Here is a 72,089-nt window from a genome sequence, read left to right as displayed (position 1 = left end):
CTACTACTGACCCACAGGAAACCAGCCCAGATGGAGCCAAGCCCCATTCTGAGACCACAGCAAGGACATGCCTGAAAGTGTTTCCCCATCAGGAGATGATTCGCCCCATCCCATGCAAGGTGGCAGAAGGCCAGCTAGTACAGTGCGACCCTGACAAAACTGCCTACAGATCTATTGCTGAATTCTAAATTATAATATGGGGAACAACAAGAAAAATTAAGAATATGTTATGTTGGGTGAAAAAAAATTCTCCAGTTGGCTGTCCAGATAACCTGTGGCACTGTATATAGGGTGGAAGGAAAGCAAGTTAGTTTTATATATGTAATTACTCCTCTGAGCCAGCTTCTAGGAAAAGCTGAAGTCTTCTGCCAAACCCTGGAGCTGCTCAGTCTGCTGAACCTTCATCCACCCAGGGAAACATTGGATGGATCTACTCTCCTGATCACATAAACAGCTGGCCACTCCAGTTTCCTCCCTAACAGCTGTTTTTAGCCATGGATTAATGCCCAGTACTTAAGAACTGATGAACTGGATAACTAGATTTGTGTGAGTGGAATCTCTTTGACCTTAGACATGCCATCTAATGCATGCCTAAACTAACCAAATTGTAAATGAAAAGAGATAGCCACTTAGCTTAAGCTGAGAATTAAGCTGAGAATTAAGCACTGAGAATTTATGGAGGATTCCAAGGACACTTTTTGAGCTGGTCTAGAAGGACTGGATTAAGATATGCTAAAGCCTCATCATCTGCTTTAGATGTCCCATAGCATTACCCTCAAATGATAATTTAGTCATTATTAGTGATTTTATATTTAGAGGCTCCTCTTGAGTTGAGACTGTACACTTTAATTTATTTAGCTTGTGCATTAATTCCGCTCAGTGGTCCACCCACATCTTAATAACCAGAAACCTTTCTCCTCTTGTGCGTGGACTAACCCATGTGTGCATGCATACAAATGTGTGTGTGAATACAGGGAAAAACAGATTAAGGAAACCTGAACTGGCTATTAATGGCCCCTCTCTGACAGTTCAGTCACATCAAAACCAGAAAACAAGTAGCTGTACATTAACAAAATAATAAAGCCAACAGTGATAGAGCTGGCTTTATATCATCATCATCATCATCATCATCATCATCATCATCATCATCATCATCATCATTATTATCATTATTATCATTATTATCATTATTATCATTATTATTATTATTATTATTATTCAATTTATTTCCCGCCACTCCCTTGCGGCTTGTGGCAGGTCACAGTGTCTTAAAACCCTATTAGAAGACATAAAAACATTACCAACATGGCGGAAGATTAATAAAAACCCAACTCCCCCTCCCCACTACTAGCGGGGTGGAGAAGGAGGTCCTGATGATGTTCACTTTGGATCCCATTGCACTTGTGGAAGATAATGGCAGCTACAGAGAGGTTGAATACTTGCCTAATATCTAGACCTCAGACTAACTGTTAATTAAGGATATTGCATCCTAGATTGCTACCTTAGAAAGAACTAAGCATTACCCCAAAGAGGGATGATATAATTTGGAATGACACTGACATAGCTAGGACTGGGGGCAAATATTGAACCTCAATCTTTGCCAAAGGAGTGAGCCAAAGCAGAAGGAAGGTAGCACCCTGAGAATTTGGGCTCAAATTAAATTGGGCTATTAATTAAATAATAATAATGACAAAAATGAATAATAAAAAAAACTCATGTCTGATCCAACACAGTACAAGAGTTGAGATTATGTACTCCTCCTCTGCCTGTCCCTGGATCAGCAAGAATAAGGAACAACTTTACATAGCAGATAGAAAACAGGTTGATGATCAAATCTGTTTTTGGGTGGGCATTTATACCAGAGAGTACCCATTCCAAAGTAAAGCAGTGAGAATTATGGATGGCCTCCTAAAACTAGCCCAACAGTCTAACTACTTTATAACTGTGTAAATGCTTCAAGTAGGTAGCAAAATTTGATCAGCAGGGGATCAAGCATGGAGTCAGTAGGTGACCAGTTCAGCCTGCCCCTGCAGATTGAGGAGTAAGAGGAGAGGTTCTTTAGGTGTATCTTGTCACTGATCCCTGCTGCAGCTGAAATCTGCACTTACAATACCTGTCCATTTGCATTGATGGTGCTTCAGTGTAGAAAACATTAGGCTGATAATGTCTGGTATGGAATGGAATGTACTCAGGTCTTCTACCTGACCCTCATTTGAAGACCTTGGTATCCTACAAGGATTTACAGCTGCATTTTTGGTGTGTTATTATTGGTAGTAGAAGGCACTTTGGCACAACCAAATTGTTCAGCTTGAGATGTTAGCAGAAGAGTTATCAAGCTCAGTGGTACATGTCCTGGAGACTTTTCAGCTCCAGCTTTTATAACTAGTCCGTTGGTGCAAATGAAAGAATAAAATGACATGAATACATGTTGCAAAAGGTGGATTCATACTCACAAATGAAGAAAAACTACTCCTTCTCCCTCTCCCCCCCCTCTGTCTCACTCACTCACTCACTCACTCACTCACTCACTCACTCACACAGAGAGAACAATAATTGAAATATATCAGTTGAGGAGTTAAACAATAAGCAATAGTGGAGTGAAGAAATTATTGGTAAAGGGGATCCTTAGCAGAAATAGAACCAGTATATGCCTCATCAACCACATAACTATAGTAAGTGCAATGTTGTATTTATTTTAGATTGTTTATGTTAGTAAATTCCCTGGATATAAAAGAGCAAAATTCCTCTGAGATCTGTGGTCAGATCAATTTGTAGAACAGTTTCCATGTTTTCTGATGCAATCAACTGTAACAATGTTGTGTATCCCAGTAAACATAGAAATAGAGCAAGGAAAACATTTCTTAGCTGATTTCCTAAGAATACTGTGCTGGGTTGGAAGGGGCTCCGGTTCTGTTCCCAGACCTTTCAAGCCATTACCACTTTCCCCAGTGTCTCAGATCTCACTTATAGCATATCATGTAGCTATGGATTGGGAAATGCAGAGTTATGGAAGCCAAATGCCTACTAGCCTGACATGCAATAACTATTATGCATTCAAATTTATATATTTATGGGTGGAGAAGTGCCAAGCCTAACAAAAGCAAACCTGATATTTGGCAAGAAGGGCAGCCATTCTACCTCTAGGCAAGTCTTAGTAGGAACTACCCTTTCTTAAGGTTTGTATTTGTTTATTTCTAAAGTGAGGTGGGATCTGCCTTTAATCAGGTAACCTCGTTGAAGGGCTGTGCGGCACTAAAAGGGGAAACATGTCTCAAGTGATGTTTTTATCTCTTAAAAGTAAAACTTTAAAAAATGGAGAAGACACATAACTGAAAGATGTTGCCTGGAAGTGATGTCACAGGAAGAGGAAGGCATGGATGTTACAGCCTTTGATCTGTAGTGACATCATAAGAAGTTGACAATAGTTATGAGAACAGTGACACAATATTGTCCCCAAGACCCCAAGGAATTTCAGAAACCTCTGGAATGGGACTCTGCTGAATTATATGATATCACAATATGCAGATCAGTGGAACCCTTGGTGCTTAACAGAGATATCAAGTTCTTATATTTACATGTTAAGTCACTCAGTTCTCGACTATAACCAGAATTGAACTTTGTTGCTCTAAAAGGTGACATTGGACACAAACTTAGTTCATTTGGTGTTATTCACAGGTTTTTCCTATTACTTCAATCCAATCTTAACTATATTTACAGCTCAGGCACTTATGCATCCCGGCTTTAATTAGCCCTTTCTGCTAACTAATCCCTCCACTAACCTATCCATAATGTTTGATGATGTCATGTTTCAATGCTGCTGAAGAAGTGTGCATGATCATGAACGCTTACACATAGAATTAAACTTTGTTGGTCTTAAAGGTGCCAATTGTTGCTTCAGACCCACATGGCTACCCACCTGAATCTATATTGATAGACATATTAGGATATTTTTCTGTCCCTTCCTAACAATTCCTTCCATTCTGTTTTGGATTCTTGTGATTCTGGTTCTTATCTAAACATAGTGGTAGTGGCAGAAAGTATTGTCAAATCACTACTGACTTATTGCAATCCTATAGGGTTTTCAAGGCATTGAGAGGTAGTTTGCCATTGCCTGCACCTCTACCTCATTTCTTGGTGGTCTCCCATCCAAATACTAACTGGAACTGACCCTACTTAGCTTCCTAGATCTTATGAGATCAGGCTAGTCTGGGCCACCCAGCTCAGGGCAAAACATTGCACATACTCCGCAATATATTTTAATACATGCTCAAATATTTGTATAAGGCTTTCTGGTTCCTATTATACAGGAGGTTACTGAGTAGTTATCAAATTTGTTTGTTCAGGCCCTTGAAATCTATGGATCCCTGACTCCACTAAAGGCAAAACATTGCCAAGTGAGGTCACTAGAAAACATGCTCTCAAATACGTCTGCTTCTACAGGCACCCATGTGCAAGCTGCCCTATCTCGATCAGCCTCGGCAGCCCAGAAAATAAGACTATTTGCATAATTCAATGATAACAAAAATGAAGTCAATAAATTGCTGATGATTGCTTAAATGTCAGCTATAGTGAGGAAGGGTCAAAGATGGAATGTTTAGGCCTGGTTTCCAGGTGTGATAGGGTCAAAAGCACGTTGATGTTGAAAGGAAACTTGTCAAAGATAATAGCTGTCAGAGGAAACCCAAATGAGGACTGTAGAAGGTCATAACCAAATAAATACTACCAAAATGCTTCAAGAATTACAGGCAGATTAACCATTAATTTTATTATTCTTCAATTATCCTAATTCATGCCATTGTTGCATCCACATTTAGGATTTTTTTAAGCCACAGAATGGGGCCTTTAAAAAAGGAATTGTGAGAAATACTTGATACTGGTTCTCCTTCTCCATATCTCTTTTAGAGAAGCTAACAGAGCCTGTTAACAGACTCTGTTCAATACAATTGATTAACCGATGGCATCTGTACATGGGGGTTCTTAACTGAAGTGAAATCTCCGCCCTTCATTATAAATACTGTGATCCCAATGAATCGACAAGGCTTCCACTTCGGGTTATGAAAGTCTAGAGGCCTCATTACGTTAAAGTGTCTTCTTTCTTTTATTCTGATAAACTTTGTGAAAGACAGAGTTTCCGGAATGAGTCTCTGTTTAGAATTCTTCTTCAGACAAGGTCTAATGTTGTGAGTTGTGGAGTAAAGAGGTATTCTGCAGCAAGTAAGACTCCCAGCGTTGTGTAAAGATCCCTTTTGGAAACACCCCCCCTTCCAAAATTGCCAAAGATGGCCCTGGAGGCAGTAGGAAGAGTGGTAGGAAGAGAGCCTTGGGTGGTGGGGACAGGGGCCTTCTGCAGCCCAGTGCTCATCATGGCCTAGTGCCCACCCTGCCAAGCTCCAGGCCTCCACGAGCACCAAAAAAGCCCATCTTTAGAGTGAAAGCTACTTGTAAATGAGTTTCACATGAACTGGTGATTCCAGGGGCATTTCCGTACCCTTTAAATATAGCGTAAGGCTTACCTTAAGTACGGTTATATTTTGGCCCCTTCACATGTGTCGGGAACCCGCTTGCTAACTGAAAAAACAGGGTGCCCCTTTGAAGAAAACGTCACGCCAGGCCTGGTGAACGATACAACAGGAACAAGCTTTATTTCAGCAACGTGGAGTCCGCTGGTATGGAGTAAGAGCTTCCACCGAACTCCAGGTGGAAGCTCCCTTTTATACAAAACCCACCTCCTTAGGCTGTATTGCCCCACCCAGTACTTGCGGAGGGAACATGCTGATACAATCATGACTCATGCACATATGCGAGGTTTTCCGGGGTTCCTGATGGCCCATTTTCCTGGAACAAAGGGTCATCTCCGGGCCCTTGTCAAAAGGTGGAGGGGGACATTGAGGTTCTTTAGCGGCCATTGCCACCTCAACGATCGGGTGGGGCGCCCAGCTGCCGGCTTGCCTATGATCACCATGCCCTACCTCCGTGATCGCGGGCGCCTCTGATGGCGGGGTTCGGTCCCGTTCCCAAGCCACCAAGGACCGAACCACGACATTCTGCCCCCCCAAAGGTCCATTCTCCAACCCCCCGGGACGGCCAGGATACCGCTTGTGGAAACGTTCAGTGAGTCGGGGCGCAAGGACGTCCGCTGCCCAGACCCATTCCCGGTCCCCCAAAGCGAAGTCCTTCCATTCCACGAGGTACTGCAACTTCCCCCTGTGGAGTCTAGAGTCCAGGATATCCGCCACCTCGTGGTGCTCCCCCCCCGGCAGGACCTCGGGCGCTGGCGGGGAAAACACGGGGTGCCAAACGTCACCGTCCGGAGTTTTTTTTAGAAGGCTCACGTGAAAAACGGGATGGATGTGCCGGAGGTTCTTGGGGAGCTTGAGCTTGACCGAAACTTCGTTGATCGGGGCCAAGACCTCGAAAGGCCCCAAAAACCGGGGGCCTAGCTTCTTGCTGGGCAAATTCAACCGTAGGTTCCGGGTGGAAAGGTAAACTCGATCCCCCGGTCGGATCTCCTCAGCTGGTCGTCTCTTCCGGTCGGCGTCCTCTTTCTGCGCTGCCTTGACTTTGTGGAGCTGCTCCTGCAGCAACTTCCAGCAGCTCCCGGCACGCTTCCCCCACTCGCGAAGGTCGGCCGATTCCCGGGCGGGGACCTCTCCAAGCTCCGGGAAGTGTCTCAGGTCTGTCCCGTAGACGACGGCAAAAGGCGACATCTCCGTGCTGCTGTGGTCTGCGTTGTTGTACGCGAACTCGGCCAGGGGGAGCAGGGGCACCCAGGTGTCTTGATGATAGGAACCGAAACACCGCAAGTACTGCTCCAGTACTTGATTAACCCGCTCGGTCTGCCCGTCCGTCTGGGGGTGGTAAGCGGAGCTCAGCCCTTGCTCGATGTCTAACAGGCGCAGGAAAGCTTGCCAAAACCGGGACACGAATTGTGAGCCCCGATCGGAAATCACCTTGTCCGGCAGCCCGTGCAGTCGGAACACGTGATCCAGGAACATCCGAGCCAACTGTGAAGCACTGGGGACACTGGCGCAAGGAATGAAATGGGCCTGTTTGGAAAATAGATCTACCACCACCCAGATCACCGTTTTCCCCTTGCTGGGAGGCAAGTCTGTTATAAAGTCCATGGAGATCACTGACCACGGCCGGGTCGGGACCTCGAGCGGGTGTAGCAGACCTTTCGGCTTGCCAACCCCCGGCTTGCAGGTCAGGCAGACAGGACAACCACTGACGTAAGCTTTTGTGTCCCGCCGCAGACTGGGCCACCAAAACCGCCGCCGGGCCAACTTCCAGGATTTTACGAAACCGAAGTGCCCGGCGGTCTTAGCATCGTGGCAGAGGCTGAGGGCTTCCCGTCGTAGCCCTTCCGGGACGTAGACAGCCTCCCCCCTCCGCCAGAGACCGGAGTCCAAAATCAAAGAGTCCCGGAGCTCAGCCAGCTCCTCGTCTGTCCCGTAGGCTGCCACTAGGCGGTCTCGGAGCGGGGCGGTCGCCGGGTCGGGCTCCCATTCCTCCCTGGCCCGACGCCTAGTGACGACCCCCCGTCCCAGCTGCTCCTCACCAAACACGGACCTGGTGCAGGGAGCGTACCCCTCCCCATAATGCGGCAGACGGGAGAGGGCGTCCGCGAGGAAATTCTCTTTGCCGGGGATGTGACCAAGCTTGAAATTGTACCGCGAAAAGAACTCCGCCCACCTCATCTGCTTGGCGTTCAGGGATCGCGGTTGCCGGAGCGCCTCCAGATTCTTGTGATCTGTCCAGACCTCGAACGGCTCCTCTGTTTCCTCCAGCCAATGCCGCCATTCGGTGAGGGCGAACTTAATCGCAAACGCCTCCTTCTCCCAGGTAGACCAGTTCCGCTCCGTTTCGGCGAATTTTCGTGAGAGGTAGGCCGCCGGCCTCAGCTGTCCCGCCTTGTCTCGCTGCAGGAGAACCGCCCCGGCTGCTGCGTCGCTGGCGTCGACTTGTACCACCATCGGCTGGGTTGGGTCGACGTGCAGTAGCGTGGGCTCAGACGCGAAAGCTTGCTTGAGGGCCAGGAACGCTGCCTCCGATTTCTCATTCCAGCCGAGCGCTGCGCTGGGCCGCGTGGCGCGAGGACCTCTCCCCTTGGTACCTAGCAAGTCCGTGAGGGGAGCCACTACGGAGGAGTATCTGGGGATGAAGCCTCTAAAAAAGTTAGCAAACCCCAGGAAGCTTTGTAGCTGTTTCCGGGTGCGGGGCCTTTCCCAGGCCAGCACCGCCTGCACCTTCTCGGGGTCCATAGCTATGCCCTGGGCTGAGATGCGGTAGCCCAAATAGTCCAGGGAGGGACGGTGGAATTCGCACTTAGCCAGCTTCACGTATAGGTGGTTTGCCAGCAGGCGCTTTAACACCTCCCTCACCAGGGTCACGTGCTCTTGGGGATCTTGGCTGTAGATCAGGACGTCATCCAAATAAACCACCACCCCCTGAAACAGAAGGTCCTGCAACACCTCATTAATTAGACTCATGAAAACCCCAGGTGCCCCGCTTAAACCGAACGGCATCACTTTAAATTCGAATTGTCCCAATTGACAGTTAAACGCTGTTTTCCACTCATCCCCCTCCCGGATGCGTACCCGGTAGTACGCCTCCCTTAGGTCCAGCTTAGTGAACAGAGTCCCTTTGCCCAGCCGGGCCAGCAAATCCGGGATCAGCGGGAGGGGGTAAGCGTTCCCCGCTGCGATGGCGTTGAGGCCCCGGTAGTCCTGGCACAGCCGTCGGGACCCATCCTTTTTCCGGACGAACAAGACTGGAGCTCCCATGGGACTGGAAGCGGGCCGGATGAAACCTCGGGCCAGATTTTTAGCCAAAAACTCCCGGAGGTCCTTGAGCTCACCCTCACTCATCTTGTAGATGCGCCCTTTGGGTAGTACCGCCCCCTCTGGGATGTTGATAGCGCAGTCCGTGCGGCGGTGTGGGGGTAGCTCGTCCGCTTCCCGCTCGCTGAAAACGGCTGCGAGGTCTCGGTACTCTGGCGGGACCTCGGGCTCTGGTTTCTCCTGCTGCGCCGCCGCCGCTCCCCTGGGACGCGCCGCCGTCCTCTTGTGGCTGGAATTCTCGTGGGGGACCCGTTCCCTTGCACCCACCGTCAAGTCGAATTTCAGGGTCCCCGCCCGCCAGTCCACCACGGGGTTGTGTTCCTTCAGCCAATCCAGGCCCAACACCGCCCGATATCCCGCTACGGGGACCTGGATCAGCCACCGCAGCTCTTGGTGGTCCCCTATGTGGATGGCGATAGGACCCACCTCCTCCCCGAAAGGTCCCCCCTGAATCGGGCTACCGTCCATCTGGACGAAAACCAGGGGAACCTTCCGAATGCGCTTCGGTAGCCCCAAAGCCCGGGCTATCTGGGGGTGGACCATGCTGTGGTCGCATCCAGAGTCCAAAAGAGCCTCCCCCACCCAACTTAGTCCGTTCTCCGGATTCCGGAGCTCTAAAATTACCACGTTCGGAGGTCGCGCCTCATGCTGCAGGGGTTTTCCCTCGCACCGCGGGACCTGCTGCCCGGCGCCGTCTACAGCAGGTCCTGGCCGTTTCCCGTCGCCTGGGCGCTTCCCGGTTCGTTGCGGAGGTCCTCCGCCCGGCGTGCCTGCTGGGGGCGTGTCGCACCTCCCCCCTGGGAGAGCCCGCGGTCCTCCCCCCCTCGCCGTTGGCACGCTGCTGCGAAATGTCCTGACCCCCCGCATTTCAGGCACAGACCTTCCCGGCGTCTCCTTTCCCGCTCGGGGTTCGGGGGTCGTTTGGGGCGAGAGTTGTCGGGGCCCGGTCTCGGCGCCTCGGCTGACCCGCCTTTGGCCTCCCGGGGGGGTGCGGCGGCCCAACCCAGGCTGGCTTCCAGCTTGGCGACCACAAAACACCACCCCTCCAGTGTAGACAGATCTTCTTCCGTCCCCTTGATCACGGCCCATTCCCTGAGCTTCGGGTTAAGGCCCTCCCGGAAGTACTCGATTTGGGTCTCCTCGTTCCAGGAGAACACCTTGCCTACTTCCCTCCGGAAAATGTCTATATAGTCCATAACCCCCCTAGTACCCTGTCGAAGTCCCTTGATCCGACTCTTTGCCTTGTCCTCAGCCTGGGGGTCCTGGAATCGTCGGCGGAGCGCGACCACGAAGTCCTGCAGGTCCCGAGTTGCCGGGTCGCCGCGCTCGGCCAACCCTAGGTACCACTGACCCGCCTTGCCCTGGAGACACGAGGCCACCCCCCAGACCAAGTCCTCGGAGTCCTCATACCGGTCTCCATACCTCCGGGCATGCGTCAGCGCGTGGAGGAGGAACTGCGGGAGGTCGTCCGGCGTCCCGTCGAAACGCGCCTTAAGCTCTGGGGGGGAACGTTTTGGAGAGTAGTCCGACCCCCTCCGGATCCGGGATTCTCGGCGTCCGCCGTCTCGTCCTGCTCCGCTCCACCGGCTACCAACTTGCCCAACGACGCCGTGCCGCTCCCTGCCTTGCACGTCGCTCCTGCGTTGGTCCGGCTCTCGCCGCCCCGTCGGCTCACCCGCTCCCCCGAGATCCTCTGCTATCTCGCCTCTCCGCTGGCCGTCTCGCCTACTCGGGACTGAAAACTGCTCCGGGTCGGGGTCCGGGGCCCGCTCACCAGTACCGGGCTCGTCCTCGTTGCTGGAGACGTCCTCACTCGACGCGATCCCCTCCGCCGTTGTATTACCAGTCCCCCCGGGCCCGGCCCGAGCTTGCTCACGGGCTTCGGCTGCCTGCAAGCGCCTGGCCAAGTCCGCCATGGCCCGCCGCAGGTCCTCTAGGGATTCCTCAGGTCCTACCGGGCGAAGCGCCTGCCTCAGCTGGGTGTCCCAGGTTGGGGCCAACCCCCCAGACCTCGGCGCGCTCCCCGCCGTGCTTGGGAAACCCATGGCCCGGCGCCTTCCCTTGGCCGCCGCTGCCGAGGGTCTCGGGGTCCCGGACAGCTGCTCCTGGCCCCCCGATTTTCAGAGGAAATCTCCCGGGGACATTAAACTCATGTTCCCGGGGTTCATGGGGGTCGAGACCGCCCCGTTGCTTGAAAACGCCATCTCTGGATCCGTCCCGATAAGCGCTCGGATGCGATGCCGACCCTGGAGTTCGGTGGGAAGCTCTTACGATGTTGGGAACCCGCTTGCTAACTGAAAAAACAGGGTGCCCCTTTGAAGAAAACGTCACGCCAGGCCTGGTGAACGATACAACAGGAACAAGCTTTATTTCAGCAACGTGGAGTCCGCTGGTATGGAGTAAGAGCTTCCACCGAACTCCAGGTGGAAGCTCCCTTTTATACAAAACCCACCTCCTTAGGCTGTATTGCCCCACCCAGTACTTGCGGAGGGAACATGCTGATACAATCATGACTCATGCACATATGCGAGGTTTTCCGGGGTTCCTGATGGCCCATTTTCCTGGAACAAAGGGTCATCTCCGGGCCCTTGTCAAAAGGTGGAGGGGGACATTGAGGTTCTTTAGCGGCCATTGCCACCTCAACGATCGGGTGGGGCGCCCAGCTGCCGGCTTGCCTATGATCACCATGCCCTACCTCCGTGATCGCGGGCGCCTCTGATGGCGGGGTTCGGTCCCGTTCCCAAGCCACCAAGGACCGAACCACGACAACATGACATCGCCAACATCCAGCATCTGGGCAGCGTCTGGCTGGCTACTTCCTCCATTTTAAAGTACTAGTTGGTGAATCCCAAAAAGTAGATTCACCAACATTTGTAGCTCTACCTAATGGAGAGCAGCCAACTGGCCACCAGTCAAAGAAAGGTATGGAGGCTCAAATGTACAAGGTGCCTACCTCGTCCTGCCCCTGCTCCTGCCCCCTTCTTCCAGTGGACAAGTGTGCAGGGAATGGTAGCAAGAATTTTCCCCAAATGTCTCTCCTTTGACGAAGCCTCCCCGTCGGATCACATGGGGGAGCCGGGCACTCTCTTCCTTCCCTCCCTCCCTCCCTCCCCCCCAGCCTCTCTTGAGAGGCAGGGTGAGGAGCTGCAAGCCCATGGCAAGAGGCAGCCAGCCAGTGAGAAAAGCCCCTAGGCTGGCACCCCTGCCACCCGCAGCAAGGAAACTCTGCAGAGTGTTTGTGTGTGTGCAAGGGGAGAGGCAGTGGCAACAGCCAGAAGAGAATCCCATGTAAATCACGTTGTTCTTGTGGAGAAGTGTGAAATGGTGACAAAGAAGAGCGAGACAGGAGAGGTGAGGAGGGGCCAGGGTGTAAACTGCACGGAGCTTTTATTCCAACCCCAGATCGATTTAGTCCCTGCCCTCTACACAGAATGCAATTTCTGTTTGGATTTGGGGCGATTTTAATTTTTCTTCTGCAGCAAGAAGGATTGATCCGGAATGACCCTACCTTTATTGTGGGATATCTCAGACTGCTGCTAATCCTGAATATATTCAGAAAATCGCATTGTTTTGAATCTAGGCTCGCCTCCGTGGTAGAGGACCCGTGATTGGCTATAGGTGGTCATGTGACAAGCCTGCCTCAAAGGAGAAGCCCCTAATTTCTCTCAACTTCTGTCGGCCTTGGATTTTTTCTTCGTCCCCCCCCCTTCAAGAAAAGAAAGGATTTTTTCCCTCCCTCCTCTGACTTCTTGGATCCTCTCCCCCCCCTTCAAAAAAACAAAGAAAGAGTCTCTATTTGCCTCCCCCCCTCTTCTGAGCCTCCCTAACCACATGCAGAAGACTTTCCTGTTTCAATGGGGAGCGGGGGAAGAGGAAGACCCGAGTTCAAAGCGATCTGAATTCAACAGGATTGACAATGGAATAAAAAAAGTAAGTGCAGACTCTGCCCAAGAGGCACAATTTTATTTAGTGTTATGCCACTCAGCTGGCCTGACACTATTTTTACCTGTGTGCAGAAATTCCCCAGGTGTCTTATGTTGCACCTCAGCTGTGGCAGAAAACTTCCTAATGAAGCAATGGTTTCATCTGAGTGATATCACTTCTGGGGGGAATACAAAGTATATTCAGAGCCATAGTAAATAGATAACAAAAATACAAACAGCTCAGCAATAAGTTTGTAAAGGTAAGGGTAAAGGTATCCCCTGTGCAAGCACCGAGCTATGTCTGACCCTTGGGGTGATGCCCTCTAGCGTTTTCATGGCAGACTCAATACGGGGTGGTTTGCCAGTGCCTTCCCCAGTCATTACTGTTTACCCCCCAGCAAGCTGGGTACTCATTTTACTGACCTCGGAAGGATGGAAGGCTGAGTCGACCTTGAGCCAGCTGCTGGGATCGAACTCCCAGCCTCATGGGCAAAGCTTTCAGACAGCTGCCTTACCACTCTATGCCACAAGAGGCTCTTTAATAATAAGTTTGTAAGCACGTGCTAATAAGCCATGACAAAAATTAAGAGAGACAGAAGCAACAAAATGCATCAGTAGCTTAATTTGGTCTCCTTATAAAGTTTTGGAACCAGGAAAGAGCCTTGGCAGCTATTTGGAGCTCTAACCTGCTTGATTGTAGGTGGAGAGGTGATCCTTGAGGTATACAGGGCCCAGACTGCGTAAGGCCTTAAATATGATAACCCAAACCTTAATCCTGATCTGGAATTCAATCGGGAGCCAGCGCAGCTGGTGGAGGATGGGCTGGATGTGGGACCTCCAAGGTGTTGCTGTGAGGATCCTGGCAGCTGCATTCTGGACTAATTGCAGTTTCCGGATCAAGGATAAGTGCAGGCCAGCATAGAGCGAGTTACAGAAGTCCAGGTGACCGTTGCAAGGATCACTGTGGCTAGGTGTTCTGGGGCCAAGTAGTAGTTTAGCTTGGTGGAGGTGGTAAAATGCCAGCCCTGCTACCGTTGTGATCTGAGACTCCATTGAGAAAGAGGCATCAAGTATCACTCCCAGGTTTCTGGCGGAGTGGGCCACTGTTAGTTGCACTCCATCGAGATTGGGAAGGCGCGCTTCCTCGCTTTGACCTTTTTTGCCCAACCACAGGACCTCGGTCTTTGAAGGGTTGAGCTTCAGATGACTCTGCTTAAGCCATCCCGTCACTGCTTCCTAGCAGCTGGTTAATGTTTCAAGGGGACAGTCAGGGTGGCCATCCATCAGGAGGAAGAGCTGGGTGTCATCAGCAAATTGGTGGCAACCCATCCCAACCCAGCTGGGCAAGAGGATACATAAAGATGTTAAATAGAGTTGGAGAGATAATTGCCCCTTGGGGGACTCCATAAGCCAGTTGGAGACAGCTTGATGAGCTCTCTCCTAATGCTACCCTCTGTCCGCAATTCTAGAGAAAGGAGATCAGCCACTGAAGGGCAGTCCCTCTGATCCCTTCAGTGGCTGATCTCCTTTCTCTGGAATCATGGACAGAGGGTAGCATTAGGAGAGAGCTCCTACTTCCTGCTTCTTCCATGTCTGGTACGTTCCCCTGATTTCTGAGAGCCCAAATGCAGGGAAAGAAGCTCCAAACTGGGAGGTCCCCAGGCTACAATTGGGGCCTGGTAACTTTATTCTTGGCATGAGGCCCTGGAAGCTGCTGCCTTTCAAAACATTATGCTACAGTTAGTGTTCACGGGCAGCTTCATAGGATCAGAAATAGGGGTACATATTTTGCAGACTTTGAGCTCATTTCATTTGGCTATCGTAGCTCATTTGTATGGAATTTCTAGGTCTTATGCCATTTATAATCAAAATTAAGGTCAATTTCAATGGAATATTTTAATTTGTTTGTTAGTCAGGTGGAAAGACAACTGTAAATGGCTATGCCATAACTTGAGGTTTTTGAATGAAAATAGTGTATTCACAAAGTCCAGGAACATCCTTAATGCTACCCTAGTGAATCATTCCTAACTATAGCATGAACAGGTGTGTAATGAAACTGCAGGACAGTATGGCAAGGTAGGGAGTATTGAATCACACAGTTACCTAGGCACCAATGATGCAATTCCTGTCACATATAAAGGCAATGAAAAAATCATTTCCTCTCAGTTGTTCTTGTCAGAAATAAGAGTGATTCTATTATATCCAAGATAATTGAGAGAATCATAGAGACATAGAGTTGGAAGGGTCCTCCAGGGAGATCTAGTCCAACCCCAAAGACAATGCAGGAATTCACAACTACCTGCCCACCCACAGTGACCCCAAGTTCATGCCCAAGTGATTTCACCCACCAAAAATTTCCAAATTCCATCCTGACCTGGAGAAAATTCACCTACCATTCCACAGTGGTGATGAGCAATTCCCTGGGTATGCAAGGACGGGCCACAAGAGATAAACACTGGCACATCCCTTCCTGCCCATCCACTCACAATCTGCCTTGTTGTTGTTAGTTGTGAAGTTGTGTCCAGCCCATTGCGATCCCATGGACAATGATCCTCCAGGCCTTCCTATCATCTACCATTCCCCAGAGTCCATTTAAGCTCGCACTGACTGCTTCAGTGACTCCATCCAGCCATCTCATTCTCTGTCATCTCCTTCTTCTTTTGCCCTCAATCACTCACAGCATCTGCCTAAGTTCATAAAACCAGCATTTCTGTCAAATGATTATCAAGCTTCTGCAGTCAAACTTCCAAAGAAGGAGAACCCACCATCTCCCAAAGAAGCCTGTTGCACTGAGGAACCGCTCTAACTGTCAAGAACTTCTTCCAGATGTTTAGCTGAAAATTATTTTGAATTAATTGAAATTATTTTGAATTAATTTCAACCCATTGGTTCTGGTCTGACCCTCTGGGTCAACGGAAAACAACCCTGCTCCATCTTCTATATATGATAACCCTTCAAGTACTTGAAGATACTTGAATCATCATCATCATTATCTTTATTTTTATATCCTACCCTTCCTAGTTGGCCTAATTATTAAAATCGGCTTCATTTATATCCCATTACTCTCTGAGATTCAAGACTAATGTCAAAATATGAAAACCCATTGACTTAGATAACAAAGACCTCAAATTTCCTCAAATTTAAATGGTTCAGCGGATATGTGATCTCTGTGGTACACCATATAATGCAGTCTTTGAAACTGTTATTTCCTTCAAGGGGACTGAATTGTGAAGTCTGGAGATGAATTGTAAATCCAAGAGAGTGTCAGGCCTCATTTGGATATAGGCAACCCTAGTTTTTCAAACATGAGCCTTAAGAGTCCAAATAACAGGTGAAAATATCTGAACAAAGAAATAGTCCAGGATTCATAAAAAATACAGTGGGTAGGCCCAGTTCAATTCATCTCAGCTATGGCAGGGGGTACAATAAGAGGAAAAAAGGGAGAATCCTAAGCATAATTAAACCTTCAGCTACTATTCATTTGCTTTCCTCATTGTTTCATTCCACACCTTCTGCTGCAGATTTTGTACTATTTCCCTCAACAAGAAACCACTGCTGTGTGTGTGTGTGTGTGTGTAAAGGGCCAAATCAAACTTAGGCTCATAAACATGTCAGTGTTTTCCTTTGGCTTGTGGCGTAAATCTAAAATATTTCTGTTAGCACAGGGCTTAGTTTTGTTTAATTTTTTTTTTGCCCACTGCAACATGCTACCCTCTTAGGGGATCACCTAAAACCACCCAGGGCTTAGGTTGAAGTGGCACGTCAAATCCAAGCTGTGGCCTGATCTCCTCTCCATGAATTACAACCTTGTCAGAAACCAACATTAAAAAAAAAATCAAGGCAGGTTTTCTATCAAATCAAATACTTACACATGAAGTTATATTTCTGGTGCCAGCCTGACACATACACCCTCTATCACTCATTTTCTTTCCTCACGCCCAACTCTTCATATTTTCACTTCCTTCTCTTATGCTGCCATGCAGGTTATTTTTGTTCAAAGACACAAATATCATGCTGATACAAAAATGCCATTTGACTTATTTTGTTTCTAGGTGTCTGACATGACACATCAATCAATGTAACCACAGTGATCTAAATACACAATTGGCAATGAATGGGTATTAGCTGATGGGTGGGGGGTGGCGGACATAATTGAACAAACCAGTACTGTAAAGGTTGGTGCCTGTTTTCTAACACAAGTTGGTGATTTTCCTGACAGGATTTGGACACAATAGGATAAATGGGCCAGAAGGCATAGGGGGTGCTAGCCTCCAGGTGCAACCTGACTTTCCCCCAGAATTACAGTTCATCTCTAGACTACAGAGATCAGTTCCCCTGGGGAAAAATGAGTGCTTTGTAGGGTGAAGAGTATGACATTGTACCTCACAGAGGTCCTTGTTATTCCCAAGATCCATCCCCAAATCTCCAGAAGTTTTTTTTCAAATCTCTGTGGTTTGAAGCAAATTCTATGAGAGTTTTGCCCAGAAGCCAGACAGTCACCCATGATGTGCCAGTATCACTTCTGGGGGACATCAACATGTCAAAAAAGGAATGCTTCAGCTAAAACATGAGTTTTTAAAGGCCCGTTTAGGCCTTAAAGGGAAGAATAAGAACTTTGAATGTTTTATGGTCCACTTCTAGCCGGTTTACTTAACATTTTACATTGCTGACTGGTATTTTTAATTATTATGTGTTCTTGTTTTTATAGTTTATATTTATAACTTGTTTTATTGAACATTTTCTTGTTTTTAATTTTAGTGTATTGTTTTTACTTTATGAACAGATGCAGACAGGTCTATGGATAGGCAGCATATACATTTTCTAAATAATTATTAGTTGATGCCTGTGTCCTACTGTCACTGGGACTGTAAAATGGATTTGTAAGTGATCGTATGTGCATAGACCAGCTTGGATAATATAATGAGCTGGGGTAGTATTTGTGGCAGGCCAATTTTAAGATCGGCACAAAAGTGCTATTTGGTCTTGGTGAACCATTTACTGCTTTGCATGGAACAGCCAATCAAAAGAATGCTGGAGAACGTATTGTGCTCTGAGCTACAGGATTTTGTGGTGAGCTAGCCCACCAACCTTCTCTATGCATAATGTGAGAATAGCTGGTCACCTTTTGAGGGAATAAGAATTTAGAGGTCTCTTTAAACTGGCCAGGACCGGAGCCCTTTTCACCTGCTCCACAGTATGTAATACCTACCTACCTACCTACCTACCTACCTACCTACATACATACATACATACATAACTCGGGCGGAAGTCTCTAATTGGTTTTTTTGATTGGTTATGCCATAATTAGTTTTGGCAAGAATTGTACAAGTTCCTGCCATATAGTGAGGGATAACTTGAAAACACCCCAATCTATCTAAGGATGAAGATCCAGTCACAAGACATCACTGGCTCAAGCAGCTGGGTGGACTAGGGCATGTTCTATGGATTGGGCTTGTAGTACAATCTTGAAGAGTTACAATGTTCTAAGTCTTTAGAAGTCAATGGACATAGAGAGATAAAGTTTTGCTTAGAATTGCCCTTTAAGGGACTTCCCTTAGCCCTTTTTCAGTTCCATTGAGCCACTCCAAAAATGCTCCCAGTTCCCTGTGTTTAATATCACAATAAGAACAGTTAAATCCCAAGTGAAAGGAGGAAGCTCTGAAAGGCCATTTGGCTTGGCTGACTAATGCTTGAGTCACTAGGTTTATTTCTATAATGTTTTAAAGATGTGTATTTAAAGCACACACTCTTTGGTCTCAGTATTATTCCATTAATGTAGACATTAATATAAGCCAATATTTTTTCTCTTATCTTGCTCCTCACTTCACATGTTTGTAAAAGCAAAGAATACGGTAATTATATAAGCACCCCACTTGAATATGCATTTTAAAATCATGGGTTACAACTAAACACAATTTGCAAAAATACTTCATACATTGAATACACTATTGGAATAAGTAATACAAACATCAAATAATAATAATTTATTGAAATTTTACCTCAGTAACATGATTCTACACTGGAACAAAGACTGCAAATCGGCCCCTCAGGTTGAGAGTACAATTTTAAGCCTACGGTGTCCTCAATTCAAAGCAGAACCAATGGACAAAAAAAAAAATCCCCTTTAAGGGAAGGAGACATATTGGCTTGCCAAAAACCTGAGCAGAGGGGAGCAATTTGCATAATTGGGTACATAAATTTACATAACATCCACATCAAAAAATAAAAACAGGCCACCTCAATGTTTTCCTGTACCTTTATTTAATAAAGAGATATAATGCAATTATATGTAATGCATACAGCGGCCTCCATTTCCATACCAGGTTTAAAAAATCAAAGCAACTAATTCAAAATACAGCATGTGAAGGGATCCATAGATTAAGCATCTAAATAACAGTGTTCATACAACAGAGAAAAATCCATTTCTATTTGTATGCACATTTTAAAAATGGTAGGGCACAATCTCCATTCATAAGTATTACCTTAGCTTTCCTGTTCTGGTTATAAGGCCTGCTAGAACCAGGAGAGTTCCTTGGAATTAAACATACTTTGAGAGATGCCCTCCTAGTTACAGGACTCCTCGAAATATTTTATACAAAACATATAAATGTATTATTGGGATGAAAGAGTTATTTTATAGTGATAATCCATGTTTCTTTTTAAAGCAGTTTTGATGCTGTTGTCTTACATGCTGCAGTGAGAATTCTGACAGATGTCTAGGAACTTGGTTCATTGTTGGATATGTCCAAGCTAAAAGGTAAAGAGAGTCAAGCTTAGCTATTTCCATTCTCTGAAACAAAGACTACAGGAAAAAAATGCATGGATTAGGGTTTTTTTTTAACTACAATGCCAACGGTGAATTAAACTCACTCATGCCATTATTGTGGCTCCTTAAAAGGCTGCACAATGGGTTTGCCAGCACTGAGCAATCCACCCTAGCTTTAAGCTTCATATGGCCATAGGTCATGCCTACTTTTCCTCTACTGTCCAAACTTGTGTGCTGTGAAATGTTGCCTATCAACCCTATCCAGCCATACCATATAGTAAGCTTTATCAACCATGGTTTCATGAACACCTGGGGTTCCATGACAGCCCTGGATGGGGCCCTGAATGGGATTGCCAGGATTTGTACAGGTGAGGTGCTTGTTGTTCATTTAGACTGAGCCAGCACACTGAGGCATCCAACTTTGGGGGAGGTACCCAAACCAGCTTTTGATGGTTACGTACTCCTAGATAGCTGGTTTTATATGTACAATTTTTATATATAACGCCTGGCCTTGACTAGGGCCAGGGCCTTTTTGGCCCTGGCCACAACCTGGTGGAATGAGTTCCCAGGTGAGCTGCAGGCCCTGTGGGACCTTTCTGCTTTCCGCAGGGCCTGCAAAACAGAGCTTTTCTGCCAGGTCTACGGTTGAGGCCGGGTTAGTGCAGAAAGAGCAATTGGGCTCCACCTGATTCTGACTTGTCTCTCTTTTCTTCTCCCTCTTGTAGATGAGTAGGGGGAGGGGTTAAGGGTTTCTGCCATCTTTGTTTTCGCTGGTTGATTTTTGTTATTATGGATTTTGTAATAGTCCATTTTACTGGGGTTTTAATGGGTTTTAATGGGTTTTTAGCTGGACTTTTGTAAACCGCCACGAACCTCTGGGAGTGATGCTTTTGGACAAGCTGATGTTTTTTTTTTTTAATGGAAATGCGTGTCAACGAATACACATGAGTGCAGCATGTTTTGTCCAATAAAGGAATGTTTTGGGAAGAGAAACCAAAAGACGGGTCTCTATGGAGCAATGAGTAAACACATATTTGTTGCCACTAGTATTTTCAGTTTAAAAAAAATAAATAAAGGGAAAAGGGTTTTTTGGTGGCACTAGGATATCGATTTCATTGGCTCTTCAGTTTGATCGATGGATAGAGGCCGGCAGAAACACCACAAATTTGTAGTGATTCAGGCAAGACTGGAAACCTGTGGGTAACGAAAACAGCGCTAGTGCGAGAGCCTTTTTTCTGCTAGAAATGGCTGTGTCCATTATCAAGACCCGCTGCTATTAATAGTAACGCTTTACGATAGTGCTTACATTTGGCTTCATTGGCGGTTGTGTGGAATGGCCCTATGATTGAATGTACGAACAAATGAACAAACAAATGATAGAACAAACAAATGAATGAAGTGTCACTAAGGGCAGGATCCAGCCAAGACAACTGAGCTCCAAAGATTCCATCTGCCCTGCTATATGACCCTGACCCAAACCAAATATCATACCCAAACAAATCACTTGGCTGGCTGTTACCATGCTGTCAGTTCCTGGGAGTGAGTCCAGGTTGGTAGGGAATTCAGGGTTCCACTTTACCTTGATGGCTCTTTGACTAGCCTGAGATGGAGGGAGAGGGTGGTTCAGCTGTGGTTGTCAGGACATCCTATGCATGCCTCTGAACTGCTCCCATGTTCTTCCTCCCTGGCCTGCCCATTGTGCCCTGTTTAAAGCTCTCCCCTGGGTTGAACCCCCTTTTGACTCATCAATCCTCCTACAGCAAGGGCTAAGCCTGCCTGATTGGCACTTCCATTATCTTTTGGGATGTATTTCTCATTGCTCCCACCTCAATCACTCTTTGCTTCAGCAACAGTATTGAGTGGGGCTTTCCCAGCCCCTCAACCTTATTTCATCATCTGACAGGTCTCCTAACATTTCTCCAGCACTTCCCTCCCTCCCCCACTTCTTCCCGTCTATCAGGGAGGTGGCTAGCTTTCGGAGGCTTTCCCTGCCTTGCTCACAGCAGACGCAGAGTTGAGGAGTTCTTCCATGGCTGGCCTGCTCTCCTGAAGAAATTCCCATAACTGCTCTTTGGAGACAGAAACATGTATATAATAATAATAATAATAATAATAATAATAATAATAATAATAATAATAATAATAATAATAATAATAATAATAATAATAATAATAATAATAATAATAATAAATGGATCCACGTTCATCTGGATCCACGTTCATCTGTCTGTCCCTTTTTGGCAAGAATAACTCATCAGAAAATAAAACTAGGAAACTCAAAACTGGCTACCAGTTTCAGTATGATCATTGGAGTTCCAGGGTCAAAAATGAAAGGAATTAGAATATTTTGGCCTAGATTATCTTCAGATTCACAGAGAGAGATAGGGGTGGGCATTTGCAATGGAAGCTAAATTTATGTAGTGCTTAAAGGGTGGACTAGGATCTGAGAATCCCAGGTTTGAATCCCGACTTTGCCTTGGGCGCTTGCTAGGTAAACTTGGACCCATCACACACTGTCAGTCTAACTCACCCCACAGATTCAAGTGGGTAGCCATGTTGGTCTGAAGCAGCACAACAAAACAATATCAGAGTCCAGTGGCACCAAGAGTGCTTGCACTCAAAAGCTCACACCTTGAATAAAACTGTGTTGGTCTAAAGGTGCCACTGGACTCTGATTTTGTTTTGTTGTGTCACCCCACAGAGTTGTTGTAAGGATAGAATGGAGGAGAGAAGAATGATGAAAGCCACCGGGGGGGGGGGGGGCTAGAAGTGAGAGTAGACAAATGGCAGATAATGAAGGGAAGAGAGTAAAATGAAAGAAGAGAAAAGTGTTGAAAAGAGTTAAGGAAATATAGGGCAAGACAACCAAAGGGTTTGGGCTTATTGTTGTTTTTAACCACCACACACTAGCTAAGCTGTGTCTTTGCAAGATCCAGCTGTGTGGAAGCTGGGTAGAACAAGAGCAAAAAACAAACTATAGACTGCTGGTGCTAATGTCTGTGTTAGGAGGTTGTGCCCTGGCCAGGCCAGTAGCTTGTCCTGGCTCGTCTTGCCTTGTTTTGATGCTGGCTTGGCTGATGGGCCTAGTGGGATCTGATGAACAGAAGGTTTCCTTGAGCTTTCTAATAAACCTTACTAAAAGGCCCCGCTAGCAGAGTGTTTTTTTTACTGGGCTCTGCCTTCCCTTTGCCCCTAATGGTTGCAGCACAGCACTATATCAGAAAATAAAAATGCATGCAATGAATGCAGCATGATGCTGGCTTCAGGGGCCATCTAGCTGAATTTTGTCCCTTCAGTTCTCCCATTTTGGCAGCTCTAGATCCAACAGTACCTCAAACTATTGTTTGTTTTATTGCTGGACATATTTATATGTGAATTTAAGAGGCCAGCCTCTTTTTTTAAAAAAATGGCATTTCTGAGGAGGGAGAATTTAGAATATGAGTAAAAATAGTATGTTCTAAGTGACTTTGGTCTCAGTAGTCCCCAACCTTTTTATCACCGGGGACCGGTCATCGCTTGACAATTTTACTGAGGCTGGGGGAGGGGGGGTATCTTTTGCCGAGGGATGTCACCGCCACCACCTGTGTCTCCGTTCCACTTGCTTTCCTGCCGGGGCCCCTGACTTCCTGCCACCCACTGGGGGGTGCTGCCAGCAGCAGCTGCACAGTGCCACACCGAGGGGGAGCCCCAGCCATGGCGGCTGCTGGAGAGCCAGTGGCAGGAGAGCCAGTGGCAGAATGGCTGGTTAGCCCCCGAGGCAGCAGCCGGGGAGGAGGATGAGGAGGAGCCGTGGCCCAGTACCAACTGATCCACGGGCCGATCCCGGGCTCCGGACTAGGGGTTGGGGACCGCTGCATTAGAGGACAGGATCTATTGCAGCAGACAGATTCCAGTTAGGGGAGTAAAACAGCTACTGTATCACCCCAAGTTTTAGAAATTCTGCACTGGTTGACCATTTGTTTCCAGGGCTTTTACATTTAAAGCCCTAAATGGTTTAAGGCCAAGGTACGTGAAGGGCAAGTTCTTTCTGTATTATCCAGCATCCCAGTTAAAATCTGCCTCCCAAACCATGCTTAGAGGTAAGGTGGGTGGCAACCAGAGCCAGATATTTTTTTTGTAGTACCGATAGCCAGAGGAATATAATCATCCTTTACCAAATTTAGTTAAAATAATTAATTTATGCAGCCCACACCCTTTGTATATCAATTGCTAATTATTTTCTTACCACCAATCCCCCCCCCCCCCAATGTTTCCTCAGGCAAAATACTGCCTTGATTAAACCTGTTTTAAATTATTTGTGTTCTGGGATAGAAATTTTGATATAAAACGTCTCTCAGTTGTGTCCCAGATGACAAGGAGTTATAGATCTGTGGAATAGATATTCCATATAATGCGTGCTCACTCTTTCTGCATGAGCATTGCTTATGTAGGAGCTGGCTGTTAGCATGTCATTCTCTTGACACATCATTAATAAACAGGTAATTTCATACCTGATTTCCACCGAGTGTAATGCTGAAAACCACCTGGGTTTCAGTTTTCATCGACATTAAAAAGTCACAGACTGAAGCATGATGGTTATTATTGAGCCAGGGCTGGCTTAATTGAATAATGGATCAATCAAGTTGAGACAAGCACACATGGAAAGCAGATATGAAAAGCCCTTCTCAACCCCCTTTCCTTTGCTGCATGTAACTGGGCCACTGAAGTCATTCAGTGGGAAACTAGGCCAATATGTTTCATAGTGTATGTGTACTGGAGACCCTAGAAGCTCCTGGGTGTCAGGACATTGATCACCAGAAAGGAGGAATGTTTCCTCAAGCATTAAGATACTGTATTCAATATTTACCGTTAATCTCAATGGGGCATCCTCCAGTGTTATAAATTAAAATATATTTGATTGCACATCAGAGCTGCAGTGTCAATTTAAGAGTCATGATTCATAATATAATAATATTATTTATTTATATCCAAACCTTCCATGTCAATCAGGGTGAGTAACAGCAGCAAAATTATACAAAGTCAAAATTTAAAAACAGTACAATTCTCCTCATGCCCCCCCCCAACTAAAATGTCCAGATGTGGTATCAATGCTAGTGTCCTAGATTAGTATTCTTACGAGAACAGGAATTGTGAAAACTTGCGGGAAATGGCAATCCAGTGATTTTGCACTGGGACAACTGGCCACACCTGGGTTTTCTGTCCTCCACTGATCCTGGAAAAGAGGTCGGGTGGGGGGGGGGACCTGCTCAAAGCTGCTGCCAAGAGAAGTCCCAGAAGACAGGGAACTGTTTAAAAATGGTGTTTGACTCCTGAATGTCTAATGAAACTGCACTGAAGAAGACATATTCAAAACTGGATTGTCTGCTCTACTCTTGCGCTTGCCCTTTCTATTGTGATGCACTGGCAGACATTAAAAGATTACATAAAGCAGTGCAAGAGACTTATCCTGACCTTTTTGAGAAGTTCACATTGTATTGCCTACACAGCTCTTTGTAGTACTCCACTGATTTCCTGGGCAATGGCTTACCTCCCTTCCAACCATATCCTTTTGAGGAAGGAGCACAGAGCACCCCAAGCAGCCATTTTGGGAGACAAGCTGCAGAGAGCAGCTGTTCTCTTTCATGTGATCTTTTGTGGAGGTGGATCACTTTTTTTCAGGAAGCTTTCAGAAAGTTTGTTCAGAGGCCTGTAGAATTCAAAATCTAAGTCCAATTTGCTTGAAACTTGGATATTCTTTAGAGGACAGGTAGCATCCAATCTGCAGTATATTTAGGGCCATTTGGCTGGAAAAAACCCAGCTTGATGTATTGGTTAAGAGTGATTGGTGTTGGTGGTAACCAAGGCCTTCAAGGTCTAGGACCTGCGTACCTAAGGGAACACCTCTTCATATACGTCCCTTGAAAAGCCCTCCATTTAGCAGACTCCAATCTGCTGACAATCCCTGGCACTAAAGAGGAGTGCCTGTCCTTGCCCATTTTAGCCCTTTCTCCTGCCTGGTGGAATGAGCTGCCAGTGGAGACATGGCCCCTCAATGAGCTATCAAAGTTCCAGAGGACCTGCAAAGTTCTCAAGAGTCTCTTCCAACAAGTATTTAGTTGAGCTCAGGATCACACCTCTAACTTCAATATTAGGACCCCTGCCCGCCCTGCATCTGGGGTTTTGTCCAGATTGTAAGCCCCCCCTATTGAGCCAGGTTATACAATGTGTCATCATAATTGGTATTCCTGGCTTGGTAGGTAATGTTGTGTTTGGTACAGAGCGACCACAGTAATGTTAAAATGTTGGTTTTAGTATATAGTTGTCTTAGATGTTTTGTCTTTGCTTGTATTTATATCCTGATACAAGCCACCCTGAGACTGTCTTAGAGAGGGATGAAATAAATATCTCACAAATAATAATAACCTGGATAACCTAATTGATTCCCCATTCCTCCACATACAGCCAGTTGGCATTCTCATGACTTCAGCCTCCATGTTCCATCTAGTTTTTGACCTCAACATTCTACTGGGGCATCTGAGGGGAACTTCCAGAGAACTGCAGGAGGGAGGGGAGCAATCAAGGGGTACTCTAGAGCTTGTCTAGATAAGCAGAAATTAAGTGGGGCGGCGGGGGGGGGAATCTATCTTACACAGAAGCCATTTCAGCCCTAGACTTCCATGACAGGCAGCCAGAGGGCAGAGGTCCATGAAGGTCTGTGTTAAGAAGCATCAGAGAACAGGTCATAGTGTGAACTCCATCTGTGACACAAAGACCAGGAAGATCATCCATAAGCTCCCAGCCAAACCACTCTCCTGTCTGCAGTTCTTTGTGCAATTGACCTCTCCCAGAGCCCTCCTAGATGAGGCCCACATCTCTGCTTGTCTAACTAGCTCTGCATGGACAGGAAAATGGGAGGAAGAAAAGCCCAGTAAAATTCAATGTGCCAAGATTGGGAGGAAAGCTGAATGAGTATGAAGTATAGCATGAACCTACACGAAGCTACCTTCTACTGACTCAGACTATAACTGGTCTATCAAGGCCAGTACAGTGTACTCTGTCATCCTTATCTACATCACAGGGTGTCTGATGTGGGGAGAGAAAGGGTAGCTGACTGTAAGCTGCTTTGATACTCCTTTTGGTAGTAAGAAGTGGGGTACCAAAAATCAACTCCTCTTCTCCAGCTCCCTGAAGTTTACCCTGACAAAATAATGGCAGATCAATGGGAGGGAATGGGGCAGGGGAGATCTGAAAAGAAAGGTATGTCCTAAAATGAATGACAGGGATGCCTATTGGGAACAATGGGAGAGACCTGCCATTTGAAGGCCTATTGGATACCATAGGAGCCAGGAATGCCATGGACTTGTATGGCTCCCACTGGAATACATTTTAGCACACAAAAAGTTGCAATGAAAATATGGAAAGGATGTAGAGAACACCTGCCCTGGACCTACAATGACAGTTCCCAGAGTGGAATGACAGTCCCTGGGACTGGAGGGGTTATCCTGGGTATAGAATGACAGCCTCCCACAGTGGAATTACAGTGCCTGAGAGTAGAATACATTTTCAGCAATTGGAATGAAAGTGGACTGACAATCCTAGGACCATATAAAATGCTCTGAAGCCAGAATGGCAGCCTCAGAGCACTGATTTCAGTTCCAGAGGCCATAATTCCACTCGATGGGCTGTAATCTCAATCTCAGAGCATTTTATTCAGGCCCAGGGATTGTCATTCTACTTTTGGAGACCATCATTCCATTCTGGAGGGTACCATTTCAGGGCCAAGGTAAGTAATCTGATCTGCATCTTTATTGAACTTTTGTATGCTCTTATTTTGATGGACCTTACACAAAGCAATTGGTATTCCTAGCTCCCGTTATTTGCAGATGATACTAAACTGGGAAAGATAGCAAACATAGCAGGAGATTGAATCAGGATGCAGGATAACCTTGACAGGCTGGAAAACTGGGCTAAAATGAATTTCAGCAGCGATAAATGTAAAGTTCTGCATTTAAGTAGGAAAAATCAGATGCATTATTATAGGATGGCAGAGGGGTAGTATGTGTGAAAAGGATCAAGATGTCTTAGTACACTGAACATGAGTCAGCAGTGTGACTCGGTGGCTAAAAAAGGTAAATGGGATTTTGGACTGTATCAAAAGTAGTGTCCAGATCACACGAGGTGATGATACGGCTTTACTCTGTTCTGGTTAGACCTCGTTTACAGTACTGTGTTTAGTTTTGGGTACCACAATTGAAGAAGGATGTAGACAAACTGAAGCATGTCCAGTTAAAACAAATGGATCCAGTTGTAAATATAGAAACATAATATGTAAGTGCATCCTCATTGGTTAGTGTTCAGTGAATATATCTTGGGTGGGAGGAATTAAATGCTATTCCAGTGTAGAGATAACAGACATCCAAAGTTTCATTGTCTGGTGTTTTACTAAAATGCTGCACTTCCATTGCACCCCTAGGCCATCCCCAAATTTGCGCTGCTGTAAATTTCCAAAGAAGTGATAGCCCTAAAGCATTGGATGAAATGTAAATTTCTTAAAATATTTATCCATCTCTAAGTGGCTACATTTTTGACATTATTATAGGGTTTCTCAATGTTCCATTTTATTGAAAAATATTTATTTGGTTTCTAAGATTACTGCTTCTCTGACCACAGAAAATTCAATTACTGAAAACTGCAGCTATCAAATTGGTCAAAAATAAATAGCCTTTTATCCAAATCTGGCACTAGCTGGTTTACTTTTAATATGTAGCCATAAAAAAGTCTTTTCCACAGAGAGGTGGTTGGTTACAGTGCAAGAAGCCAAGGTATACTTTGCATCATCAGGTTTTATTTAAAATATAAGGTAAGGAGTTTTTCAAAAAGGAGTCATTATAAGACTAATTAACTGTTGTTTTTATTCTTTTGCTTTAGCAAACAATAGCAATTGATAAGGCTTCATGCCAAGGAAAATCTCCCTCTTCCTGCGGTTAAGATATAACTGAAATAGATAAACAGGTAACATATCTAGCAGTTCTCTCCAAATACTAATAATCCTTTGACGCTATACATCTGTAAATTATTTACTATTTGCATGCCATGTAAAAAGTGCAGAAGAAATTGTCAGTTGCTGCTGTGTCCTTAATTCTAGGCGTCAAAATAAGGAGGCAGCATAGTTTCAAACAAAATCACAGTGTAATAGTATGTTTTGGGGTCCAGAGCTGCAGTGACAACAACTTCTTTTCTCTCAGTTCCTTCCTGGGCCAATTATGTACTAGTCCTTTGCTCAAGAGTGCATTCTCCTCCACCACCACCCCCCCACTCCCCGCCCCCCAGTTCTACAGATCACACTGCTTTCTGTTTGGATGTGTTTCAGATTATTTTTATCCACTCAATTGTTTTTACAACCATCTGGGGCCAGCATACAGTCATTCTACTTTGAGAGTACTTTTGCCCCAGGGTTTTCATACGATGTGTGTCCGTGTCCCACTCTTCTTAAACAGAATCAGTTCCCCTGGGCCACTTCTGCATGTCAAACCTTCCACTGTTACACCACCCTTATGTGAAGCCCCTGCCCACTGAGTTCCTTCCACCATCTTCAGGGTTTTCTTCAGTCCTTTGGTGCACAGTCAGAAGCTATGGATGGTTGAGGGCTTGGAGTGAGGGGCAACATCAGCACTATATAAGAGCAGATATTGAATTATTTGATCAGAATATCATTGTCTAAGCTTTCATCAGCTTTGTCAGTCCAAAACATCATTGGAAGTTATTTTAACATGCGCTTCCTTTCAGTTCATTTTATGATCAAGAACTGAACATCCATCAAAGTTAGGTATTTTTATAGTTTGTATTCATGGCAGTAGTCTGATCACAGTACACAGTGTGTGAATAATCCTTCTTTGGATCAGTAGTTTCCAAGTAATTAGAAATATTTACTATTATGACATTCATAAATCCTTTATTTCCTACCTCCTCTTTCCTTCAAATGATATTTGATATTCTCTGTCAAGAAAATAGAGCAGTTCCCCTTTAAGATTCTCAGTCCTGTCATGTCTGTTGCATCCTTATCTTTTACCTTATTCCTAGCTTTGATCACTTGGCTATTCATCCTTCTGCCAATTGGAGAGAGCCTTTCAGCTGCCTTCCAGGAATCGCATCATTTTCTATCAAGCCATCTCTCAACACAAAGCCTTCATCCATCAAGGCAAAAGACTCTAATTTACACAGATCTGCTAACAGAACCTGTTAACAGCAAGCTGTAGGTGTGTTGGATGGTAAAGATGTTCAACATTCCTGCCTTTGATGCTTTATGAGTTCTTAGCTGAAAGACATGACTACTTGCTCATGTGGGAATTATTTGCAGTGGAAGAGGAGGAAACCAGTTAGAGAACTAAATGTGGAATAAATAAATAGAGTGAAAATTCATTTTCTTTATGAGAAATCGAAAAAGCCAGTAATTAAGGCTTCCGTACAATATAGTCTGCATTCATACTAAGCAGAAGACATGAGCACTGACTGAGTCTTCATGTTTTGTCAGTTAAACAATGGAAGGGCCGAGGGGCACCATGGTTCGGCTGTGCTTAGGGCATAAGCAGGCCTAAACTAGCCCTGGTTTTCACACATGCAAGCAAGTGACTTTCTGCCTAGAATCTCCTTCACAGTGTTTCTTTTGTTTTTTGTTTAAGAATTCAGTACAATATATATGAGCTGTACACAGAGCCATCTGTACACCGCCCGTGGCGCCGCGGGCGCCACGGACTAAATAAAACAGTAAGCCCTTCTGGGGCGGGATGAGTCCGGGATGAGGAAGGGTCCGGATTGGACCCTTCCTCATGACAGACAATCGGAGGGAGCAATCGGCAGGCGCGAAGCGCCTGACGATTGGTCCCTCTGATTCCCAGCCCCAGCAACTGCAAGCTCGCAGTTGCTCCCGGCCTGACGCGGCGAGAGGCGCGAAGCGCCTCTCGCCGCGTCAGGCCGCCGCCCGAGGAAACCACGAGGCCTCCCTACCTGCCTCCCGGATGAATGAAGAGGAGCTGAGCCTGGCGCCGACTCCCTGTACGGCGGACTGACGGAGACCCTCCCGCGATCCAACATGGCCGCCAGTTGCTCCCGGCCTGATGCGGCGAGAGGCGCGAAGCGCCTCTCGCCGCGTCAGGCCGCCGCCCGAGGGAGCCCCCGGCAGTCGTGCAGAGCGCGGCTGCCGGGGCCTCCCTACCCGCCTCCTGCCTGAAAGAAGAGAAGCTGAGCCTGGCGGGGACTCCCTGTCCGGCGGACTGACGCGTTGAGAGGCGCGAAGCACCTCTCAACGCATCAGGCCGCCGGACAGGGAGCCCCTGCCAGCCGCGCGCAGCGCAGCTGGCGGGGACTACCATCCACAGCGACGCTGGAGCGCCCAGACACCTTCCCGCGATCCAACATGGCCGGACAGGACCTCACAACGACCCGAGGACGCCCCGCCGCCGACGACCGCCCTCAATGACGCCTAAGGTGACCTTAATTCCCGCGCGCTGCCCTGTCCCTCTCTCTGCTCGATCCTCCGACCCCTTCCCACCGCCCCCCTCCCCCCTCGATCACACGATCCCCGCCAGCCGCTTCTTGAGCCGCCACCCTCCCGGCCCCACCCCCAACGTCCCTTTCCCAGTTCCGTCGCTATGACCCAACTCACCTTGACGCCGTCCTCCGCTTCCCTGGCCCTTTTCTCCCCTTGCCTAGGCCGCGCCTCGCCTACCCAGCGTGCCCTGCGCCACCTCCACCATGGCGCTGGACTGAAACGGCCATGCGCGGACTACCGCGCATGCCTGCTCGCACTCGCCGTCGCCCCAACCCTCGGACACCAGCCCCAGCCGGCCTGCGTCCCCGCCGCCGCGTCTCCTACATGGTGCATCTCGCAAGCAGCTCTGGTAAGCTGCCCGGATGACCGCCCGCCCTTCTCCCACCCCCATACCAGCCTTCCCGAGCCGTGGCTGCACTGAGCCGCATGGCTGCCCACCTACCCTGCGGCCTTCTCCCCACATCGGCGACGCCTGCCTGCGCAGAGCCCAGCCCCGGGAAGCCTTCGCCCTCCAAAGGCTTCCCCGCCCAGCGTTTGCTAGCACCCATTTTATTCAAGGATAAAATGGGCTTTTTTTACTAGTTTGGGTAATAATGTTGTATCAGACCCAGGACAATTTGGTGGCAACTGTGGTGTTTTGATGACTGTTCATTTACTCCAGCTACTGTTTTAGACTGCCCTAGTTTTCTCCAGGGTGAAGGCATGAACCATTGTGGTGGATACTATCCACAAGGAGCTCTTGCCCTGCCAAAAGTGCTGTTTGTCACAGCTGCAGAAAATGAATGCAAGGGCCTGCAGATCACCAAAGTATGCCCCAAATATGTACTATCATGATACAAATCAAGCAAAGTCTTTTCAAGTTGATCTTCCAGAAAAAATGAGATCATGGTTCAGCCTCACTTGGAGTACTGTGTTCAGTTTTGGGTACCCCAGTTGAAGAGGGAGGTAGACAAACTGGAGCATGTCCAGAGGAGGGCAACAAAGACGGTGAGGGGTTTGGAGACCAAGACATAGGAATCACAGAATCATGGAAACATAGAATCATAGAATTGGTAGGGGCCATACAGGCCATCTAGTCCAACCCCCTGCTCAACGCAGGATCACCCCAAAGCATGAAGAAAGGTTGGGAGAGCTTGGTCTGTTTAGCCTAGAGAGGAGATGACTGAGAGGGGATCTGATAGCCATCTTCAAGTATTTAAAAGGGTGCCCTGTGGAGGATGGAATAACCACGATGGGGTAGTTACTGACTTGGAGCCAGACATCCTGGAATGTGAAGTCAAATGGGCCTTAGGAAGTCTGAGCAACAATAAAGCTAGTGGTGGTGACAGCATTCCAATTGAACTATTCAAAATCTTAAAAGACGACGCAGTAAAAATACTACACTCAATATGCTAGCAAATTTGGAAAACTCAACAATGGCCACAGGATTGGAAAAGGTCAGTTTTCATTCCAATCCCAAAGAAGAGCAATGCCAAAGAATGTTCAAACTACCGCACCATTGCACTCATTTCTCATGCTAGCAAAGTTAAGGTCAAAATCCTACAAGCTAGGCTCCAGCAATATGTGGACCGAGAACTTCCAGAAGTACAGGCAGAATTTCAAAGAGGCAGAGGAACTTCAGATCAAATTGCCAACATACGCTGGATCATGGAGAAAGCTAGGGAGTTCCAGAAGAACATCTACTTCTGCTTCATTGACTATGCTAAAGCCTTTGATTGTATGGAGCAGAACAAATTGTGGCAAGTTCTTATTTGTCTCTTGAGAAACCTATATGCAAGTCAAGAAGCAACAGTGAGAACCGAGCATGGAATCACTGATTGGTTCAAAATTGAGAAAGGAGTTCGGCAAGGCTGTATGCTGTTGCCTTGCCTGTTTAACTTGTATGCGGAGCACATCATGAGAAAGGCGGGGTTAGATGAGTCAAAATTGGGATCAAGATTGCAGGAAGAAATATCAACAACCTCAGATATGCAGATGATACCACTCTAATGGCAGAAAGGAAAGAGGAACTAAAGAGCCTATTGATACGGGTGAAGGAGGAGTGTGCAAAAGTTGGCTTGAAACTCAACATCAAGAAAACAAAGATCATGGCATCCGGCCCTCTCAATTCCTGGCAAATAGATGGGGAAGAAATGGAGGTAGTGACAGATTTTATTTTCCTGGGCTCCAAGATCACTGCAGATGGGGACTGCAGCAAAGAAATTAAAAGATTCTTGCTCCTGGGGAGGAAAGCTATGGCAAATTTAGACAGCATCCTAAAAAGCAGAGACATCACCCTGCCAACAAATGTGCGTTTAGTCAAGGCTATGGTCTTTCCTCTTGTGAGGAAGAGCCTCTTGTGGTGCAGAGTGGTAAGGCAGCCGTCTGAAAGCTTTGCCCATGAGGCTGGGAGTTCGATCCCAGCAGCCGGCTCAAGGTTGACTCAGCCTTCCATCCTTCCGAGGTCGGTAAAATGAGTACCCAGCTTGCTGGGGGGTAAACGGTCATGACTGGGGAAGGCACTGGCAAACCACCCTGTATTGAGTCTGCCAAGAAAACGCTGGAGGGCGTCACCCCAAGGGTCAGACATGACTCGGTGCTTGCACAGGGGATACCTTTACCTTTACCTTATGGTCTTTCCAGTTGCAAAGTATGGCTGTGAAAGTTGGACCATAAGGAAGGCCAAGCGTCAAAGAATTGAGGCTTTTGAACTCTGGTGCTGGAGAAGACTCTTGTGAGTCCCTTGGATTGCAAGGTGAACAAACCGGTCAGTCCTAGAGGAGATCAGCCCTGACTACTCCTTAGAAGGCCAGATCCTGAAGATGAAACTCAAATACTTTGGCCACCTCATGAGAAGGAAGGACTCCCTAGAGAAGTGCCTAATGCTGGGAGGGATTGAGGGCAAAAGAAGAAGGGGACAACAGAGAATAAGGTGGCTGGATGGAGTCACTGAAGCAGTAGGTGCAAACCTAAATGGACTATGGGGATTGGTAGAGGACAGGAAGGCCTGGAGGATCATTGTCCATGGGGTCGCGATGGGTTGGACACGACCTTGCACCTAACAACAACAATGGAGGATGGAGCAGAATTGTTCTCTCTTGCCCCAGAGGGACAGGCCAGAACGAATGGTATTATATTGATTCAAAAGAAATTCTATCTAAACATCCGGAAGAAGTTCCTGACAGTTAGAGCGGTTTCTCAGTGGAACAGGCTTCCTCAGGAGGTGGTTACAGTAGATGAGTGATTGGGATGTGAGTGCCCAGCATAGTGCATAGTGCAGACTTGATGACCCATGAGGTCCTGTCCAAATCTATGATTCTATGATTCTATATGTGTTTAGAGTGTTTTTAGAACTCTAAACACCACTATTTCCATAAACATGGCATGCCCGATTGTCATATCTTCAAAGAAGGGCACAGAACTGAAGTCCTAATTGCCACTGGAGTGTCAGTCAATATGATGCCTCAGAATCCTTAAAATCAAATTCCTCAGAAATTACTACTGCAAACCCCATCTAGGATTTTCAAAAGGATTTATGTGATACATGCCCAGTGTATGTAGTAGCCAGTGGCACTGATAGACTAGTTATGATATGGCTAATGTCCTGGGGTTAATCAAAATTATCACAGCTGTATAATGGACTCTCTCAAAGCCTCTAACCACATAGAGCCCGATTTCAAGGAACTGCAAGCTTTGTGGCAAACAAGTAAACTCTACATTGATGATACTGTTCAGCCACTAACTTTTCCTCACAAAAGTATTACATTCCATATGAGAAAAATAGTTGAATAAGAGCTTTCACATCTGGAACAACTTGATAACTTTGTGTGTGTAGAAGACTCTCTACCTTGGTTACCAATAGCTGTGGTAAAAAACACAAAAAAACAGCCAGGCAAAATACAAATGTGTGTGGATAGCCCACCTACCTGAGCTTTTGAACAGGAGAGATACATGGCTCCGACTGTAGATGATGTCACTGCAGATCTGAATGTTGCACAATTATTTTATAAACTTGACTTCAGTTCTGGTTACCATCAGCTGGAGTTTCATCCAGAATTCAGATATCACAATTTTTTCATCACATGTTGGAATTGGCCTCTACAAGTGCCTCGACTTTGGTATCTCTTCAGCAGCAGAAATATTTCAAAATGCCATCTGTGAAGTTTTGGCTGGACTTACAGGGGTTCTGAATGTAAGCAACGATAATTTGATATTTGATATCACATCTGAAGAGTGTGATGTGCACCTTGCTGCTGTTTTGCAGTGACTGCATGAGAATGATTTTACACAAAAACAAAGCAAACACCCACTTTGGAATTCTTTGGATATGTTTTCCCCAAAAGACAGAACTATCTCCATCTCCTCTGTTCTTTTTCTCTAAAGTTTGCAATCGGAGCTCTTGAGATTAGAGTCTGCTCCTCTTTAATCCCTTCACCACACTGGATCTCTAGATCAAGCAGGGAGTGGTGAGGGGGGGAGGGTCAGAACCTCACAAGTTATGTGCTAGTGCCCATTGTATTCCTGGGTGCAATGGAGTTTGCCTCTAGTACAGAAATAAAATAATCCCTAGGGGCATATACAGAGTTCCCGAAATCAGCTTCTAGAAATAGTCTTTTAAAAAATGAAACAAAAGATGTCAACAGCTTTCATGGCCTTCAGTTTCAGTCACTGAGCAATATAAACAGGCAATTGTTACAGGCAGTCTTTTGCAAGTGTAAAGATTTGCTGAGACAAGATTGTCTTTAACATTAGAATTTAGGAGAGTCAATGTGGGGTCGTGGTTAAGAGTGGCAGACTCTAATCTGGACAACTGGGTTTGACTTCCCACTCCTCCACAGCAAGCTAGCTGGGTGACCTTGGGTCATTCATATTTCTCTTAGAGCTCTCTCAGCCTCACCTTCCTCACAGGGGGTCTGTTGTGGGAAGAAGGGAAGGTGATTGCAAGCCACTTTAAGACTCCTTTAGGTAGTGCATAGAAATCAACTCTTCTATGTATTATTAGTTTTTAATTTATAACTGTGAAGAGAAAAATTCCATTAAAGCATCTTCATTTCCTGCCTTTGCACTCATCATTATGCTAATTCCATTACCAGATGTGTGTATATTTTAACTAGCACCAGTAAGACAATGTCAGGGAAGATTTAAAGGTCTTTCCCAAAACATTACTCCCCCACCCCAATGCAGTAGAGAAATGTCTGCCTAACTTGCTCATTCAACCACTTTCTCCTCCCACCGCATATCTCCATTAAGATGTATTTTGAAGGTCAAATTTAAGCTAAACAATCCTCTAAAGCCAGGGATTCCTCCTACCTACTCCCCACTCCAACTATTGTTATGACTAGACAGCAGACCTTACTGAATACATTAGCCAGCCAGTGACTCAGGACACCTACTGCTCGGAATGCCATTGTGCTCTGAAAGGAGTGGAATAAAAATGTCTACCCTCCGGGCCTAAAACCAAGCACACAGTCATATTTCTGCCACAAAAATACTCTGCTGTCAGTTCCCGCAAGGCAAGACTGGGTAGTCGTAGTGGTGGGTTGTCAAAATGAAAAATGGTTCAGTGCAAAAAGGTTTCATTGCTGGGATGCTAACCATCAAAGAGCACTAACTTGAGCATTTGACAAGGAAGGTTGGTCTTGCTATTAAATACCACTTAATATTGTCCTGCTTGATAATCCACGCTTTTCAGTTTCCATGGCATCTGAAGCTCAGTCGTGACTTTATTCTTTTGAAAGGTAACCTGGAAAAGCTGTCATGTGCTTCCTTGCATTAAAACAAAAAAGGAAATGCAAAATTTCTTCAACTTCCAAGAGCAACAGAAAATAACTATAATTATTTTACAGTGATAACTAGTGCATTAGCTTTAGTTGTCCTGTCCAGAATTAAGACATGCATATGATATTCTAGCTGAGATTAGCTATCTGCGATGACTTAGAAAGCCAAAAGGTTACACAAAACATATAACCAGTCTACGGTATGTGGGCACTTAAGAAAGCTATAGAAAAGTTTGGGGCATTTTTTCTCTCTAGTTGTTTGGAAACAGGAAAAAAAATAAAGTCCATTATATGCATGCTTGATATAGAACTGGTTGTACCTTTGATTGGAAGCCCTTCCACTTATTATTATTTGTCACAGATATTTGACTAGTAGATGGTATTCTGCAATTCTAGATCTATCCAAGTTTTGGAGAATTCCTTTGTGGAAAGGGGACTAACCAGGTAGCCTATTCCACTGTTGACCTATTCTGACTGTGAAACAGTATCCTGATATCTAGCCAGTATCGTTGGGCATGTTATTTAAACCCATTCTGTGGGTCTCATTTTCTGTTGCTGACAGGAACTGCTCTCTGCCTCCTCCAAGTGGCAGGTGCTGAATGTCCCCTTTACCTTCTCTTCCTGGGCCTCTTCTGCATGATGGATAAGCTGATGAAAACTCACTAAATACATCGTTGTTTTTCTGATCTCTGCACAGAAGAGTGAATTTACTCCACAAAACTGATTTTGCTCTGCATGGTGAACTGCCTCTTCGGTGCTTTAAGCGTCTTTTAAGTGTTGTTTCTGAAAGATGCTTTTCACCGATTCAAATCTCTCCTGCCTGCCTGAGATTTTCTATTAGCCATGAAGAGAGGCTCTTTAGTTATGCAGATTAGTGACTGCATTAGAGAACAAAGCGGAGTTGGCAAAACTACAGGGGGCAAGGCTATGAATTGTTTCATGCAGAGAGCATTACAACGTAGTTTTTCAACAGACTATATGCAATGCAGAACAACAATTGTAATATAATAAAGTGGTCTAAACTGGTTGTTTTTAAAACTGTTTTATTTGGCTCCATGCAGAATACCAGGCTGAACATGCCCAAGTCCCCCAGCCTTTTCTCATAAGCTTAGTCCCCAGGCCCCATCCTCATCACTCTCTTCTGCAACCTCTGATTTTGTCCACATCTTTTTTGAAGTGAGGCTGCCAGAACTGCACACAGTGCTCCAAGTGTAGTCTGACTAAAGCAGCATGCAGCAGGCTTATGACTTCTTGTGATTTCAGTGTGATGCCTCTGCTGATATAGCTGAAAACTGCATTCACCTTTTTTACTACCACGTCACACTGCCTGTTCATATTTAGCTTACAGTCCACAAGTACCCCAAGATCATGTTCACACACACCGCAGGAGATGGTGGCAAAACAGAACTGTTTAATACCTTCTTTCAGTATTTTCTCATAAAGAAAAATATATTAAACTGGGAGAATATGAACAATGGAAAAGTGATAAAAATAGAAATGATGATGATGAAGAAGAGTTGGTTCTTATATGCCGCTTTTCTCTACCAGGAGGAGTCTCAAAGCGGCTTACATTCACTTTCCCTTTCCTCTCCCTACAACAGACACCCTGTGAGGTAGGTAGGTAGGTAGGTGAGGCTGAGAGAGCCCTGATATTACAGCTTGATCAGAACAGCTTTATCAGTGCTGTGGCGAGCCCAAGGTCACCCAGCTGGTTGCATGTGGGGGAGCACGGAATCAAACCCGCCAGATTAGAAGTCCACACTCCTAACCACTACACCAAGCTTGTACAGAAATATTTGGCTACTCTAAATGAAATTAAATCTCCAGGGCTTGATGAATTACATCCAAGAGTGTTAAAATAACTGGCAGAGGAAGTCTCAGAGCCTTCAGTACTTATCTAGAGAACAGGGGACTAAGGTGCAGCACTGCTGGGCTGTTTTGCTGATGGATCTGATGACACCCACCACAGACGCCGCCCTCCAAACTTCCAGAACACCGCTGTGCCCAGCCAGCAACCTCGCACATGGCCCCCGCTGCCCTCGCCCAGGTGATAGACTCCCCGAGGCCCACTGTGCCTCCAGCACGCCCCATGCTCCTCTTCCGCCTGCCTCCCCACCAGAAGCCTTTTGGGATCGCCGCGCTGTTCCTCAAGCCCATTTTATTGCTCTTTAAAATGGGCTTTCAATCTAGTATATATTTAATTTCAACATAAGTACAATTTACCAGGTACCCCAGATGTCCCTTCAAAAGTGGGACAATCTGGTCACTTTAATTCAATGGTAATCAATGCAGTTATTGGAGCATGGGCCAGATGTGGGCCATCTAAGGTGTTCCCGTGAGAATCCTGGCTGCTGCATTCTGTACCAGTTGACACTTCCAGATCAGGGATAAGGCCCATCAGATCAGAGCAAGTTGCAGAAATCTGGTCTACAGGTGACCGTTGCACAGATTACTGTGGTTAGGTTTTCTGGGGCCAGGTAGGGCACTAGTAGCTTATTTTGGTGCATGTGGAAGAATACCAGACATGCTACTCCTGTGACCTGTTCTACCATGGAGAAGGAGGAATCAAAGCATACCCAGATTCCTGGATGAATGTGTTACTAGTAGTAGCATCCCATCGAGGTTAGGCAGTCACACTCCCTTGCCAGGACACTTCCTACCAAACTTCCTACCAAACCACAGGACCTCCTTCTTTGAAGGATTGAGTTTCAGACAGCTCTTTGTGAGTCATCCCGTCACTGCTTCCAGACATCTGGCTAATGAGTCTGGGGGTGAATCAGGGTGGCCATCTATCAGGAGTAAGAGATGGGTGTTATAAGCATATTGATGACATCCCAGTCCAATGTGCAAGAGGGATCATAAAGATATTAAATAGGACTGGAGAGAGAACTGCTCCTTGTGGCACTCTTCATGGGAGTTGACAGCTATGTTAATTAATTAATTAATTAATTATACTTATATACCACCCTCCATGAATAACCCCCAAATGAGAGGTCAACCATTCACAACCCCCAAATGAGAGGTCAACCATTGAAGGGCTATCCTGATGTCAGGATAGCTCCATGTTGTTTCTGCAGGGTAGTATAACTCTGCCTGGAGGTATTTTGCACAGAGCCAAATAAAACAATTTTAAAAACAACCAGTTTATACCGCTTTATTATACTACAATCATTGTTCTGCATTGAATATAGTCTGTTGAAAAACTATGCTGCAATGATTTCTGTTTGGAATAATTAAGACCCAGGCTGCGTTAGCATAGCCCTGCCCACTGTAGTTTTGCCAACTCCACTTGCTAGACTCTATTAGAAACCTAGTGACTCATGATTTGTTCTCTAAATCAGTCACTAATCTGCATAACCAAGGAGCTTCCCCCAGCACAGGAATCTCTCTTCCTTACCCAGTGACAACAGAAGAGATATTTTCTTTTTGTTCAGACTGGCACCCTACCTCAGAGGGAATGGGGAGCCCGGTAAAATAGTTCTGTTTGTTTTCACATGAGTAGGTCATGGGGGGGGGGGGGTGTTCCTCAGTGGAACACATGCCTTCTATCTGCCCCAAAAGTGGCTAACCCCCCCCCAAAAAAAACCCCTCCAGACAAACCTTAAAGTGAAGGCAGTTTTTGCAAGAGAGATTGGTAAAGGGAAAACACAGCTCCTGTGCAGAGATCAGAAGAGCCACAATGTTTTCATTGAGTTTTCATCAGCTTTTCCATCATGCAAAAAAGGCCCTGGTCTTTGAACCTGTCAGACCATTACTAGGGATAGTAGGAATAGTGTGGTTGCTCAATATATCTAGGGTGATTTGGCTAGGTTTGAAAAGGAATGCACTTTATGCTGAACAGCATCAACCAAACCCTTAGTTGTCTATGTGGCATGCTGGATGAGGGCCTGACACCTGCTGGAACAAGTAAAGCCAGCAAAGTTCACTGGCCATGTTTGAAGCCAGGATGGCGTTTCACAAAACACTGGAATTGGTTGCTTCTCAGATTGCAACCCACCTTTAAAAGTTAGTCAAATGTTAGCTGCCTAGTGCTTGGTTGTCGCATCTCTTTGAGCGGGGGTGTTCTAGGACAATGTGATAACAGCTTATTTAGTTACATTTTACACCTCAAGAACAAAAGAAGGAGATATATTTGTTTAACTCATAGGTAATTTAACCTACTGAGAAATTCTAATCCAGCAATTTCTCATCAGAATCTCCTTTTATATTTCTTTTGTTGATCAATTGGTAAAATTTTAGTCAGCAACAGAATATCCTGGTAGATCAACATGTTGTTGGAAGCTTCTCAGTGTGGCTGGTTTTGATGTCACAATTGAGTCAATTTAACTTAATTTAATTTTTTTGCAGAGACTGACCTCTTTGTTTTATTCCTATATAATCAAAAGCAGAACATGCTGAGAGTTCATTGCCAGTATGATGGATGATGAGCCGGTTGACGTTATAAAATGTATCTTGTGGATTTTGCTTTAATATATTTATTTAAAATATTAGTTACATAACAATGTGGTCTATGTTTTCCATGCATTGCATTGCTAATTTCCTTATGCAATTTATTCAAGTTTTCTTTTGAAATCACAGAAATTAATTTCATCATTATTATCACATATGTTCTAATAGTGAATGTTTGGCTAGGTTTGGTTTGCTGATGCTTAAATCTGTGGTTCAGGGCCATTTGCATATTAGTAAGATTTTTCAACAAATGGTGTAACATTTCCACCTCGGAGATTAGCAGAAAAATATGATTATTTTGTAAAGGTGGACAAGAATATTAGGTATTCAGCTGCAGACAACCTCTCCTCTTACTGCAGGCAGGCAGGCAGGCAGGCAGGCAGGCAGGCAGGCAGGCAGGCAGGCAGGCAGGCAGGCAGGCAGGCAGGCAGGCAGGCAGGGAGAAGCTGCTGTCATAGCCACTGAGAGGTGGCCTTCCCTACAGGAGCCTATCCAGTATAGCTGCAGCAGCAGCTGAGCTGCCAGGGAGGAGGGAGGGAAATGAAGGGGACTCAACCTTGCAAGGGGACTCAGAGGTGGTAAGGCAGGTATGCAATCTCTGAGAGAGTTCTGTTCTCTTGATGTAGGCAAGCTTGCAATGAGAAGGCAGGGAGCCACTCTTGGGTAATGTAATAGCTGGCTAGGTGCTGGTATTGGGTTATAGCATCCTCACTGATCTTCCAAGCAAACAAAGCTGAAAGAGATTACAGGATACAAAGTCATTCCAATCCAAGGTTCAGTAGTCCAAAAATCAATCAAGCATAGCAGTTCAATCCAAGAGGTCAAGGTTTGGAGGCAAGGGAGCGTCAGGATATAGCTATGTTGCATCCATACCCCCACAGTGTACCTCAAGATGTTAGTAAGCAGATGCCTATACTGGTCTAAATGACTGAAAATAAACACCTTTGAATCATGAAAGTAAGTAGATGCCAGCTGTAACAGTTCATTTTCAGTAGATAACTGATGTCTAGCCATATAGTGATCACCTCTCTTTTAGCCTGAAGCTCTGCTCTAAGCCTGTGCTTTTGCATTTCTAATGGTGCAGGTGATCCTGGAAGGCTGGAAATAGGCAGTTGGCTTTTATCTGCTAGATCAGAGCTGGGGGATGGAGGTGACTTCATGCGATATATCTTGGCATGCTTGTGCTCCTTCTCTTTCTCTTGTTTGTTGCCTTCTGATGCCTCTGGTTTGACTATGCTGGCACCTTCCTCCTATGAGGAGTTCTCCCTATTGTTGAGTCTGGGCTGACCCACAACAAATGAAAGTTGCAGGTGAAAATTGCTGCACTATAAAATTGGCAAAGTAGGTACATGGCCAGAAAAGCAGGAGACCTACTACCACTGCCAAAGAGGCAGACCCATGAGAGGGACAGCTGATGAGTGGATGGGGAAGTCTCTGCTGCTGCTGCAGAGGCAATGGGTTCAATACCCCTGATAGAACTTCCCCCAGCACGCTCTCTGTCCATGCCATTTTAATAAACATATGAACAACCATAACAATTCCAACAGACCAACTGGCAAAACGTCAACCTAATTTTTTTGTAGGGTGGGTGGCTGGGAACTGCCCACTTGCTGCCCAAGCCGAAGAGGAAAGAGGGCAGTGAGATGCACACCACACTTTAAATAGGCAACACAGGCATGAGTCCACCATCCCCTGCCTCACACATGCCTTTCCCCCTTGCCCCTTCCTCTTCTGGGGAGCAAGAACTGTCCCCTTTCCCGCATTCATTCATTCATTCATTCATTCATTCATTCATTCATTCATTCATTCATTCATTCATTCATTCATTCATTCATTCATTCATTCATTCATTCATTCATTCATTCATTCGGCTTATGTATTACCTTTCACTGTGAAGTCTCAAGGCAGTGAACACAGAACAGGAATAAGAAAATGCATTAAATATTCATAATTTCAAACAAAGAAATTAAATAATTGCAGGTAACCAGTATATTTATTATTTACTAGTAAATAAGCCCGCTGCAGTCTTAATGCAGCGGGCGCTAGCGGGGCTCCAGGATCAGCGGGGCCTGTGCGGGCGTGGGGCAGGGCGGTGGCGGGCGGCATGTCCAGGGGCCGGGAGTTGCCGGGGCCAATGCGGACGTGGCGCAGCGCGTCCCCCCCCACTGCGTGGGCGAGCTAGGCCAGCGTCAAGCATTGACGAGCTGGGCTGGTGAGCTGGGCCGGCGGCTTTGCGGCAAGGCAGCGACCTGCCATGTCGGAGGCGAAGCGGTTGTTGTGTGTGGCAGCGTGGCTCACGGCGCGGGTGGCCAGGGGCCATGTCGAGCGCTGGAGGTGAAGCGGGCATTGTGCGGCGCGGCGCAGCTCGTGGGCCCCGGCCATGGCGAGGGAGAACAGGGGCCGTGTCAAGCGTCGGAGGCGAAGTGGCCATTGTGCGGTGCGGCTCGTGGGCCCTGGCTGCGGCGCGGGTGACCAGGGGCCATGTTGAGTGTTGGTGTGAGGCAGAGGCGGTGCGGCGGCAAGGTCGCGGCGTTGCAGCGAGCTACCGTTGCGGAGGTGAGGGAAGTAATGGCGGTGGGCGGGCGGCTGTGGGTGAGGAGGAAGGGGCGCGGATTGGGAGGCGCTTCGTGCTTCGCGCTTCCCGATTAGTCAGTCCAGCAGCAAGGGCCAATTGGTCCCTTGCCGTTGGACTGACAATCAGAGGGGCCAATGGGCAGGCGCTTTGCGCCTGCCGATTGGGCCCTCCGATTGTCATTCCGGGGGAAGGGGCCTATGGGCACCCTTCCTCATCACGGACAGGGCCCACCTTTGGTGCCCTTAACGGATTATTTTATCCGCTCCACTAGGAGCGGTTAAAGATTAGTACTCATATTTATTTATAAGATTGTTTAGGCTGCTCAACACCATCAATGGTCTTGGGGTGGCTAGCATCATCAAAATCAAATACAAATATTCCTAAAAATATTAAAACCCATTAGAAAATGCTTAAAAATCCAAAAAACATAAGGCGTACTGCTTCATCACAGAAACTCCTTATGAACCTGGGATCAATAGACCCGGACTGGTTTTATAATCCCCCAAGCTTCAGGTGGAGGGGGAATCAGCGAACCAGTTCAGGCTGGTATACATCATATTATACAACACTGACAGGTAAAACAGTTTGTTAGAATTGATTTCAAATCTAAAATAATACATTTAATATTTAAAATAGCATCTAATGTCAAAAACAGAATTGACCAACAGTCTCAGTTTGTCTTTTGTTTTTCCAAAGTGAAAGTAATAATCACCCCACTACTTCACACATGCCAACAGTAATCCTAGCAGCTCAGGATAGCAGCTAAGGGTGCACCCAATCATCACCCTCCCTTGTGCTGTCCTCACCCCTCCCCAGCACCCAATCATGCCCCCCCTCCTACAAATGCTTCCAGCAGGTCATCCCACCATAGGGTGCATGGCATGGGATTGTGTGACAACTTCCTGGCATGTGGACTTGAGGAAGAGTCAATGTGATAAGCACAACATTGATCAAGCATTTGGGGAAAACATACAACAAGGAAAGCAAAGTCTACACTTTGTGGCTGACCTATCTCAGGGGCAGCAGCATACTAAAAGGTAAGCTAGGCACCCTTCCCACAATCCCCTTCTACTTTGTGGCCACCAGCAGTCGTTCTGAGCTGGTCTATTAATGTCACCTCCTGCTCCTAACCCCAGCAACCACAGGTGTTCCTGAACCCTCTATTGGACTTCTGCACAAAGGAATTTGGTGCATGGTGGCCAGTCAGGAACTGCTGGCAGGGAAAGGAGACAAATTTGTTGCCTGTGCACTGGACCACCTGCTTTAGCAGTTGATGTGGCTCCCTGCAGATATTAAGCAAAGATGTGCTGACACTCCTTTGTAACTCCTACCAGTCTGCTTTTGCTTCTCTTAAAATGCTTCCACTGTTTTGTCTGAGCAACTTCCAAAGTAACCTCAAAAACACTTCCTAATTAGCACTAGGATGTGTATTACGGATTTGTAAATATATATATATATTACATGTGAATGAAGGAAAAATTCAGTCATGTGCCAATTCATGCTTCCCTATACCTACAAGTGCCTCTATAATGGGGATGCTTTGTCTCAACTTTATAATATGGTGCATCCCTTGGGTAAGGGCTATATGCTTGGGCTGAAAAATACCTGAATCAATGATGATTTGGGTACTTTTTCAGCTGAACTAAAGCTGAACTGCTCATTCCTTGAATGGTTCAAATCAGGATTGCTGAATCACAATTTGGCTATGATTTGGCCCATTTAAATGCATACCCACCTGCTTTTTCAGGCAGTGTCTGAGAAGATGGGGGTGAGCATGCACTTAACAGCTGATAATGACAGGTGTATCACCCACTCCCTTTAAACTCCACCCAGCTGGGGAGGAATTTAAAGGGAGAAGAAGAAGAAGAAGAGTTGGTTCTTATATGCCACTTTTCTCTACCTGAAGGAGGCTCCAAGTGGCTTACAGTCACCTTCCCTTTCCCCTGTAGTCAGCTATTTCATGGGCTGTCTGCTCCCTTTAAATGCTTGCTCCATCTTCAAAGGCAAAGCTGCCTGCAAAAGTGGGGCAAGCATTTAAAAGGAACAGCCAGTGCACCGAACAGCAGATTATGACAAGGGGCCCTTCTTGCTCCCTTTAAATTTCTCCCACCTGGATGATTTAAAGGGAATGGGCAGGATCCCTGTCATAATCATCTTACTGGTGGGTGCTCTCCCCCCCCTCAAACAACAGAGATACTGCTGGCTGAGAATGGGGGGGGGGCAGAAGCATATACACAAAAAGTCTCAACACTTTTGTCTGGATCTAAAAAGGTGAAGGGGTATTTGTAGATTTTGAATTCAGCTGAATTCAAAATGGTACAATTGTGTGTGTGTATGTACATGCCTAGCTATAATCCTTTAGAATGCTATCTAAATCAAGTGGGTTTTTCCTTAAAAAGGGTGCAGATAGAAATGTGTTGCCTATTAAAATAGATGAAAACAGAACAGAAAAAGACCAAGAGGAATAAATGCATGTCATGCAATCTTAAAAGACAAAATGACCCATATGTTTATGTGCATCCCTAGTTTTTCAGAACTAAGGCTTGATCCTGGAATGCACTGTCAGAATTCATCCTGTATCACGTGTAAGGCTCATTTTCCTCACCATTAATTAGGGCAGGGAGGATTTCCAGCTCAGAAAGGTTTGAGCTGAAGTAGATATCTTCTTCTATAAATTATGCACCTCTGTTTGGTCATTCAATTGTTAGAGGTTGGTGTCCCAATTGCTTGCTAGTTCAAACTTGTATTATTTATGTTTTCAAAAACCTTATAATACACTGACAACATTAAATGTATTGCCCTCTACTCTTTTATATGGGAGATTTAATAAAACCCCTTATGCACAGACGGTTGGTCCCTATAGTATACAAAAGAGAATTGCTAGCACATATAATTCTTTCCTGTTTTATTTTGGAATTCATTTTAAATATCTTAGTCTACTGCTCAGTGAACTGTACTCAGAGGATCAGAAGATAGTCTTTTTAACTAAAACCCTGAAATAATGGAAATTGGGGCAAGATTTTTATTTTTAGCAATGAGATGATGTGAAATAATTGTGTCAAAAGGTATGTATTTATACTTAATTGTTGTAGCTGAATTAATTGATTTGGGGGCATAACTGTGATAGCACTGAACATCTCTTGTGTGTGTGTGTGTGTGTGTGTGTGTGTGTGTGTGTGTGTGTTTCTTTCCCTTGTTCATAAAGGCTACTAACCTACTGATTATTTACAAGTGGTAACCCACAACTCAGGGCAGCTTTCAACAATATAAACAATAAAACCATAAAGTACATAAATACATTTAAAACTAAAAATACATTTACAACCTTGTGGAAGGAATCTAATTTTACCTTACTCCACTATGTCTCCTTGTCCTCCCTTGAAAACTCCCATTTCCCTGTTTCATTCTTTGTTTTCCAACCTACTTTTATCTGCCCCTCTGTCTTAAGGTATCCCCTCCATCAGCCTCTACCTAGGAAAAAGGAGCCCAGTTGTATGGTGCTGGCCACTGGGCCAGGCCCACTTGCATGGGAGGGAACCCTTAAGTATTTGTGAGGGGGCACCTCACTGTTCCCTGCATCCCCCAATAGCCATAATGTTCTCACTTCCCTTGTTGCTGGCAACCCCCATATCTTCTTCTTATTCCCTGCCTCATCATCTCCTTCTCCTAGCTTTTATCTGTCTCCCATCTTCAGCTCTATTTATAAGTTCTTTAATTCATTTATATCCCTCCTTTACCAATAGTGGGGCGCAAAGCAGGATGGTGTAGAGATTAAGTGTAGGAGACTCTAATCTGGAGAACTGGGTTTGATTTCCTACTCTTCCACACTTTTCACTACCCAAAGGAGTCTCAAAGTGGCTTACAAATACCTTTTCCCTCCTCTCCCCACAACAGACACCTTGTGAGGAAGGTGAGGCTGAGAGAGCTCTAAGAGAACTGTAAGATCACCCAGCTTGGCTGCATGTGGAGGAGCGAAAAAGTAAATCCAGTTCTTCAGATTAGAGCACCACTCTTTAATCACTATACCCTGCTGGCTTTCATCACGCTGCGTAAATAACGCTTTTATCAGAACTCTCTACCTCACAAAGTGCCTGTGTAGGTAGGGTTGCCAGGTCTACCGATGTGAATGGGGATCCTCCACTTTTTGGATGCACCTCACCTCCCCAAACTCCTCCTCCAAACTTACCCCAAATTGGAAGAATGCCACGCTTTAATATGATGCTCTGACATAACTTGGAAGTGACATTGGAGTCATCGGAGAGTGACACTTTTCGTGTGTGCAAAACTCTGTGGTTAAAATATAACTCTACCATAGAGTTTGCCCCCAAATCAAAGCATCATCCCCTCCCCCAATGTCTCTGATGTGCTGATTTACTTCCAGGTGACATTGGCAGGTTGTGTTGCTCCTAGAAAGCACCCCTCATCCCCCTCTGGCAACCGTAGCTGTGGGATGAGGAAGGAAATGTGATCGTAAGCTGCTCTGAGACTTCATAAGGTAGAGAAAAGTGGGGTATAAAAACCCATCCTTCTTCTCTGTAATTATTCTCCTCTTCTCCTTTTGAATCCTCACAATCCTGTGAAGTAGATTAGGCTGAAAGTACCTAAAATCGCCCAGTGAGCTTCCTCAGCGAGATGGGGAACTTAACCTGGGTCTCTGAGAACCTCCAGATGACCGAGATCTGTTCCTTTGAAGAAAAAGCTGCTTTGGAGTGTGGGCCCTTATAGTATTATATCCAGCTGAGTCTTATTCCCTTCTCGAATCTTGCCCTCCTCAGACTCCACCCCAAAATCTCCAGGAATTTCCCAACCTTGAGCTGGTAGCCTGGCCCCAGTAATTTCTATTTCAAAGGCCAAAAATATTCCTGGAAAGGACCCTGCCCCCTCCCCTTGCCTTTTACTCATTGAAACCCAGCCTGGAATGTTGTGATTGCCTATAAATCCTCTGGGGGGCGGGGGTCCATTTGTTAAAGCTATTGGCACTGAGGGGTTTTGTTTTGTGCTTAGATTTCAGATTTTTCAGATTTATGTAAAAATCTGCCTTGCCCATTCACAACACCAATTACTAGGTTAAGTATCTTCAGATTTGGCTGACTTTGTTAATACGAGACAGTAAAGTTCAGGGGGCAAGAATACCCAGCATTACACCCACAGATGAGTTGCTTCTCCTCTCCAACAATAATCTTATTTCAAACTTCCAGGCATCTGAATCAACCATGTAGCAGATCAAGACTGCATTAGAATCGGTGGCAGTTCTGTCTAGATTCCAGAGGTTTAGTTGATGCACGAGACATTATGGCACATGTTCAAAGTCTTCCTGTGCTGACTTGGACATGATGTTCAAATTTTGTACCAGAAGTCCTTGTTCACAGGACGGTACAGTTCCTTGGGTTTTCTGGATTCCATAAAATCTTAGTAGAAAACCATGGATTTCAAAATTAAAGGGAAGGAAGAAAGAATATTTGGAGTACAAATACAGCCCACTGGGCCTTTTCTGTAACAGGATTGGGTGTTCTCTGCTTTGTAACCTCCTTTCACTAAATCTCATGTAAACAGCTGGTTTTCAAATGTTTGTTTTGTTGTTAAGGTAGTTATAAATAAGCATTTTCTAACATCCTGTGTTACTGGCCAATGTCTCTTTTTGTGGTCAGTCATCACTTGTGTGGCACAAACTGATTTTTCAAGGGGATTATATTTATGAAATTGTGGTCTGTTCATTCAGTAGCATGGCAGAAGAGCAAAAGCCAGTTTCATTTTTTTTTAAATCATCACTGTCCTGCTGCATAAGAAGACACAGCACAGTATCAGGTGTACTCCATTTTCCCAGGAGCTTGAGGTACTTAACAAAAGCAACTTTCTCCCTAGTTAAGACTCTTGAACTGTTTTCCTTTGAATTTCTGTTCAAATACGATCAATGCAACTGACCATCAGTTCCTCAGTTGTCTCAGCCACTAACTATGCCAAAATAAATCAGTTTATAAAACTTGTATTCTGGGTTTTCAGTGCTGTCTCAACACAACTCACTGAATGTCTCACTTCTTTAAAAATCACATTTTCCAGTGAATAGGACGGGGGGGAAAGCATTTCCACAGACACTGGAATTGGAACACAGTTAACTGAGGATAATAAGATGCTCTTTCCACCTAAATTATATCCTTTAGTTGGGTTTTATAGGGAATACTTTTGCTTTTATTTAATCATTTGTGGGCAGCAAGAAAGGCCTTCACTTAGAAGTGAGAGTGTTCAGAAAGCTGGGTTTTTTATTATTAATTTTTATTAATACAGAAAAAAGTTACGTAGAAATTACAGAACAACAAATACATATGAGAAAAATAGTAAGAGAAAAAAAAAGAAAAATAAGTATAATGTCATTTTAAAAAGACTTCCAACTCTACTTACAAAGAAAAAGAATTCTTAACTTTTTTTGCCTGTATATACATTTTTGTTGTATTACAATATCAAATATCTCAAATATTCTATGAAATATAGAGCCATCCTTAATATTTATAATCATATCTTTGTTTTGATTTTTCTTCAATATAAATTTTCCATTGCTTCCATTCTATGTCAGAGTCTGAGGTATATTTGGCTTCTATATTCATAGTTAATTTTGCACAACTGGCTAGTTCCATAACTTTACATTGCCATTCATGAATATTAGGTGTTTCTTCTGACTTCCTTTTTTTTTTTGCCCAGATAATTCTCACCACGACTGAGAGCTATCCAAAAATTTTTCCTAACTCATTTTTTAAAGAATTCTCTAAAATGCCTAATAAATAGGCTTCTGGTTTGAATTTAATCCTTTTGCCCAAAATTTTTGAAATTTCCTCATGAATTTCCCTCCAAAATTGTTTCGCTTTTTGACATTTCAACCATTGGTGATAAAATGTACCTGGCTCTTCATGGCATTTCCAGCATTTATTGTTTTCCTTTTTACTCATCTTACCATCGGTAATGCATTTTATAAATATTTTCTTTTATGTAATAACTATTTGAGAATTTATTTCCAAACAAATTGCCAGTCATCATATTGAATCTCATGTCCTTCATTCTTGGCCCTAGTTAACATAAAATCCTTAATAATTTCAGTCTCAGAATCCAAACTCAGACATTCTTCATATACTCTACTTATCAGATGTTTATTACTTTTCATTAGCTGACTTAACAATAGAATAGGTTTACTTTCAAATCCAAATTCTTTATTATCTATAATGAATCTGTCTCTTAATTCAGTGGTCCCCAAACACCAGGCTGCGGCCCGGTGCCGGGCTGCAAAGGCCCCAGCACGGGGCCACAGCTTCCTCTCCCCACCTCCCCCCCCCCCCAATGCAGTAAGAAACTTCCCAGGCCACAAGCAAATCGGCCGCAAAAATTATATATATAATGGCATGGGATATAATTTTTAAATGATAGCAGGTTTTTGAGAATTTCCCATGGGCGTGTTTTGTATTTGTAAGTTATTTGAAACAACATCTAGCATTCAGTAGTGACTAGTTTCTCCATCAAGTACCTTAAGGACAATTCAAAGGTAGAGATGAATGTCCTGCGATAGGAAAGACAATAAAAAAAACTAAACTGGGCTAGATGCAAAAGGTAGATCAGAATTCATAGCCAGGCCAAAATACAGTCCATCTTCTTAGGCAAGACTTATTGAAAAATTCTGGTCAAAATCACAGAAGGTTATCTGTGAAGACATATGAAAAGTTCCCTTTCTTTCCCCTACTTCTTAATAAACTGTGGGAAACAATGCTTGGCTCCCCTAACTCTATTATTTGTGTACTGATGGTGACATCTTTGTCTGCTAATGACAACAATAAGAACTTTGCCACCGTCATCAAGACAGAGCTAATTGTGTGAAACCAATGGGAATGACAATATGCAGATTGTGTCAATCCATGCTGACTTGGGTTGTTCAAGGAAGTAGTCAAGGAATTGCTAAAATCTCAGGGACAAATTTTCATCATGTGTTCAGGTTGTACTGCACACAGCGACTCTAGGGGTCTCAGGATTCCATGCCACCCAGGATCCCATGCTTACAAGCAGTGGTGGGTGAAAATTGTAAAACCTGCACTATCCCATGCAGCATTACATTACTGCTAGAAACTCTATGGTTTATGCAGCTAGTGCCGCAGTCCCCCATATCTCTATCCCCATACCCACAATCCTACCACTGGTTGCCAGGCAATTGTAAGCAGCTGACTGTTGGAAACTTTTATACTGGCATGGATAAAGTAGGTTTCAGAGTGAGAAAGGTGGCTGTGGGAGAGTAACACAGCCAGTTCCCACAACAACATCACATCATACCATGATCTTGAATAACCTCAACTCATGTTGAGTCTCTCTTTTCTAGTAACATCCTGCAGCTGCCCCAAACTGCTTTGATTCATACATGTCTCAAGGGCTAGGACTCTGTTGTCACTGGTGACATATCTATGGCAAAGGAAGCATTGCCAGTATGGAGGCAAACACTGTGAATGTTTGTCATTTGGACTGTGGTGCAAATGCACAGATGAGAGAGATGTAGGTTTTATTCGCCCTGAAGGATTTGTGGGAGAAGTAGGTGCACATACATATGATAATTTTCTGTATTAGATCATCTGTTTCTAATACTGAGTTTTTTCTCCTTAGGACTTGAATGCATATATGAATCAATGAAGGAAGCATTTGGATCAGAAGCTGAAACTTGTGGTATGCAGCTGTGTTAATAAACTGTGACTGTTGGTATTTTAAGAATTCTGAATGTGACCAGTAAAGCCTTAGGATACTGGGCAAGGACTTTTCTTTCTTTTGGTATCTGTCTACATCAGGCTTTCTCAACTAAGGTTTCGTGAAATCCTGGGGTTTCTTCATGGCACTGGAATGGTTTCCTGAATGTCTGGGAGTTAATTAATTTAATATAGTTTGCAAAATTTGTTAAACATTGATCATGAAATGATCATATATGGTCATGTTGACTTGCCCCCCCAATGGCCAATGATGGGTCTGGAGGGGATGGGAAAGGGAGGGGCCCTGGGTGGGATTCCCAGCCATATTCTGCACAGTCACACAATTTCTGGGGTTTCTCAAAACCCGAAGAATGTCTCAGGGGTTTATCAACAGTAAAATTTGAGAAAGGCTAGTTGAGAAAGGCCCTTCTCCAGGTTTCAACAAGATGCCATCCCACTGGAACACTGGAAATCCCCATAAAATATATTTTTTTTCTCGGCAGCTTAGCTGGTTAGATAGACTATCTGTCCAAGAGGCTTTCCTCTAACATCCTTCCAAATAAAAGCAAATAAATGCAAACATATAAGCACAAAGTGAAAAGTGTCTATGTGGCATCCACAGTCCTTTCTTTCCTGCCTTCCTTTTGTAGCATAATTCAAAGCCTTAGAGGACATCCTCTGACTCCAGTCTAGCCATGGTTGTCTATCACCTAAGTCCTCCTCCCCACATTCTTCACCATAATCTATCTTAGTTCATATGTGTAAGATTCAGTAGTCAGGCCTGGCTAGGCAACCAGTGGGAGACTGGGAGGGTGCAGGATGTGGTAGATAGCCACTGACAATGTTGTGATATAAGTTCTGGGGAAACTTGGAAACTCTTGGAACAATAGAAACTTTGTCAGTTCCTAGAGAGCACTTCTGGGTTTTATGATAGACTTTCTAGCAGTTCCTAGGGAACTGACATTACTTTCAGGGAGGGGGGGGAAATCACTGATGAAATTATCTTTTCTATTGCTGAATGATGGAGTGCCAGTGGGCAACTCGAACTAGGGACGCAAGATCTTGCACCACCAGAGGACATATGACAAGCCTTTATCAGATAGTTCATTTGTTCCCGCTCACCCTGATGATTCATTCAGTGTTTGGAATAATTGGGGGGGGGGGGCTGTATGGTTGATGACATTCATCATTGTAGCTGGTTGGACAGCTCCTTTTGGTGCATGCTCACAATTTAGGGCTTGTTTAGATTATAAGTGCGCTGTTCTTATGAGAAGGTCATGTATCAGTTAAACTCAACTATAGTTCACATGGGTTTTTATAAGACTAACCTGGAGTGCAATTTCTGTCAGAAAAGCATAAGATATCTTGGTTTGAGAGCAATAAACGTCATGAAAGTGTGGGATCATCTGGAATTGTGAGACTACTTAATCCTCTTATTTTTGTATTATGACTACTCAAGAGATGTCAGGCATGATAGAACTTTCATTTGTCTGCCTTGGATTTAACCCAGTTTGGAGAACAGTTAACAACAGCCGAGGGAGAGTTACTCAACAGACAGGGCTGCTCAACAGAATAAGTGGTTCAAGACCAGTCACTCCAAAGGTTTTCCAGACCACAGTGGCTTCCTGGCTTGGAGGCTGGGGAGCAGAAGGGCCAGTGGGAGGTGGTCTTTTTTTTCATGTGCCTAAGATGGCACCTTCTGATGATATTGAGGCCTATTTAGGAGCTTTTGGGAGAACTCTCATGGCAGCTGCTTGGCCCAGATCACAATAAGCTGCTATTTTAGGTTCATTTTTTTAATGGTCCTACTTTAGCTATCTGTCTTTGAGTACAGCTGATGCATCCAATCATGATAAAGTGAAGCTATTTATTTTTTAGAAAGATGCATATCACAACAGAAGCATATAGGCAACAGTTTTGGTTATATAGAAGGGATAAGTGTGAAAGTCCTTTTAAAACAGATACACACTCACAGAGTTGGCAAAAAATTGGCTTGAGCTCAAAGGGCATTAAGCTGAAGTTGTGTTATCTATGGCAGCTTGACACAAAAATGGGTACAGTTTGATGCTAGACATTTCACTTGCTGTTATAGCCCTTTTCAAGATCTCATCATATGTATAAATGTATCCAAGATGTTCTAATTCCATATTTTCTGTTTTTAATTTTGTCCTTTTTATTTTTGAACGTTTCTTCTGTGTTTGGTGATACATGGTTGACCAACAGACACATGCCTGACTTGTTTCCTGGCTTCCTTTGAAATTAAGGCTTTTGGCACCACTAAGATTGCATCTTCTTTTCCTCCTTGTATCAAAACCACCAAAATATACAGTGCATGAACATGACTCTACTTACCCAGGATGCCAACAGATGGCAATATTTTATCATCATTGTACAATATGGGGATAATTTCGCCTGTAGCTCTTTATTGTGATAGACGAGTTACTGAATTGTTCTTATATTAACTGCCTCTTGGATGTAACTTTTCCCAGGACCATATACTGTGGTGTACATCACTTTGGTAACTGCTCTGATAGTCCCTTAGGGAAACAACATGTTTCATATTATGAGACCTGTAAGAAAATGTCATGGAAAATATAAGCACTAATGGTTGGGCATTTGTTTTTCTTCATTTGAACCTAAGGGCCCAGCAGAGTGTAGGGAAAGATTTTCATATAATATGCTACCCTTTTACGAGGCTATAATTCAGTTTTATTACCAAAGCAGTTGCCATACTCCTGTTTCCAGTGTTTCTTTCTCTAAAAGACCACACTGTCAGTTTTGTTATTTGCAACGTATCTTCAGGTGATACCTAAATATGCTCTGCCATTCCTTTGAGGAGGTTGGAATGGCTTTTTCCAAGACAGTAATATATAATGAATTCTCAAAGCTTGCAAAGATCACATAGATTTGGAAAAAAAAATTCAGTGGGTATTTTTTACAAAAGAAATCCTGATTCCTAAATGTACAAATGTACTGTCTAGGTAACTCTGAGTAGCTATCTTCTCACTCAAAAAAATGTCTGTTTTGTCATCAAGGAATCTTCTTGCCTAAGCCTTTTGACACTGGGAGATGCTGAGGGTGAGGGGTAGTTAAAGGCCAATTCAGGATCTTTAGAAGAAGAAGAAAAGTTGGTTCTTATATGACACTTTTCTTTACTAGAAGACATCTCAAAGCGGCTTACAATTTCCTTCCCTTTCCTCTCCCCACAACAGACACCATGCGAGGTAGGTGAGGCTGAGGGAGCCCTGATATTACTGCTCGGCCAGAACAGCTTTATCAGTGCTGTGGTGAGCCCAAGATCACCCAGCTGGCTGCATGTGGAGGAATAGGGAATCAAACCTAGCTTGCCAGATTAGAAATTGGCGCTCCTAACCAGTACACCAAGCTTAGTCTTAGCAAAACCCCATGATGTTGAGTTTGTTATTTCTTCAATAAAGAGATTTTTTTCAAATCAAGGCTGCTTATTGGGAGTAATCAACAGAACCTCACAGCCACCACACTATTATAATCTTTCACACTGCTCTGTGCAGTCAAACAAATCCTAAAATTAAACTATTTAAAAAGTACAAAGTCAATTACATGTGAATCCAATCTTAATGTAGAGCAAATTTCTTATCAACAAAATTTAATATAAATATCACCATTTGATACCAGTAGAAAAAAGTAAGAGTCCAGTAGCATCTTAACGAATAACAAAATTTGTTGCACAAGGATGAGATTGCTCAATTCCTCAGAAATATTTCCATTATGTACAGATAAATGTGGTGCCTTCCATGCCTACCCATCTTGGTTTATTTGATACCAGTCCTGAACCTAGACTAAAATGAAAAATAAAAAAAATGAAAACAATGTTGTCCCATTCTATTTAAAAAAAATTGGAGATATCCATCAATAAATGGAATGTAATTTTTTTTTACTCTAAGGAGAAAAGTACAGTGTGTTGATATGTATCTTCTTATCTTCACCATAGTCTTGTGATTCACACTCGTGTGTCTTTCTAGGAGCCTTCACTGGGCCCTTGTGATTCCAACACACACCAATGGATAAGCATGTGTATTGGCTGTTCAGAATGTATATATTTTTAATGGAAAATACTGCTCAAAGTGGCACAAACAAAACTGATAATAAGCCTGGCCGCACCATAATTGCTGGCCGTTCATTACAGCCATGGGGGGTGAGGCCAGAAGAGGGCGATGACTGGTTGGCTGTGCCAAAGCCCTGTGAGCTATGGGGCTGGCCAGGACAACTTGCATCCAGACTGGCCAGCCATACACCATACAGAAAGGGGTAGGGAGGGCCAAGAGGTCATGCCCGCATGGCCGGGCTCTTTCCCCCTTCAGTGGTCTGGCTGCAGAGCCTGGAATTTCACCTGGTTTCCTTCACCTGACACATGGTTGGAGGAGTTTAGCTCCTCCTCCTTAGCTGCCTGCTGCTCCTTGTGCTGGGACCTTCCAATGGGATCTCTACTTACTTCAGGAGAGGAGAGTGGCAACAGACTGGAGCCTGGGACTTGGATGTGTGCCAGCAGGTTTCAAAGGTTAAGTGTCCTGTGGGGCCGGAGGTGGGGGATTCAGCAGGTAAGTTTCTATGTGCTACATATAGCCTTTTTCACTGTCCTTCCCTTTTCCTCTACTGGTGGCAGCACCGTGCTCCCCCCTCCCTTTTTAAAAATCTTTTGCTGTAGTATTTGCTGGTCTGGCAGCAGCTAGCAAAACTACACAGACTGAAGTCTTCCAGGCAGTACCAGCATGTGTGTCTGCATCAAGACATTTGGGCAGATGTGCACATCCTACAGCAGCATCTTCCTGGGATGGTTGTTTTCTGATCCTGCCTACTCAAGAAGTGTACCTGGAGAGGGTCCTCTATATTGGAGAAGGTCAATCTGGAAAGGAGTGTTTACATTGGAGAAGGTCAATGGCAATGTGGAGGGTTGGCAAGGTGGCTGTGAAGTAGGTTCTGGCCTTAAGGTTTGGAGTCATTTGTTATCCTAACATTTCCCACATTTTTGAATTCTTATTTTGATCTGACAGGGCTCGTCTTTTGGAATGGGGTTGCAATATTTGGTTACACAGCATGTAAGGCACGCTTTCACATGGCTACAGGCTGAGGATCATTGTGGGTGTGGGGGCTGGAGTTTGGTCCCCTGATCCATGGCAGTTTGGGCATGGGTGGAGCTGTTTTGGGGGCAATCTGAGTCTGTGCACTTGAGGGCCTCTGTAAGAGGCTGTGTGGATGCTGAGCATGGCCTTCTTTGCTGGGGCAGCCTGATGTGCTCACATTTCTGGGTAGCAGAGGGTTATCATTTAGAGCAGGAGTAGTCAAACTGCGGCCCTCCAGATGTCCGTGGACTACAATTCCCATGAGCCCCTGCCAGCAAATGCTGCCAGGGGTTCATGGGAATTGTAGTCCACGGACATCTGGAGGGCCGCAGTTTGACTACCCCTGATTTAGAGGCTCATCTCGTGTGATTATATCTCTGTAAAGCCTGGAGCATGTCCAGAGGAGGGCTACGAAGATGGTGAGGGGCTTGGAGACCAAATCATATGAAAGAAGGCAGAGGGAGCTTGGTCTGTGTAGCTTGGAAAGAAGACAACTAAGAGGAGATATAATGCCCTTATTCATATACTTGAAGGGCTGTCATATAGAAGATGGAGAAGAGTTGTTTTCAATTGCCCCAGAAGGTCAGACCAGAACCAATGGATTGAAATTAATGCAAAAGAATTTTCAGCTAATAGAATCATAGAATCATAGAGTTGGAAGAGTCCATAAAGGGCATCTAGTGAAACCCCCTGCTCAACGCAGGATCAGCCCAAAGCATCCTAAAGCATCCAATTCTAAATTCCTGACAGCATTTCCTTAGTGGAACAGGCTTACTCAGGAGGCTGTGGGTTTTACTTTGGAACTTTTAAAGCAAACGCTAAATAGTCAACTGACATAAATGCTGATTTTATGAACAGGCAGATTGTGATTGGGTGGGCAGGAAGAGATGTGTCAGTGTTTGTCTCTTGTGGCCCTTCCTTGCACATCCAGGGAATTGCTGATCGCCACTATGGGCTGGTCAGTGAGTTTCCTCCAGGCCAACCTGGATTCTGGAGATTTTTGGTGGGAGGGTCATTTGGGCATGAAGCTGTCTTTGTGGGTGGGTAGGAAGTTGTGAGTTCCTGCATTGTACAGAGGGTTGGACTAGATGACCCTGAAAGTACTTTCCAACTCTATGATTCTATGATTCTCATGCAAAATTGTAGGCAAATTTGAAAGGCCCTATCCAGCTTTCAAGGCACGTTGAAATCATTTCTGTATGGTAAGAACATTTCTTACATCTGAAGGTCAGGACACTGAGTTTAATATATGCTGGAAGCGATTGTTTTATTCTCTTTTTACTTCTGTTCACTTTAAATCAGAAACATTTGCCTGTGTTAACACTTGGAAGGATGTTGACCAACCCCACTCCTCTTTTATTGCAGATCTTGTAGGCTGATATAAAAAGGCCTCATCCTATTGCAACACTTCATTTAAAGGTAAGAGGGAGCAAAGAAGTACACAACTGGAAAAAAATTCAAACCCACAAGTAATAAAAAATGGGACCACCAGAAAAATTGACGGCCATTTATTTTTCTTTAATCACTTTTTTTCTTTCTCTTCCACACCCTGCCCCTCCTCCTAGGCAATTTGAAAAGATCCTTTGGTCAAAACTCAGCAGGCAAGGCTGTTGAAAGCTTTGATAGTCGGTGAAGTAGAACATAACTACACAAAGCAGTAGCATGCACCAGTGGAGTCACATTGCTGGATGGACCTCCCTCCAAGAAGAACTACATCTCATTATTCATCTAGACCCCCCTCCTGCCCATAGTACTATTGGCCCCAACAGTGTCTGATCTCCTGGTTGCCCTTTTCACAGGTAATGCTAAAGCAAATAGCACACAGTATTTACTAGGTGTGCAGTGCTTTAAATCATATTAATCTATCCAATAAAGTATTTACAGCCAGTAAAAACCCCACAGTGCTGCAGCTGATCTGCAAAGGAGGATGAATGGTGGAAAACAAAATCAGGCCTACCCTGTTCCAGACAGATTGTCTGAAGGCCCAGGAAAGTAATAGAGGGAATACTACAAGAAAGCAGCAGACACCTGGATCTCATCTGGAGGAACAGAAAATATTGGCATACATCTCACGCCAGAGAAGCAAGCAAACAAATGTAGAATAGTGAATACGGTGAAATCGGGAAGGAGAGCCATGGTTTTGTTCAAGATCTATGCATTTGTGTGACATAACACACAAACAGAGACAATGAAAAAGAGAGATGGAGAGATAGAGAGAGAGAGAGTGAGAGAGAGCACATACACATCATAGTGAATTAAGAGACTACCTATGTTATTTCAGTTTTAGATTTCAAATTGGTTCTCTAGGCATAATTTTTGATTTTTATAGTCTTTAGCTTGTATTCAGCCATAGATCCATGCAAAGTACATGGGGTTTTCTGACCTTGGAAAGGTGATTCTTAGGATGTACAGCACACATGGAGAACTATTTCCCTCTGGATGCAGGGCTGGAATGAGGAGAGCCAAGCATATGAAATAGTTCCCTTCTCTCAGCAAAGTTATTCTTGGACTGTTACTGCATGGAGGATGCAAAGCCATGCTGCTGCCTGGTTTTTCATCCAGGGTTAGTCACCTCCAGTCTTCCCATGACCACACAGCATTTGGCCCACTTCCACCTGTCTGCCCCACATTTTCACTACTCCATGAGGTAGCCAATGGACAGGAAGTGGAAATTTCCCACTGCTTATTTAAGTCGTCAATCACTGTGACATGGTGAGAACTCCCAAATTACCTTCAAGCACCATTTGAGTGCCCCCCTCTTGATCTGAAGTAAATTTTTAAGATTACCAACAAATTATAACAATTTTTTTTAAATTACTTGTTACAACACACACAAGGGGATTAAAAATGGGCTGTGTTATTGTGCCATTCCACCCACATGCATGCATGCATGCAGACTGTTCAGGACTCACTATAACCAAGAGATTGGTTGGGAGGGGGGGAGATTGTTATTTCATTACTTTGGAAACACGTTGTAAAGCAATCAGGTTTTTTTTAAGGTTGTGAAAGTAATTGATGGAAATGACACTTGGGAGGGAGGGCAGGAGCAATGCCCTGACTAGGGATGGCCTGGATTTTCCACAGATACGTGGCCCAGGCCCAACATATGCCCCATTGAAGCCCAAGGCAAAAAAGGGAACGTAGATTTAGCCATGTTCCCTTGCTATGGGCCAACTTTCTTGAGTTGTGCCAGGCCTGGGACTGCCCGGGACCAGGCCCACTTCCATCTGGAAGCCAGAATTAGACCTGATCCCCAACAGGTGGTGAGGCCAGCAAAATCCCTCATTTGGAAGCAGTCTTGCAGAAGAGAAAGGAAGACCAATATTACCCTTTGGCCTTCCACATATCAATCCCCCTCTTAGAGTGACTGTTTTTTTTATGCAGGGTGGTACAACCTTTTGAGTGTTCATTTTGTGGATTGGAAAGGGCTAATGGAAAAGGAAAATGCAGGCAAATTGCATTCAATTAATTGATCAGTGGGTACTCTTGATTTCCTCTGGATAGATTTCTGGATACGAACTCCTGTCATGACCCTTAGCTCTGCCTACAGTCAATTCATACTCATGTATTTGATACTCAGAGTCATTGACTCCTGATTTGTAATCTGTACTCAACATGGAATGTGTGAAGTAACAAGGCTACTATCCCCTCAGCATTGTCAAGATTTAATCTTACTCTCTTCCCACACAAATTTGTGGTTTTCTTCTCTCAACAATCTATTTCCATTTGTAAGGTTTTGAAACCAGATGGAATGTTTTTGCTGAGACAGAGATTATTCAAGGTAACAAAATGTAGAAGGTCCATAATATAATATTAATAACACGCTTAAGCCTCCCCCCCTTAAAACAATATTTTGTAGGTAGCCTTCAGAGTTAAATCTGAATCGGAGTTCTGTCCTGCAAAACACTTTGCAATGCTTGGGCTGATTAATGGAAGATTTTTAGCATTAATATAGAATGTGCACTGGCAGTAGGATTGAGCATGCCCTCTAATCACAATGGAAGCACCAGGACTTATAGGAGATAAGGCCTCCAGTGGCCTTAAATACTTCACCTGCCCTACCTTTCCTCATTTCCAGTCCTTTTTCTCTAATCCAGGCCTGTGTAATCTGTGAACCCTCATGCCCAGTCAACATGTAAAGTTGCCAGGCAGCCCAACAACGAGCAAAAGACCAGGTGGAATAGGGAAATGGTGAGGGGTTGCCATAACGTAAAATTATAGAATTTCTGGAGATGTGACATCATCTCCAGGGAAAACCTGGAAGTGGTATTATGGCATCACTAACAGCCATTCTTTTAAAACCAAAATTATTTCTCCCACGGGCTGTCGGAGAAACTTCTCCCACCTGCTGCTGTAGTGCTGACAAGCAAGGTTTGCTGCAAGCAGAAAGTCTTCTGTCCCCAAAAGACAAATGTCAGCCCAATGACCATGTAGATAGATAGTAGACTATCTAAACTTTAGTAAAAAATTTTATTTGCTTGCCTAAATGGGTGCCAGAAGTGATGAGGTTGTCATGTTCTGACAGGCGGTTGTTTGTTTTGATTGATTACAAGTTGGTCATTTTTTCCTCTTTGAAAAGTACTTCGTTTTCTCTCTAAGGAGATGCAGACAGAAGTTCTCACAATGCAGCCTTTCAGCATAAGAACATAAGAAGGGCCTTTCTGGATTACACCACTGGTCTATCAAGTCCATTTTCATGTTTTCTGCGTTCTCCAGATAAAATTACAAAACACAGTAGAAATTTGTTAAATTAATACATTATTAAATCATTAAAAGAAAAATTTTGTACATTCTCTCTTTATTGGGAAAAGGTCACATAAAACCTTTTAGACAGAATATAGTTTGGGTCAATTTCTGGCAGAGAGGCCAGTGGTTTCAGATGTTACGTCAGGCTTCAACCATAGGCCTGGTGGAATAGCTCCATTTTACAAGTTCTGTGGAACCAATTAAGACCCTCATCTCTTTCAGTAAAGCTTTCAATCAGGCCAATGCCAAAAAAGCCTTGGCCCTGGTTGAGGCCAGTTTAATCTCCTTGGGGCCTGGGGTCCTGAGCAGGTTTTGCTCACCCAATCGTAAGATTCTTTGGGAAAGGTAGTCCAACAGGTATGATGGTTCCAGCAAGGAAACAGGCAGCATAATTTTAAAAGGGGTCAATTTGTATCTGGATTAAAGATAGAAACTGCCAGTCTTTATGTGAACCTCCTGAGTGAAGAGCCTAAAACAAGCTCCTTGCCAAACTTACAATAAAATGGTTGGATGTGGAGATGCAGCATTCCAAAATAACAAAGCTATTACCAGCAATTATTTTCTTCTTGAAGCACAGCTCGAGGAACTGTTTTTTAAAAAATCCTATTCATATCCAGGAGTGAGATAAGTATGCTGACATTGTAAAAAAGTATTAATTCCCCTATTTCCCAAACCAAAGTATCTGCCACGCAGTCCATTCACTTCCAAAGCCCATATGATTTGTGATTCCACTGCATCTCCTTTGAGTGGGCAGAGATGACTCAACCTTCTGTAAATGCTACCAGACCACACATGACACCCAAGTTGGAGAGAGTTGTGTGTGTGTATTTACATTTATCTTGGAAAAAGCCAACCTCACCCCCAAACCAAAAACAGACTACTGTGTGTGTTCTGGAACAAATGCCAAAATAGGCTTAAATCACCCCATAAATGCACCATGGGAAAGGAATCACCGAAATTCAAAGTAAGGGGGAGGGGGTGAAATGAAAACCAAAAAGAAAGAAACCCAATGAGGCAGATCCCCCTAAACCAAAATTTTCCTGTGCCACATTCAACCCTAAAAAAGGAAAAAAAACCCAGATATAATAGCAGATCATGCATCAGAGGGACCCAGAGCAAAGTAAGCCCCCAGCCTCCAGGTCAGTAGCTAGCCAATTTGCCCTGCACTACCATGTCCCGCACCAGAGTTCTTTCATGAACACACCCTCTCTGCCCAAAAACGCAATGCAAAAGAATGGCGATCATGCAATATTGCTACTTATAGAGCTTCCTATCCCATTGTGATGAATGGTAACTCTGTCACTGTTGGGCAGGAGTGCCTGTCAAGCTTTGTGGTGTTTCCATTTGTGTTTCCAAGGTGGGAGAATACCACCACACCCACTGTTGCCCTGCACTTTTGCACCAGAATTCCTGGGTGGGTTTCATTTTCTGAGCCGCTCTAAGCCTCAATGATTTCTTTAACGAACACATATGCCATGAACAGCACCTTCTGAACTCCAATTTGGGGAAATTTGGCACAAGTTTTGACTCATTATGTGATTTGTGCCCTTTCCTAAGTTTATGGCCTTCTACATGGTGCTTCTCCTACCCTAATACCAACTGAGTAGGCATCAGAAAGAATATCAGGGCCAAACTCCATGATACTCTGGGAACTCTGTGAATAAGTTCCCCAGTAGTTTTATACCCTTTATATAGTAGATGTATATAAACAACTTCAGCCTTCCTCCATGTTGTTGAAACAGGCCATTAGGGTATAAAGGCTGGCCTTCTTCCACCTGTGCCAAACTAAGCTACTAGAACCGTAGTGCTTAGTGTAGTGGTACGAGTATGGACTTCTGATCTGACAAGCCAAGTTTGATTCTGTGCTCCTCCTCATGCAACCAGCTGGGCTCCCCACAGTACTGATAAAGCTGTTCTGACCGAACAGTAATATCAGGGCTCTCTCAGCCTCACCTCCCTCGCAGGGGGTCTGTTGTGGGGAGAGGAAAGGGAAGGTGAATGTAAGCCACTTTGAGACTCCTTTGGGTAGAGAAAAGCAGCATATAAGAACCAACATTTCTTCTTCTACCTGGACTCAGGACACCTAGCCAGTGACCCAGGCAATGGTCACCTCTAGGCTGGACTTCTGCAACTCACTGTACATGGGCCTACCCTACAACTGGTCCAGAATGCAGCCAGGGCTCTTATGATAACACCTTAGAGAGCCCACATCCAGCCTGCACTCCAACAGCTGCACTGGTTATGAGTGGAATACCGGATCAGGATTAAGGTTCTGGTAATGACCTTCAAGGCCATATGCAGTCTAGGCCCTGAGTAACTGAAGGACCACCTCTCTACTTATATACCCCAAAGAGCACTACACTCTGCAGCACTAACATGCTGGTGATCCCTAGCCCCAGGGAGGCTTGTCTGGCCTACACTAGGTCCAGGGTCTTCTCTGTTCTGGCCCCCACCTGGTGGACTAAGCTCTCAGGAGAGATCAGGGCCTCTCCAGAACTAAAACTGTTCCACAGGGCCTGCAACGTGGAGCTCTTCTACCAGGCTTTCAATTGAGGCCAATGAAGCAATTCCATCAGAGTCCAGAGATCCCTCTCACCACCAACTATGTCTTACAAACAAGTGTGTCAAACTGCAGCACTGAGAGAATATAAAATCATCAATTGTAAAATATGATGTTATAATTAATTATTAAATATTCTAGTGTTAGGAGCTCTACTGTTAAAAATATTATATGCTCCCAATTATTATATGTTCTTAATCGTAAATGTTCTTTGTATTACACCATGAATTCACTGTAAACCACCCTCAGCTGCAGGGGAGTATATAAATGTAAATAAATAAATATTACACAAATATTACACAAATATTACACAAATATTACACAAATATTACACAAATATTACACAAATGTATTCTTGAATGCGAGTCCCTTAGTTTAAAAGTCACAGAAGCAGGGTGATGGAACAAGATATGAATGCATGGAATGATTTATGCACAAGCCTGCTAAATTGCGTTGTTTGTTGGAAAACTTTGAAAGAATCTATAGGTGGGTGGCGCTTTTCCATGTTAGCCTTCTGCCGTCTATTTAGCATGTTTGGCGATGTCAAGGAGTTAAAATATACCTTATAGTGAACAGAGTCGAGGCTAAGGCAATGAAACATTTATGCTGTAAATCAAATAACACAAGAGATTCTGTTTTGTGTTTGGGTTGTTGTTGACTTTTCCCCCCTGTTGCTGATTCTGTAACAAAATTCCTACCTGGCTTCTTCATGTAGTCCTGAAGAGCAATCAGCTGAAATGACGCCTGTGCCCATAACATGCTTCCACCCCTTAAAACAACAAATCTCTCCATTTGTATATATTTTCTTTTTTTTAAAAAAAACAACAGCTTGACATGGAAAGGCACAGAAATGATCACAGTCAACACTCAGACTGAGCAGAACAGTCTTTGCAAGCTCTGCCCAGAGGCAGTCAAAGAGGAAAATAAACATTAATAGCATAATTGGAGATTCGCTTTACACTAGCTGAAAATTCATTCCTCTATTAATTACCTATGCTGCTACATATATTTGTGCATTAGGATAAGGTGACCGGATTGTTTGGAGGGACATCTGGGGGCACCTGGCAAATTGTACTTATGTTGCAAGTAAAAATATATATATTACAATACTATTTTTGCATTCTATGAAATTTTTTGTTGCTCCATATAGACCAAATTTTTAATCAAGAACCCCCCCCCCCCCCCCCGGTCAATGGTGTCCTGCTTTACCAATGTTAAAATCCGGTCACCTTACATTAGGAAGAACAGGAATACACTCTTAATTAGTTGCATGTCCATTAGAAAAGAAATAGAAGGATGGGGAAACTCTAAGGCAGGGGTAGTCAAACTGCCGCCCTTCAGATGTCCATGGACTACAATTCCCAGAAGCCCCTGCCAGAGAATGCTGGCAGGGGCTTCTGGGAATTGTAGTCCATGGACATCTGGAGGGCCGCAGTTTGACTACCCCTGCTCTAAGATCACAATCTCTTCACAGTCTGTTTTTATCATCGGGATTGTTGTAATGATAAAGGAGTAAAATAGAAGAAGCATTCCACGTATGCTGTTCTGAGGACTTGGGTAGAACACTGGACTAAACCTCTAAGAAAAATAAAACTTTCAATTCCAGCTATTTGATAGAAGTAAACTGGAATTCAACTGCATATGCTAGCTGACCTCACTGTTAAAGGACTAGGGATATGGTAAAGCCATGTTAAAATTTTCCAACACCATTAATTTGCATTTCCCCCTAATATTACCAGTTTGTTGATGTTATTTCCACTATATAGGTTCCTTTACACCAGTGGTTCTCAACCTGGGGATCGGGACCCATTTGGGGGTCGAATGACCCTTTCACAGGGGTCGTGGCAAAGCGAGCAGCTTGTCCAGGGGGGGCGCCACCAGTGTTGCCACTCCTCCTGCAGACAACCGCACTTGGCCGCCAGCCACTCCAGCAGCATCCCCAGCGCGGTGCAGTATCCCGCCAGGCACTTTAGGTGGCAGTGCAAGATCAGCATGGTGGGACAAGAGGCAGAACAGAACTGAGAAATCCCGGGAAAAACCCCAGTTTATATACAATCATGAACAATGGATCTTCACACCATTGGTCAGTTTTGGTTTAATTTCTGTGAAAGAACACTTGCAGAATGTTATGGTTGGGGGGTCACCACAACTTTAGGAACTATATTAAAGGGTTGCAGCTTTAGGAAGGTTGAGATCCAATGCTTTACACCATTTATCTATGAATTAGGGTCAAATTATATTTTCTGTTTACATGATTTTGTCAGTGGAACAGAATATTCCTGCTTTCCTCCTTCAACAGCAACCCACTCCCTGAACTTCTGCTCTTGTGGAACATGGGATCCTCAGGTAGTGTGTGCATGTGTTAAGTGCCACTCACTTTCAATTTATGAGTGGGGTCAGCAGTAGTAAGAAGAAATTGTTAGAAATTACTCCATCCTTTCTGTTAGCAATTCTTTTTGTCTAGGTTCTACCCATTATGTGCAAAATAACATTAAGACTGCAGGAATTTAATGGAAAAATTGACACAAGGAAATGGAAAATAGAAAGAATGGGAAGAAAAAAGACCCATGGTTTGGATTCAGAACAGAGAAAAAAGAAAGAAGAATGGGGGGGGGGGAGATATAAATATAATATATTTCATGTGCATTTATGCTCATATAGCGTTTATTCATAGTACTATATTAAAGGCAGGTGTTTAAGTCTGCAAGGCACATTTAGTTATAGAAGTTTGTTGTTCAGGTTGTTTGACCTTCAAGGTGATTCAACAGTTTGCTTATTTTAATTTTGTCCCCTGCATTCTCCTGCCAGTGCTGTTTACTCGTTATAAATCGTGGCATTTTAAGGATGTGCATTACGGACCAGTTCGGTAGTTTTTGGATCCAGCCTGAATCAATTCGCATGTATCCAAATCCCATTATCAATATTGGGATTCAGGTGATCTATATACAGCTGAATCAGTTCAACTCCCTTATAACCTATGGACTCAATGGGAAATTTTCCCTATCTGTGTATCCTGTGGCCGGGGGGGGGGGGGGAGGGGTTAAGATAGAAGTACCAAATCGGCAGCATAGTTGCTGGAGCCTCTACTCAAACGAAAGCCCAAATTTCAAGAAGATTGGGCCAGGGGGTCCAAATCTACAGCTATCCAAAAAGGGTGACCTCATCTGATCTACTTTTTTGTAATGGTGGGCAAAAGGATTAGGCAACACAAGACACAAATCCCACACAAAGCAGATTAAGAGCCTAAATAAAGATACTATAAAGAAACCACAGACAAAAAGGAAGCCTGAGGTCTGCTGCTCTACCAGTTCATCCCACACACAAATAAGCAGCAGGCCCAAATAGCAAGCAAGCAATAAATAAATATATAAATAAATAAATATAATGAGAACAGTTGATAGCAGACTGGTAGCTGTGCACACACAAATGCACCAATAAGACAGAATGTTTTGATGTGTGATGTTATTAGCTATGACATGCTCAGGTTTGATGCTCAGGTTTGTGTTTCACTCTGTATTCCCGTTATGTGCATAAGGTTCAGTGTCCATCTGATGCCCCAGGTAGACATCGTGATTGACCATAGGGGCAGCCAAATACCTGACACCCTAGACTTAATGTAGTACTGACAAGACCCTGTAAACCTTGCAGACCGGGTGTTTTAACAGCCTTCACAACCCCCAGAAGACTCTTCCAGTTTAAGAAGATGCTTTTTGGTTCTCCACGATGCCGTGGCAACATTTGAAAGGCTGGTGGACTGCACCCTCACCCAATGCCAGGCTTTCACGGAGGCATACATTAATGATGTCTGCAGCCTGGATTGTCAAATGCATCTCCAGTACCTGGACTAAGTCATCTGTGCTCTCAACCAAGCTGGTCTGTGAGCCAACCTGAAGAAGAGCCACCTGGAGTTCCAGGAGGTGAAGTATCTGGGTTTTATAATGGATGGCAGCCAGCTAAGTTCTGTGCTAGAGAAAGTGACGTCCCTGCAGGAGTGCCCTTGTCCCACCACCAACCAGCAACTCTGCCTGTTTCTGGGCCTGGCCAGGTACTACAGCCTGTTCATCCTGGCCTATACCACCATCACCAGCTCCCTGACATATAGCCTAAAAAGGGGACACCCCAGCAGAGTGTAAGGGGCTACTACTAGCAACACTGCCTATTCTAGATGGCTTGGCTCAATAAACGCTACTAAATCCCATTATGGTATGTGGGATCCATCTTGTTGAGGCAATGCTATGCATGATGCACCACTAGATAATTCGCATCCCTGCCCAGGCAGTGCCTATGGCAGTTTTGCCACTGACTACACAGTTTGTTGACCAATCTGCTGTCTTTCAGGGCAATGGCCAGACTTTTGCTCTACTTTCTGAGCACTTTGATCAGTGGGACTCCTGCCAGCACCTACTGAGGCAAGAAAAGGTAGCAGTCATTATCTGAGTCCAGGCTGAACTTTAAACAGGATGTTCCCTGCCACATATATAGGGGAAATAACTAGGGCAAGTGTCAGCAGGGCCACTGCAAATTCAAATGAAACTGTGATGCTTTCTTCAGCCCATGTCCTAGGTCATCCTGCCCATGGAGTGGGTCCTTTCTACAGCCCTCCATGAAGCCCTGTCTACTGGCTCCAGCAGCGCAAAGGAGGGAGAATTGGGGGTTGCTGCCATATATGCCTCCAGCTCCACCAAGTAATCCCCCTGGTTGTTCTATCCTGGACATTCATTTAGCCAAGATGCCTGTGACCTCAGGTCCTCTTACTCATCAGCTACCCCAATAGAATCACTGTCAGATTCTTGTGTCTTGTATCTCTTTTGCAAGCCCTTGCATTCCTATGGGCTAGGTCAGGGTTAGTCAACCTGTGGTCCTACAGATATCCATGGACTACAATTCCCATGAGCCCCTGCCAGCATTTGTGCTCACCCATTTGTACTAAAGGGTGCTCACCCCAGACTCTCATCACCCCAGAATTTTGTTCTGTGAGGCATGCCTCATTGGATGTGGCATACAGTCAATATTATGCCAACTTCCTGCTTTCCCAGAGATTTTTGCTTGCTGGGATTTAGGTTCAGTGGCCACTGGTATATGGACCAAAGAGTGGCTATCAATTGTTCTGTGGCTTCTGCTGTATTTGAGTCTTTCAACACTTTGATTTAATGGCTGGTTAAGGGCCATACAAAGTGCCCAGAAGTCATCCATGGCTTACTTTTTGATTGTGGGCCTGGCCAGCACCTCAACTTGTACAACTCATTCAGACATTTTCTAAGACTCAGCAGCAGAGTTTATTTATTTATTTTTATTTATTTATCTTTCAATTTATACCCCACCTCTCCCAGCAAGCTGGCTTGAGGATGGCTTCCAACAATCAACATCACAACATAATAAAATCAACATGATAAAGTTACATTTACCTATAATTTGCATGGTATAATAATAAGATCCCCTTCAAGGATCGCTGCCTTGTCGTGGTGAAGGGGCTTGCGTAGCTCAGTGAAGCTATGAGCTATGCTGTGCAGGGCCACCCAAGATGGACAGGTCATAGCTGAGAGCTCTGACAAAAGGTGATCCACTGGAGAAGGAAATGGCAAGCCATTCCAATATCTTTGCCATAAAAACTCTATGGACAGGTTCAAAAGGCAAAACGATATGGTGCCAGAAGATGAGCCCCTCAGGTTGGAAGGTGTCCAATATGCTACTGGGGATGAGCAGACGGCAAGTACGAGTAGCGCCAGAATGAATGAAGCAACTGGGCCAAAGCCAAAAGGACGCTCAGTTGTGGAAGTAACTGGTGGTGAAAAGACAGTCCGATGCTGTAAAGACTTTGATTCAATAGGAATCTGGAACGTCCGATCCATGAATCAAGGCAAGCTGGACGTGGTCAAACAAGAGATGACAAGACTGAACATTGACATTTTAGAAATTAGTGAACACAAATGGACAAGAATGGGTGAATTTAATTCAGATGACCATCAGGTATACAACTGTGGGCAAGAATCTCTCAGAAGAAATGGAGTAGCCTTCATCATCAATAAAAGACTAGGAAAAGCAGTATTGGGATACAATCCCCAAAATGACAGAACAATGTCAGTTCGAATCCAAGGCAAACCATTCAACATCACAGTAATCCAGGTCTATGCCCCAATCACTGCTGCTGAAGAGGATGAAGTTGACCAATTCTATGAAGCACTACAACACATTCTAGAAGCAATGCTAAAAAATGATGTGCTTTTCATCATGGGAGATTGGAATGCTAAGGTAGGAAGCCAAAAGATAACAGGGATAACAGGCAAATTTGGCCTTGGAGTATAAAATGAAGCAGGGCACAGGCTGGTAGAATTTTGTCAAGAGAATACAATGGTCATAGCAAACACTCTTTTCCAACAACCCAGGAGATGACTCTACACATGGACAACACCAGACGGTCAACACAGAAATCAGATTGACAATAAAGGCCCTGGACCTGGTTGAGGCTAGATGTACTTCTATTGGGCCTGGATCCATGGATCAACAATTTGTTTGCATTGGATGATATTAGTGTCATTTGGGAGTATAATCCGTCAATCAGTCCCTCAGATATGCCAGGTGCTGACCATGTAAATCCATTAAGGTTAGCACCAGAACCTTAAAGCAGATTTGAAATTCAACTGGGTGCTAGTGCAGCTGCCTTAAGGCACATTGGATGTGGTGCCTCCATACAGCCGCATTCTGGACCACTTACAGTTTCTGGTTCAGCATCAAGGGAAGGCCCATGTAGACTGCGTTACAGAAATCCAATCTGAAGGTGACCATCATTAAGATAACTATAACTAGGTGATCTGGAGTCTAGTAAGGCGCTAGTAGCTTTGTTTGGCAGATATGGTAAAATTTCAGCTGCGCTACCTTTGTGTCCTGCATCTCCATTGACAGGGAGGTGTTGAGGATCATGCCCTAGTTCATAGCAGATTGCGCAGTTGGCAGCTAGACACCATCCAGGCAGAGGAGTCATGCTTCCTTGCCCAGTCCCTTTCTATCCAGCTACAGGACCTTTGTCTTGGAGTCTTTGCTTAAGCCAGACAGTCACAGCTTCCAAGCACCTGGTGAATGTTTCTGGGGAAGAGTCCAGCTGGCCATCCATTAGGAAGAAGAACTGGGTGTCATTTTCATATTGATGAC

General features: G+C 44.7%; 1 long non-coding RNA gene across 2 annotated transcripts; it reads left to right on the top strand.

Annotated features, from left to right (window-relative positions):
* Positions 1 to 28,434: 28,434 nt before the first annotated feature.
* On the top strand, positions 28,435 to 62,363 carry LOC143831338 (uncharacterized). Of its 2 annotated transcripts, XR_013228833.1 has the most exons (5): positions 28,435 to 28,520; positions 52,462 to 52,521; positions 59,003 to 59,056; positions 59,203 to 59,436; positions 62,237 to 62,363. It is a non-coding gene; the product is annotated as an uncharacterized LOC143831338 (long non-coding RNA). The 2 variants fall into 2 exon arrangements; XR_013228832.1 differs by having other exon boundaries at positions 59,203 to 62,363.
* Positions 62,364 to 72,089: the final 9,726 nt, after the last annotated feature.

Source organism: Paroedura picta, chromosome 3, assembly GCF_049243985.1.
Source record: "Paroedura picta isolate Pp20150507F chromosome 3, Ppicta_v3.0, whole genome shotgun sequence".
NCBI classification, from domain to species: domain Eukaryota; kingdom Metazoa; phylum Chordata; class Lepidosauria; order Squamata; family Gekkonidae; genus Paroedura; species Paroedura picta.
The sequence above is the reverse complement of the archived record's forward strand: the minus strand, read 5'-3'. Positions and strand labels throughout refer to the sequence as shown.